Genomic DNA, 72089 nt, shown 5'->3' on the forward strand with positions numbered 1-72089 from the left:
TCTTTTTGCACATGGGGATAGCGGTAGGGACGCACTACCACTGGTTCTGTGCCCATCTTCAAACGAATTCTGTGATCACACTCTCTTATAGGAGGAAGGTCGGCAGGTGCCTGAAATAAATCAGCATATTCGACCAACAATGAAGCTAAGTTATCCCCTGTTGAAGGATCCACCGAAAGTGTGTGGAGGCTGCATGGCCTCTGGGCGCTATTGCCATGGAGGGTGATCGGATGTGTGTCCTGGTTAAAACTCATGGTCAGGGATTGGAAATCCCATAAGATCGGACCCAATCGCTGTAGCCATTTAATTCCCAAGACAAGGTCAAACCCAGCCAGCGGTATGACCAAAAAATCTGCTACAAAGGAGTGACCTTCAATAGTAAAGGGCACTGCTGAACCGAACCCCACTGTGGTGACCTTGTCACCGTTAGCCACTGAGACTGATATTCCTGATTTCTGCTGTAGTGATAACCCCAACTGTTGTGCTGCCTGGCTGCTTATAAAATTATGTGTGCTGCCTGAGTCCACGAGTGCTAGCAGAATATGATGGTTCATGGTGGCATGGACCTGCATGGTATTTGTGCTATGCAGTCCGGTCATGGCATGGAGGGAGATCTCTGGTGTGTCCTCCTCGGTTTGGTCCATATCCTCCTGAAAGTCATCCTCTGAGGGGTCTTCTATTTCTACCCAAAATAGTCTTTTGCATAGATGGCCCTTGACGAATTTCTCATCACAATTGAAACATAGGCCCTGAGCCCTCCTCTAATCAATTTCTGCTTTGGTCAGACGTTTGATAAATCCTGGTGGGGGTGTAAAGGCTGGTGGTGGTGGTGATGGTTGGTTGGGAGGAGGCCTGGGGGGAGTGGGATAAGGGCCATGGGGCTGTGGGCGAGGTTGCCAAGGAGGACGTTTGTTTAAGGACTCACGGAAGAGGCGCTGTTTGGTGTCCAATGCTCTTGCCAAATTCATGGCGTGGGCTAGGGAGGTGGGGGCTTCCAATTCCACTTCTAGGCGAAGGGGTTCTACCAGGCCAGCCGTGAACAAATTTACATAAAGTTCAGGTCGGACCAAATGACTTGCACGAGCAAGTTTTTCTTGGAACAATTTCTGATATTGTTCTATAGTGCCAAGCTGTTTTAGATTGACCAAATCCCCAACTGGGTTGCTGCGAAGCGGAGGACCAAACCGTAGCATACAATTTTCTTTGAAAAATTCCCAATCATAGACCACAAATTCGTTTTTGAATTGATGAAACCACATAAGCGCTTCATCGAGCATGTGGAAGGCGGCTAATTGAACCTTGCCTTCGGGCAGAGTTCCTTGATTGGAAAAGAAATGATCACACCTGTGCAACCACATTAAAGGGTCGGAGGACCCATCATACGTTGGAAAATCAAGCTTTGTGTACCTTGGCACGGTAGGAGGGGCTGGATTGAGGCCCCCACGAGGTTGAGGTGTTTGGCGCAGGGGAGGAGGTGGAGGCGTTGGCAGAGGGTTGAGAGGATCTGCTGGACGTGATGAGGATGCCATCTGGACTGAAAGCTGGGTGAATCCTTCTTCCATACGTGACAGCAACATCTGGAATTTTCCCTCCAAGCCATTGATTTGAGATTGAAGACCAGCATGGTTTTCTTCCACAAAATTTCGAATTTCTGCAGGTGAAGAGGAATCACCAAGGGTGGTCCTGTCTGATACCACGTTGTTAAGCTCTCTAGCCATGGATCGAGTCACCCGGCGATCTCCTCTAGCTTCCAGATTGAATGATGAGGAAGGGAAGGATTTGGGGTTCCTGGAACGCCCAATGGTGAAGGAAGGGAGCCTTGAAAGGAGCTCCCACGTTAGGCCTCTTTTGAGAGAGAACCTGATCTCATTTAGACTAATGATCAATGCTTCCTTCATTCCTTCACTTGACGCCCTAAATAGGTCAAGGAAAACATCAAAGGTTCTATAATTACAATTAGACCCTTATGGAACTTCAAATTACAATTAAACCCCTAAGGTACTGAAATACAAGTTTACTCCATCTATTCTCTTCTCCGGTTAGCCACTCTTGATGCTATGGAGTCCATAACATGTTGTTGTTTAGCCTCGCTTTCAACACTCCCTCTCAACCCAATCTTCATCTCAACCACATCTCTCACCCTTCTTCTCTGTCCCACAAACACCACCACCCCGGCCTCTCTCAAAATCGAAGTCTATCATTCCATCTTCTCGTTGTCCGCTCTTTCAAAACCGAAGGCTATCATTTCCTCTTGGCGCCCCCTCTCCGAATACCCTATCGTTTCATCCTCTTGCCACCCCTTTTTCTCAAAACCGTAGTCGTACTCACCGTCCAAACCCGAATTTCAAAGGATAATTTAGTAGAGTAATTTTTATGGTTTCTAATAATTGAATCTAATTGTTGTATTTAATTACTATAATGATTTTTTGTAGTTTGTAAAGATTTTTCATGCGATTTACTGTTTAATTTCTGAATTTATGTTAATGAAAGTTTTTCTCAATTACAGATAAATTAAATTTTTATTTAAATTAAATTTATTGCTAAATTTAATTGAAACTGGATTGAATTGATCTATGCATTTATTAATTTTCTATATTTTTTTAAGGATTTCTATGCTATTGAATGTCGTATTTGACTTCGGTAATTTTAGCAAATTATTCGATAATGATGATTTTGATTGTTGTATTTTATTTTAGTTAATTAAATGAAGATTTTGTTCTAATGGATGATTTATTGAAGTTGATTTCTATTTTTTAATACAAATTTCAATTTTGTATTTTTAGGGTCTAAACCTTTTCTAATTTTTAAGGGTTTAGGGTTTGAAACCCTAAACCATCAACCCTATGCCCTAAACCCTAACCCTAACACAAACCCTCATTAATGGAAGTTGATTTTTGTTTTTTAATAAAAATTGCAATTTTGTGTGGAAGAACTTACCCTTTCAGCTCTAGATCTACCCATCCCACGCCATGTTACACGATCTATGACAAGGAACCCTAACATCTTGGTATCAAAGCAGGGTAACATGGGGGACCCGTCCCACAGTGAAGAGCTGAGAAACACTGCCAAATAATTGAAGGCAGACAATGCAGCTCAAATGGAAGAGATGATGGAGCAAATCACAAGTAGAGTCTCTGTGATTGTGGCTGGATTAAACCACCATCCAGACATCACACGAAGAATGGAAGGCACTCTTACATTAGAGGAGGAGAACAGCATTCTGGGCGCACTGGTCTACCAGCACAAGGTGGAGAGTCAATACCCAGGTACACCAAACTTGATTTCCCCACCTGCACAGGGTCTATTGACCCCTTAATTTGGCTACACAGATGTGAATTTTTTTCCCCACCAAGGCACACCTGAAATAGATAAAGTGAGCCTAGCTGCTTTCCATTTGCTAGATGAAGCACAACTCTGGTTTCATCAAGTGGAATTGGACCACCAGATCGTAGATTGGGAAGAGTTTAAAGAGTTGTGCACTATACATTTTGGACCGCCAGCTTACAGCAACCCGTTGGGAGACTTGGTCTTGTTAAGATAGACCGGTTCAGTGGAAGCTTACCAAACTCAATTTCAGGAAAAACTAGCTCGAGCAAGCCACCTAGTTCAAAGAGACCAGCATGTAAATCTATTTACAGTAGGGCTTAATGAATTGTTGAAGTTGGAGGTGAAGCTCCATGTGCCTACTGAGTTGGGCTGAGCTATGAATTTGGCTCGGGAAATGGAAGCAAGACAACACATTCAGAATAGGTGGAGTGGATGGCAAGGGGGAGAACCAGTGTGCCTGGGTGGGTGGCATGGGAGAGGGGGGGGAGGGGAAAGGAACTGTTCGCCTCCGGTGACAAGGCCACCACCGCCACCACCCAAAAATAATATTGGCCATACTATGGCAGCAACCACTAGAACTAGCAACTCACCACTCCCATATATCAAAAAATTAACTGGGATGGAAATGGCTGACTAAAGAGCGAAGAACCTCTGCTATTATTATGATGAACCTTACCGGACTAGCCACCAATGTAAAAGATTGTTTTGGTTGGAGTTGGAAGCATGGGCCGAAGAAGAAGAACCAACCGAGGGTACTCAAGTGGAGGTTGAACCAGAAATTTTCTTACATGCCATTACCAGACAAAAGTCATCCAAAACCATGCAAGTGCGAGCAAAGGTTACTGACCAAGAAGTTGTGGGTTAGTGGATCGGGCAGCACCCACAATTTCCTAAGCGTTACAGTGGTGAAACAGTTCCACCTTGGGATCCAACCTCACCCAATTGCCACGGTTTCAGTCGCCAATGGTGAGAAGGTTCCAAGCTACGGGGTCAGCAAGGGGGTATATTTTTCCATTGGTAACAACCACTTTACCACTAATCTTTTTATCATTTCCTTAGTCGGATTTGATATGGTGTTCGGGGTCAAGTGATTGCAAACATTAGGCCCAATTTTGTGGGATTTCTCGGCTTTAACAATGAGCTTTGTGTCGGAAGGCAAACCAATGCTGTCAAGGGGTAGTCAAGCTGCAGCCGCCCCCCATGTCCACCTATTACACAAGCAACACCCACCAGGCAACAACATAGACAAGTTACTAGAGGAGTTCTCTGACTTGTTTCGGGAAGCCATCCAGGCTCACCCCATTGAAGCACTGTGACCACCGAATTTGTTTAAAAGCCGGATCTGATGCAGTGGTGGTTAGACCCTACAGATATCCACACCTCCAGAAAGATGAAATTGAGCGACAGTGCAAAACCATGCTGGAACATGGCCTTATCCGAAGTAGTTGTTCCCCATTTTCTTCGCCGGTCATACTAGTTAAGAAACATGGTGGCACATGGCGGTTCTGTGTGGACTACAGGGAGCTCAATGAAAAAACCATCAAAGGCAAGTTTCCCATACCAGTGGTGGATGAGCTATTGGAAGAATTGCATGGGTCAAAAATTTTTACCAAGTTGGATTTGAGATCGAGTTATCACCAAATAAGAATGCATCCTCCAGATATCAAGAAAACCGCATTCCGTACTCACCATGGACACTTCGAATTCGTGGTGATGCCTTTCGGGTTATCCAATGCATTGTCCACCTTTTAGGCTTTGATGAATGAGGTATTCTGTGATTATCTTCACAAATTAGTATTGGTTTTTTTATTATACTCTGATTTACAGCTCATCAAGAGCATAGAATTTAGAAGACTTATGACTTATTTTCCAACTCCTCCGAGCACATCATCTCTTTCATGAAACCCTCCAAATGTTCAATTGGGAAGGCCCAAGGTACCTATCTTGGCCACATCATCTCAGTAGAGGGCATCATAGTGGACCCAGAAAAAATTACAACACTCACCAACTGGCCTCAACCGCACAACATTTCAACCTTAAGAGGATTTTTGGGGCTAGTGGGCTATTATCGGAAATTCATACAAAATTATAGATGGCTGGCCAGTCCATTGACCAGTCTTCTCAAGCGCAATGCCTTCGATTGGGATGATGCAGCAATAAAATCTTTCAAGGCACTCAAGCAGGCTTTATCTTCCACTCCAGTCCTACAATTGCCGGACTTTGAGACCCTATTTTTGGTGGAGTTGAAGCTTCCAGAGGGGGTATTGGGGTAGTACTACAACAAGCACAACACGCCATTGCATATTTTAGTCCGCAACTAGCAGCACATAACCGGAAATTACCTGCTTATGAGCGCGAGCTGATTGGGTTGGCCAAGGCAGTTCAACACTGGCGGCCCTACTTGTCGGGATGCATTTTCCTCATCCGAACTGACCACTACAGCCTCAAATTTCTGCTAGCACAACGCATCTCGACGTCCCCATAGCAACACTAGATCAGCAAAATATTGGGGTTTGACTTCACAGTGGAACACAAGCCGAGCAAATTGAACAAGGTGGCAGATGTTTTATCCCGACATATGGAAGAACTGTACCAAGTCTATGTGATTAGCCAGCCAAAGTCTCTCTTGCTCGATTCCATTAAAGAGGACCAGCGGACTAATACAGCACTCTGGGAGCTCTCATAGAAGATCATGGCATGAACCATGGACTCCAAGTGGGCTATACGAGACAACACCATTAGGTATGGCAGTCGCATCTATTTACCACACTCCTCTCCCTTGGTCACCTTAATTTTATCCTCCTACCATGATAGTACTCATGAGGGTGTTCAAAAGATGTTGCATCGGATTAAGGCCAATTTTTACTGGCAGGGCATGAAGTCTGCAATTGCTGAGTATGTAGCCTCGTGTCATACCTGTCAATGCAATAAGGCTGAATATTTATCCTCAGTGGGCATCCTTAAACCACTTGCCCTTCCTACATAGGTTTGGGCTGATCTTTCCATGGACTTCATTGATGGAATTTGACGGTGTACTTGTCTTCATTGATGGTGGCCCTGTTTGAAACCCATTTCACGCTCATCTTCAGATGCCGGAAGCGAAGAACCATCATATTGCTTTCTCTTTTTCCTGTAAGAGCCTCCTCCTAAGCGCTTGTCATTACTGTTTGTAGGAACGCTTTCCTTTCTTCGATGTATTTGACAGTGTTCTTGTCTTCATCGGCGTTGGTCCTGTTTGAAACCCATTTCTCTCTCATCTTCGGAGGCTGGAAGCGAGGAACCATCATATTGCTTTCTCTTTTTCCTGTAAGAGCCTCGTCCTTAGCTCTTGTCATTTCTATTTGTAGGAATGCTTTCTTCTCTTTGTTGTATTTGCCAGTGTTCTTGTCATCATTGGCGCTAGTCCTGTTCGAAACCCATTTCTCTGTCATCTTCGGAGGCCTAAAGCGAAGAACCATTATATTGCTTTCTCTTTTTCCTGTAAGAGCCTCCTCCTTTTCTCTTATCATTTCTGTTTGTAGGAACGCTTCCTTTCTTCACATTTTCATTTGCACCTGCTAGACAATTTTTGTTCCCGTACTTTTTCTGTAAGGGAAACACTCTCTACTCGACTCAGTTGGGTTTCTTCAAAATGGTGCAGTGTTGTAGGAACTCGTCTGCTCGCCCTACATGAAATTATTGCAGATAAACAAAAGAGGAGAAGAAAACGAAACAGGAGGAGAATAAAAGAAGAAAGAGTGATGCAAAATCACCTGCAGGGAGGCTGGGAAGAGTCATCCATGACCAGTCAGAGAAACGTTTCCGCCTCTTCCCTCTCCGTACCTCTGGTAGGTCTTCTTCGTTATTCTCTGTTTCTCTCCTCCATTGGCCTCTTTTAGAATTCATGAGCTGTTGCGGTCCTTGTAGTTGTTATCAAGTTGATTTGTATTTATGTATTTATGAATTATGATAAGGGAGGGCAATGGTTTCTCCTCCACTGTCTCCCCTGTCGCTACTTTATCCTCTATTTCCATTCCCACTTGTTACAAACAGGCCATGGCGCATGAGTGTTGGCTAGCTCACGTAGTTCTTAGGACTGGAAGTCCATCATCAGGCCAATGGTATTTTCTTAAACCAGCATAAGTATCTTCAAGATGTTATTACCTTGGCTGGTTTGGAGAACACTTCTTCTGTTGATACTCCTATGGAGGTAAATGTCAAATACATGAATGATGAAGGGGACCTTCTAGATGACCCTACTCTCTATCGACGCTTGGTTGGGAGTCTCATCTACTTGACCACTACTCGCCCCGACATCTCCTATGCCATTTATCAGGTCAGTCAGTTTATGTCCTCTCCTCATTATCTCCATATCGCTGCAGTTCGACGCATCATCCGCTATCTTCGAGGTTCTCCTACTAGTGGGTTATTCTTTCCTACAGGCTCCTCTCTTCAACTTATTGCATATAGAGATGCTGATTGGGCTGGGTGTCCGGATACTCGTCGCTCTACTACAAGTTGGTGTATGTTTTTAGGTGATGCCTTAAATTCTTGGAGATGTAAGAAACAATATCGTGTTTCTAAATCCTCTACTGAAGCTGAGTATCGTGCCATGTCTACTGCTTGTTCTGAGATTGTATGGCTACGCAGTCTTCTTACGGAGCTTGAGTTCCCTCAGACTAATTTTACCCCTCTTCATGTTGATAACACTAGTGCTATTCAGATTTCTATCAACCTTGTTTTCCATGAACGCACCAAGCACATCGAGGTTGATTGTCATTTTATCCGCGATACCTTAGATAGTCGGGTGATCTCTGATGTAAATTTTAGTTACATCAGCTTTAATACCTCGCAAGCGTACGAATCGTTCATGTAATTTAGCGGGAAGCGAGGGTCATATCCACAGGGAGGACTGAATTTTTGTGTATTCTTCAGTCAACTAGCCTAACCAAATATGATGAATTAATATGAACTAAACACTAATTATATCCTAAATTATCAAGCAATCATCTGGTTAACTACTTGCACAATAGGAAACGTCGACTCTGGATTTTACGGTGATTCGTGCCTCTCTCGAGCGCCACGTAACCACGGATCCGATTTCTCAATCCTTGTGTCTAGCCCCTCTTGGGCGCATAGAGTAAAAGACAGAAATTGGAATAAAATACCAAAATCCAACCTCAATTATAATCCTACCCTAATTAGCTAATTTACTCAAATATCTGGAAAACAAATATTCAATAAACATTAATTATCAAATCAGATTCAATAAACATTCAAAACCTAAGTTCAAACTATATAAAAAATTAAATTCAAAAATGACGAATTACTCCCCTTCTTCTTCCTCTCGCTCGGGCAGCAACTCGTTCTCACGGGTGCTGCAATTTCCCGAAGTTAATGGCTTCGGGTTGGTAAGAGTGAGTGGCCGGAGGTAGAGACGATGCTGGTGACGAAGGTTGGAAGCCGACGGAAGGAGGTAACGTCCGGCGAAGAACAAAACAGAGCTGACGTTCTCTAACCGGCTCTCTCAAGTCTCGGTCTGAGTCGGAATAGCTCCGGGAATGGTCGGAAATATGTAATAGACGTTGGAGGATGGTCGGAAAGCGGAATTGGCACCGAAGAAGCCCTCTCGGATCACCCCCCCCCCCCCCCCCGGCCTGGCGCGCAGAAAATAGCACTGTACCCGACGGAGACTCTCTTGAGCTCTCCTCGGGTTTGTTCTCGGCTGCTAGATGGCGGTGGACGACGGTGGTGCGGCGAAAGGCAGTGGCCCGGTGAACGACGGTGGGAGACTCCTCTCGGGTCCTCCTCTATTTTCGGTCCTCTGTTTTGGTCGACGACCTTCTTTTCTCCTGACGCCCCCCCCCCCCCCCCCCCCCCCCCCTCGCCCTTTCTTTAATACCCTCTTCTTTATGATTTGACCTAAAAATCATCTCCATTTCACTAAGGGCATTTTTGTAAATATCTCCTTCTCCACCAAAATTCTCCTGAAATTCCATAATTGAATCTATAAAATGCATTTCAGGAAGAAATAAACCTTAAAAATAATGAAATATAATTCAGGAGAGAAAAATATGCAATATCGACAGTGATTAATGCCAAATTCAATAAATGCTCATTTCATTTGAAAATCGATAAATAACCACCTATAACACTATTATAAAGGTTATTCTATTATAATTAACCTAGTTCTCATGTCAGAATATGACATCTATCACACCCCCAAACCTAAATCTTTGCTAGTCCCTAGCAAAACAACAATCGAACCAAAATTAAGCCTAGGAAAACAAAATGCCACTTTTGTAGGGAGCACGATTGCATTTAGTGCATGCAACAAGCCGTTAAACCCCTACTCTGCAGTAGTGGACGAGTTATGTCTCGTGAGGGTTTGCATGGAATTTACCCACAAAATTCATTTAAATCAATAATATAAAAAGAAAAAACTGAAGAAAATTTACTCCTCATTAGTATATGACTAACACTTAGTATCGTAAAATATCTGAAAATCATATGAGATCTTGCGCAATTTGAAAACCTGTGTAAAATATAGCATATTATCAATCCAAATACACTCATTGTTACTCCACCTGAACCAATGTGACCCATAAGCAATTACTTCAACAGAACAAAGAGGCAACAAATAACAATAAAATCCTGGTCACATCACAATTAAGAGAAAATAGTAGAGTAAGCCTGTTGTCTGACAATCTCACAAAAGAAATATACCAATTTCAATCTTGACCTGCAACTTCTTTCAAATTACAATTCATCATCAAAGTTAAGGAAACTCATTGCTTCCAAATTTAAAACCATTTTACGCTATTACCCGTGCACTTTTGCTATTACCAGCGTAATTTTTGTTTCACTGAATACTTCTGGTATTACCACCATTCGTCTTCACTGTACATGCACTTATTTTAAGTAACCGACTGTTCTGGTGCATGTCCCTGGGTTAGCCCAGGCTGTTTCTGAAGTTATCTTTTTTTTCAAGCAAGAGCATTTCCATTTACATTCATACATTACAACAAGGAATTTCACTGAGGTACAAAAAGGAATGAGTTCAAACAGGCATACAAGACTATTCAGACTAACATAGATCAACACTAGATTTACATGTTCTCTTTTGCAACTAAGTTCTAAGTCTAATGCAATAGTAAGTTATCCCATTGAATTCTCATGGATCCCAACAAATGATATCAGATTTCTAATAGGCATATTCTACACAGTTTTACGAAAAGTTTTGAAACACATTTGAGCAACTTATTTTAACTCTACTAACGTTAACCACATACTAAGAGGAGTAATTTGAAAACCACGAACAGAAATCAAAAGAAAATTATTGCTAAGACATAAAAGAGTCGTTTCCCCCCCCCCCCCCCCCCCCCCCCCCCCAAACCTAAACCTGACATTGTCCTCAATGGGGAAAAGGTAAAACACTATAACGACTACAAAAAGGAATAACATTTTAGCTAGTTATACTCCAGCAGGGTGAGGGTTAAGCTCCCTCAGGGCTCCTAAATCCATAGGTGGTACCATATGTGTTTGGTCATCAATAATAATACCGAAAAGTCAATAAAGACCCCCAGGAATGATACATAGTCTCCCTCGAAGAAGGTTTACTCGTATCAGCCGTACCCGTAGGTAATCATCCATAGATGAAACCGCTATCCCACATCACACTTTGAAGAAATCTCCGTGTGACTGGCCACTGAAGGTAGCAGGAGTCACGCGCTAAACACAAGTCCTTAAGTTACTCACCATAAGCTTTCATTCAATACTTCAAGATCGAACTGGTCAATCCCAGAACGGTTGTTTGAGTATAGGCCTCTCAAACTAGGGACCAAAAGTCTGGTCATTGACTACTGGAACCATTTATGCTCTCAGCCGGCAAATAAGAATGGATAAACCAAAAAAAATAAAAAAAAATAAAACTGTAATGTACAAAGTGATTGAAACGTGGGGATTGCCCACAATGTGCTAAGTTTATAGTCGTAAGCAAGACTCTGATGCATTCAAGATGCTAAGACAGGTTCCTCCAAGAAAATCACCATCACCTCCTCCGGTGTGGGGACATTCTCAAGATACAGTTTGAGCATCTGACCGTTAACTTTGAAGACCGACCCATCTCTGTGATTGCGGATCTCAATAGCGCCATGAGGAAACACCTGTGTAACTTCAAATGGACCGGACCACCTGGATCTTAGCTTCCCTAGAAACAAATGCAATCATGAGTTATAAAGTAAAACATTCTACCCAATAGTAAAAGACTTGCAAAAAATAGATTTATCATGTAAAAGCTTTGTTCGCTTCTTATATAGTTTGGCATTCTCATAAGCATCCTGACGTATCTCCTCTAACTCATTCAATTGCAATTTTCTCTCCTCACCCGCTTGAGTTAAATCAAAATTCAAAACCTTAATGGCCCAATAAGCTCTATGCTCAAGCTCAACAGGTAGATGACATGCTTTGCCGAACACTAGGCGAAATGGAGACATCCCAATAGGACTCTTATAAGCGGTTTGATAGGCCCATAAAGCATCGTCCAATCGAGTGGACCAATCTTTCCTATCAAAGCGAACCAACTTCTCCAAAATCCGTTTGATTTCCCTATTAGAGATTTCCACTTGACCACAAGTTTGCGGGTGGTACGGAGTGGACACCCGATGAGTGATGGAATATTTCTTCAATAAGGTCTCAAATGCTCTGTTACAAAAATGAGATCCCCCATCACTGATGATCGCTCTCGGGGTACCAAACCGATTAAAGATATTTTCTTTTAAAAATTTTACCACCACTTTGTGATCGTTTGTCTTACATGAAATAGCTTCAATCCATTTAGAGACATATTCAACAACAACAAGGATGTATTGATAGCCGAACGAGACAGGAAAAGGACCCATGAAGTCAATACCCCACACATCAAACAATTCAACAATAAGAATGGGGTTAAGAGGCATCATGTTCTTCCTAGACAAACAACCAATTCGTTGGCATTTATCACACACCTGACAAAACTCATGGGCATCTCTAAATAATGACAGCCAATAGAAACCACATTACAAGACTTTAGCTGCGGTCTTTCTAGCACCAAAATGTCCACCACATGCGTGGGAATGACAAAATTCAAGAATGTTGGCAAAGTCTTGCTCATGTACACAACGCTTAATGACTTGGTCAGAACACACCTTGAACAAATAAGGGTCATCCCAAAAAAAATGTTTCACTTGGGAAAAGAATTTCAACCGATCTTGTTTACTCCAATAATCAGGAATCTTATGAGTTACAAGATAGTTGACTATGTCAGCAAACCAAGGCAACTCGGATACTTGGAGAAGTTGTTCATCAGGGAAGGAATCATTTAAAGGAAAGGAATCCTTCCTGAGGTACTACACAGATCCTAGATAGATGATCAGCTACAACATTCTCACAACCCTTCTTATCTCGAATCTCAAGGTCAAATTCTTGCAATTGCAAGATCCATCTAATCAAGGGAGGTTTAGTGTCCTTGATGGATAATAAGTACTTCAAAGCAGAATGATCAGTGAACACTATAACCTTTGACCCTAACAGATATGATCTGAATTTGTTCAAGGCAAACACAACAGCTAGCAACTCCTTCTCAGTGGTAGTGTAATTCAATTGAGCATCATGAAGAGTGCGGCTAGCATATTGAATGACACAGGGCATTTTATCCATCTTTTGCCCCAAAACAGCCCCCAATGCATAGTCAGAGGCATCACACATCAACTCAAAAGGCAAAGACCAAATAGGGGGTTGGACAATGGGTGCAGTGGACAAACATTTCTTCAGTGTCTCAAAAGCATGAATACATGCATCATCAAAGGCAAAAGCAACATCTTGAGCAAGTAAATTCGTCAAAGGACGAGAAATTTTGCTAAAGTCTTTAATGAAACGCCTATAGAACCCAGCATGGCCAAGGAAAGAACGCACCCCCTTCACAGAAGTAGGTGGTGGCAGATTTGCAATTAGGTCAACCTTGGCTTTGTCCACTTCTACACCCCACTCAGACACTACATGTCCTAAAACAATTCCTTCTTTCACCATAAAGTGGCATTTCTCCCAATTCAAGACTAAATTGGACTTAATGCAATGGGACAATACGAGTGAAAGATTGTGCAGACATGTATCAAAACTAGAGCCAAACACAAAAAAGTCATCCATAAAGACCTCTAAAAATTCACCAATCATGTCAGAAAAGATACTCATCATGCACCGTTGGAAAGTGGTGGGCGCATTGCATAAACCAAAAGGCATGCGTCTGTAAGCATAGGTGCCAAACAGACACGTGAATGTGGTCTTTTCCTGGTCTTCTGGAGCAATGGGAATTTGATTGTAGCCGGAGTATCCATCTAAGAAACAATAAAAATTGTGGCCGGCCAATCACTCTAGTACCTGATCAATGAAAGGTAGTGGGAAGTGATCCTTCCTAGTGGCGGAATTAAGTTTTCTATAGTCAATTCAGACACGCCAGTTGGTGGTAGTTCTTGTGGGAATCAATTCACCACTCTCACTTTTCATTATCGTTATCCCCCCTTTCTTAGGGACAACTTGAATTGGACTCACCCAGGTGCTATCGGAAATAGGGTAAATGATTCCTGTCACAAGCAACCTGATGACTTCTTCTCTCACAACCTCCAGCATATGGGGATTTAACCTACGTTGCATCTCACGTGAGGCTTTAGTCCCCTCCTCCAAATGAATACAATGCATGCATATGGAGGGGCTAATCCCTTTTAAGGCATCAAGAGTCCACCCCAATGCCTCTCTGTGTTCTTGTAAAACTTCAGTCAATTGTTCCTCCTGCTCAGTACTCAAATCAGAGGAAATAATGACTGGTAATGAGTTCATGGGCCCCAAGAACGCATACTTCAACGTGGAAGGAAATGGTTTAAGATCTAGCTTGGAAGTTTCAAGAGGTTTGTCCAAGTCAAGAGGAAGATCCTGTGGATGATCAGTTGTGATAACCTCATAAGCTTCATCCAACAGAGGTATAGAATTGAGTAAAGAATTAACCTCTCGAAAATATGTTTCCTCATCAAAATAGTCCATGTCTAAAGATGTTATGCAAGACTCAAAAGATTCAAGAGTGGATTCGTCATCAAGCATAACAGTTTCTATCTTAAATGTAGGACTCAGATCATCAGACTCAAGTGGGTGGTGCCCGGCATTAAATACATTCAATGAGACCTTAAAATTTCCAAAAGACAACTCCAATTCACCACTTTTACAATGAATGATAGCATTAGATGTGGCTAAGAAGGGACGTCCTAGGATGACAGGAATTTGGTTGGTCACATTGACTACTGGTTCTGTATCAAGAACAATGAAATCAACCGGGAACAGAAATTTGTCCACTTTTATCAAAACATCTTCAATTATTCCTCGTGGTATCTTGACAGAACAGTCAGCTAGTTGAAGTGTGATGGGAGTAGGCTTCAATTCCCCCAAACCTAATTGCTGGTACACAAAGAAAGGAAGCAAATTCACACTTGCTCCTAAGTCAAGAAGAGCTCTCTGGATGGTATGTTCACCAATGACACATGAAATTGTGGGACATCCAGGATCTTTAACTTTAGGAGGAGTGTTGTGCTTCAGAATTGAGCTTACATTCTCAGTAAGAAAGACCTTTTTGTTAACATGTTGTTTTCTCTTCTGTGTACAAAGGTCTTTCAAAAATCGGGCATAGGCAGGGACTTGTCTAATAGCATCAAGAAGTGGAATGTTAATGTGAACCTTACTAAATAGTTCCAACGTTTCATGCATGCTATCTCCTTTCCTAGGTGGGCCCGATAACCTCTGCGGATAAGGAGCTAGTGGGACTTGGTTAGGGATCTGCTTGGCTGTTGGTGAAGAACTTGGAGGTTCTCCACCCAATGATGTGTCCCCATTGTCATCCTTTGACTCCTTAGACTTAGTGGTCCCTACCCCATTGTTCAACTCATGACCACTCCTAAGGGTGGTTATGGCTTTGGCTTGCTCATGGTGGGGTTTGGAATTCAACCCACTCTCATGTGTGCTTTTGGGGTTAGGAATGGTTTGACTCGGGAGTCTATTTTGTGCTTGTTCACTCATGTGGCTGGCCAACTGACTCACTTGCATTTCAAGTTTAGCAATGGAGGACTGTGTATTCTGCATGAATAATTGAAGTGTATCCTCAAGTGAAGGTTTTTGTGGAATCAATGGTTGTTGAGTCAAGTGTGGACGCGGAGCTTGGGTTTGAGTAAACCCTGGAGGACCCCCAACTTGTGGGCCCTTGGACCATGAGAAATTTGGGTGCCTAGCCCAACCCTGATTATATGTTTCTGAAAAATGATCGTTCCGGTTTGGTCTATGAAAATTTTGGACTGCATTCAAGTCCTCAATGAGCTCTGGGTAGGATGAACTAGATGGACACATTTGTGTGGGATGAGATGAACCAGAGCATATGGCACAGACAGTAGATGGGTTAGGAGCAGGTGAATTCTTGGACACCATAAGGGCATCAATTTTTCTAGTCAACCCCTCAATCTTGGCCATGAGCATGGGTGTTTCACTAACCTCGTAGAGACCCCCTCTTTTGGCTTCGTGGGATCTCCTATCAACATTAAATGATGAACCCCATTGCTGAGATTGATCACTCAACATTTCAAAGAAGTCCCACGCCTCACTAGCACTCTTACCCATCAAACTCCCACCACTCGTTGCATCTACCATGGATCTAACCTGGGGTGTAAGTCCTTGATAAAAGTATTGCACTAAATGCCATTTCTCAAACCCATGATGCGGACACCTACGGATCAAATCCTTCCATTTCTCCCAAGCCTCATAAAAGTGTTCACCCTCCTACTGCATAAAGTTGGAGATTTCTCTCCTGAGGGCTGTAGTTCTCTGAATGGGAAAGTACTTGGATAAGAATTTTGTGACTAAGGTGTCCCATGAAGTAATGTTGCCCACCTCCAAGGAATTAAGCCAAGACTTGGCCTTATCCTTAAGTGAAAATGGAAAAAGTCTTAACCGGATAGAGTCATCTGAGAAATTCTGGAATTTAAAAGTTGCACAAATATCTAAGAACTCCTTGATGTGGTTATATGGGTCTTCCTTCTCCAACCCATAGAATGTAGGGAGGAGTTGGATCACACCCGGTTTCAACTCATAACTGGCAGCTGTAGTGGGTGGCAATATAATGCAAGAAGGTGATGTGAAGTGGGATGGGATAGAATAATCCCTCAGGGCTCTCCGGTCACCTGCTGCAGGTAACTGTAATGGTTCGCCCTGATTGGCCATGGTAGCTCCTAACTTGACTTCGGGTGTTTTCCTACAAATATGTTCTACCTCTTCAACAAAGGGAGCTAATGGTCCACCTAGGGAGCGGCGCCCGTGCATAAAAACATAAAAAGAAACAAAACGAACTATCAAATTAAGCTAACAAACTCACTACTAAAAATATGAACTAACTAGAAGAAATAAAAATAATTCCATAAAAAATACCAAGCTAAAATTATGAAAGCAAAAAATAAAAAATAAAAAATAAAAATAAAAATAAATAAAATAAAATAAATAAAAATAAAATAAATAAAATAAAATAAAAATAAATCTAACCTAAGACTATGGAGAACACAGAAATACACTTAATACGTGCCTCCCCGGCAACGGCACCAAAAATTTGATGTAAATTTTAGTTACATCGGCTTTAATACCTCGCAAGCGTACGAATCGTTCATGTAATTTAGCAGGAAGCGAGGGTCAGATCCACAGGGAGGACTGAATTTTTGTGTATTCTTCAGTCAACTGGCCTAACCAAATATGATGAATTAATATGAACTAAACACTAATTATATCCTAAATTATCAAGCAATCATCTGGTTAACTACTTGCTCAATAGGAAACGTCAACTCTGGATATTATGGTGATTCGTGCCTCTCTCGAGCGCCACGTAACCACGGATCCGATTTCTCAATCCTTGTGTATAGCCCCTCTCGGGCGCATAGAGTAAAAGACAGAAATCGGATTAAAATGCCAAAATCCAACCTCAATTATAATCCTACCCTAATTAGCTAATTTACTCAAATATCCGAAAAACAAATATTCAATAAACATTAATTATCAAATCAGATTCAATAAACATTCAAAACCTAAGTTCAAACTATATAAAAAATTAAATTCAAAAATGACGAATTACTCCCCTTCTTCTTCCTCTTGCTCGGGCAGCAACTCGTTCTCATGGGTGCTGCAATTTCCCCAAGTTAATGGCTTCGGGTTGGCAAGAGTGAGTGGCCGGAGGTGGAGACGACGCCGGTGATGAAGGTTGGAAGCCGACGGACGGAGGTAACGTCCGGCGAAGAACGAAACAGAGCTGACGTTCTCTAACTGGCTCTCTCGAGTCTCGGTCTGAGTTGGAATAGCTCCGGGAATGGTCGAAAATATGTAATAGACGCCGGAGGATGGTCGGAAAGTGGAATTGGCACCAGAGAAGCCCTCTCGGATCCCCTCCCGGCCTGGCGAGCAGAAAATAGCACTGTCAAAATCACACCGACGGAGACTCTCTCGAGCTCTCCTCGGGTTTGTTCTCGGTTGCTGGACGGCGGTGGACAGCGGTGGACGGCGGTGAACAACGATGGCACGGCGAAAGGCAGTGGCCCAGCGAACGACGATGGGAGACTCCTCTCGGGTCCTCCCCTGTTTCCGGTCCTCTGTTTTGGTCGACGACCCTCTTTTCTCTTGACACCCCCCCCTCTCTTTAATACCCTCTTCTTTATTTTAAAATGATTTGACCTAAAAATCACCTCCATTTCACTAAGGGCATTTTGGTAAATATCTCCTTCTCCACCAAAATTCTCCTGAAATTCCATAATTGAATCGATAAAAAGCATTTCAAGAATAAATAAACCTTAAAAACAATGAAATATACTTCAGGAGAGAAAAATATGCAATATCGACAGTGATTAATGCCAAATTCAATAAATGCTCATTTCATTTGAAAACCGATAAATAACCACCTGTAACACAATTATAAAGGTTATTCTATTATAATTAACCTAGTTCTCATGTCAGAATATGGCATCTATCAATCTCTCTTCCATACATTTCTTCGGATCTCCAAGTGGCCGATGTATTCACCAAAGCCATGACTCAGCTACGACATCAATTTTTTGTTGGCAAATTGTTGTTGGTTGACTTACCAGCATCCATTTGAGGGTGGATGTTATCAAGTTGATTTGTATTTATGTATTTATGAATTATGATAAGGGAGGGCATTATAGTAATTTCCTATAGATTATAACTTAACTTATGTATATCTATGTATCGGGAGGAAATAATGAACATCGAAATCAATCTTTGGAAAATCCTTTTGTCAGTAGCAGTAGCGGTAAATTTTGAATTTTCTTTCTCTTCTATTTTTCCTATACTTCTACGTAATTGTTCTTTGTCAAACAAGAAATCAAAATACGTTGGCAAACCTGAATGTAATTGACAAATGGCATCTCTGTTTTGTAGGTTGCTTTTTTTCTTTTTTCTTTTTGTCATTGAGTGAAGCTCTGTGGGGGAGGATTTAAAGTTTTATGATATATGAGAATAAAATTTGAGGCAGTTGTTGTACTGGTTCTGTTTTAGGATTGTTCCATTGGAGCAGCGCTTGTTAGGCATGATCAGAGCTGAAAATCAAAAGCTTATCCAACTATTCTTTGTTTATTTGTGTTCTCTTTGATGTGATTTGGATTATTTATTTTTTTATTTTTATTTTTTTCTTTTTCTTTTTATTTCTGAGAAAGATGAGATTATATTATGGGCGAAGGGACCCAAGACAACCAGAGATTGTTGGGGTGTCCCCTGTCTATCAAAACTATCAGCCACAGAGTTGGCTGATCTAGGGGCATGAAATCAAGAAATGTCAAAATTTATAGACAAATCTAAAATCTCCTTAAGGTATAAACCATGTCAAATTACCAAGCTACTCTTTGTACTGTTTTTTAACAGTATCATTGTAAAGAAACCTTCAATGACCACTGAAAAATTATACAACCTGCATTATGTTTCTTTATCTGATTTTTTTTTTTTTTTTTTGCTGAAAAAGGTCATAAGTTTGAAGGATAACTGCAGTTTTAAAATACAAACATCTGTTCATTTGTTTATTTTTGGCATAAAAATGATTCATTCATTTCTTGTCTACACAGTTAGTCTGCTTTAACTTCTAGTGAGCACACTCTTGATCCTGTAATAGCTTGCATTTGTTGTGAAATGGAAACGTGAGTGACTGTATGTATATCCTACTATAGCTTGCTTAGATGATGACTGTATGTACTTGCAAAATTTGCTTAGATGATGACTGTATTTGCATTTATTATTATTTTTTTGAGAAAGGTGCACTAGCATTAAATTTTTCATTGCCTTTTATTATCTCTATTGTTTCTAAGTTCAAAAAATAGCTCATGTCTCAAGCAACTTGTGCAGCGATTGTGTTTTCTTACCAGTTTGGAAACCTTCCAGTTATTCCATTTCGTTTTTTGAGAATTAAATTGTCGCCTGCCTTTTATGTCCTGTAGTGTTTCTAATTTGAAAACAAAATGCACTTCATGTTTCAAGTAATTGACGCTGTCTTTGCGTTTTTTTTTTTTTACCAGTTTGGAAGCCTTCCTGTTATGCCCGTTCAAGCTATGACCCAGCGGGTATCTCAGACTGCAGTATATGAGCATATATTTTTTTGTTAACTGTTTCCTTTACTCTTTTTAAATTTTTATTTATATATGTTTACTTTGTCATTAAGCTCTTTGTGGTTTTATAAGCAACTCGGCATGCTAGGCGGGTATTTGTAGGAGGTCTTTCCCCCACTGCTAATGAACAGGTTTACTCATTGACTTGATTCAATGTTTCAGACTGTATGGCATTGACATTTGACAGTCAGTATCACATGATCTATTGGAAGTCATTTGCACGAGACATTACAATTGTCTGTTGTGATTTTTATTTTGTTGATTTTTGCCTGTTGCAGTCTGTTGCTAGTTTTTCCAGTCAGGTTATGGCTGCAATTGGAGGAAACACTGCTGGACCCGGTATGTAATTGTTCCTCTGTTCTTGAACTTTCTGTTACTAGTTAGTGCTTATTAGGAATCTGATCATGTTAGTGATGTTGTATTCTGGAGGCGATGCTGTTATCAATATGTATATCAACCATGATTTTTTTTTTTTTGCATTTGTTGAGATGAGGTCTGTTGAAGAAGCTAGTAATGCAATGGCTTTGGATGGGATTATTTTTGAGGTTAATACTCTGTCTGCACTTAACACCTTAGTTTCTATGAAGCATTGTTTCAAGTCTCAATTTCCAACTGCATTATTTTCCTGACAATTACTGTAATACTGATGTAACTTATATATCTTCTTAGGGTGCACCTGTGAAGGTGAGGAGGCCCAGTGACTACAATCCCTCACTTGCTGCAGCACTTGGCCCTAGCCAGCCCAATACCAAAATTAACCTGGCTGCTGTTGGGCTTACACCAGGTTCTGCTCATGGATTTGAAGGACCTGATCACATTTTTTTTTGTGGACTCCCTTATTACTTCACGGAAGCACAGATTAGGGAACTGCTTGAATCTTTTGGTCCTCTTCGTGGATTTGGTCTTGTCTGGGAATCAGGAAATTCCAAAGGTTATGCATTCTGTGTCTACAAGGATCTATCATTTTTAATACTCTCAGTGGCATTAAAATGGGTGATAAAACTCTTACTGTTTGACATGTAGGCCATGGTGCAGCCCAACCAAAACCAGAGCAGGAGAGTGTACTTCTACAGGCACGACAAGAGGTAGCTTTGCAGGTGAGCCCAAGTTGTTGACAGCAAACGTTTTCAAGTTTGTAGTTTTGATCTGACTGCAAAATCTCAAAGCCTTTTGATACATTTTCCAGAGCAAAACCACAAAATTACACCTATAACTTGTCGATTTCCTTTAGTTATTTAAGATGACAACATTAAAGAAGTGACAAATTGACCCATGTTCTGATGACATGGAATAGCAGGCATGCCATTTTTAATGTGTAGTTGTAGATATGGTACGGTCCAGCCCTTTCCTCCAAGATTAAGTAGCAGATGACATTGCTTGAACTTCAAATGCTTGTTGTTCATCAATAATTAGTTTTTTTTTTTTTTTTATGTTCATTTCATGATTTAGTTAACTATGGAAATGAACCGGAGGGGCTTGTAATATTTGTTGAAATTTTAAGTGTCTTTGGATAGTTAACCATGGAAATGAACAAGTATGCTATTCTCTAAGGGTACAAGTACATGAAACCAGCTAGAAAGAAAATACGGTGATTTATATTGTTGGATTTTTCCACATTCTTCCATGACCCATTGTGACTTTCTGTGTTGCACACTATTCATGGTTCTTGAAGAATAGTTACCTTTTTTATTCATGTAGGGTATATATTCTTAATATTCCAATCGTTAGGTCCTCGGGTCTATTGTCATGTCCGGTCTTGCTTGTGCAGAGGCTTGTATTCCAAGTAGGTGGTGCTCTTTCAAGTGAGTTTGTTTGCTTAACTCAGGTGGTCAGTGCAGACGAATTGAAAGACGATGAAGAATAAGAAGACATTCTTAAAGACATAGAGAGGAGAAGGTGGGAAATATGGTGCGTACCTCACTCCGCATTACTACAATTCGACTAAGAGGTCTTTCCAATTACCTCAGTTGATCACAATCAGTACAAAGGGTTCTCATTACTACCTTCTCAGTCATGTTATCAAAATCCCTCCTCCGATTTATGAAGAAGATGAATTTTACTATAAATGGGAAAAAAACGATAACATCGTTATCAGTTGGCTTATTAACAACATGGAAAACATGTCGCTAACAATGTGGTCTACTTGGAAACTTCCAAGGATATTTGGGACACATGTGCTTAAGCTCTATTCCAATACCGCCTCCTTGCAAAGAGTATATGATGTTTTCCAAAATATATTGGCTACCAAACAATGAGATAATATTCATGAGTTTCTGGACAGACTTCGTGGCCTTCTCCAAGTAATGAAAAATTGCTCAACCATACTCTACCGACATTGTTGTTCAAGAAAAACAGTCTGAGGCCCTGACAGCGGCTATTTACCTTACCAATATTAAGTCGTATCTAGAGGTGGCTAAGACTCAGCTTCTTAGTTCCTCTGCCCTTCCCTCTTTTGATGACATCAGTGCTACATTATTACGGATTCTTGATTCATCTCCTCCTCCTTCAATTGATGTTCTATCAGCTATGTTCTTTTGTAATCGGGGTACATCTTCCCCGTTTCGAGGACGCAACAGAAATACAAGAGGAGGCCGCAATAGAGGTGGTCGAACGGGTCCAACCCATTCCCGCACTAAGCTTCGATTGTGCACTTACTGTGGTGGTCAGAACCATATTATGGATTCATGCTAGAAACTCCATGGCAAGCCTGATTGGGCGACAACCAATCCAGCCTCAATTAATGTTGAGAAAAAGGAGGATGAGACTGATTCTCATTTAGGGAATGTGACTATTTCTGCGAAAGACTATGTTGTAGTTCATAAATTGAAATCCTTATTGGATCAGTCCTCTACTCTACCAGGCCCAACTACTGCCACTACCATTGCATCAGGTATGCTTTCTTCTGCTTCAACCCCTTCCTCTTGGATCATTAACTCTTCGGGGCTTCCGAACACTTGTCAGGTAACAAACACATGCTTCATTAATTGTCTCCATGTCTTTCTCATAAATTTGTCACTATTGCTAATGGATCCCAAACCAAGGTGTTTGATAAGGGTTCCTCCTCTCTTGCCGCATCTATTCCTCTTCGAGATATGTTATTTGTTCCTCAATTTCCGTTAAATTTGCTCTCTGTTAGTCAATTAACCAGACAATTGAATTGTTCTGTCACCTTCTCACCATCTTTGTGTATATTTCAGGATCTAACTATGAAACAGGTGATTGGTGGCGACCATGAAAAAGGGGGTTTACGCTATTTTACTCTTCTACCAGTAGCTGTTATTTCATCCACTACGTCCAAGGTTCAACTATGGCACAACCGGCATGGTCATCCATCTACCTCGTCACTTCATTCTTTAGTTTCATCTCTTAAATCTTTGTCTAATTTTAATTGTGAGGCATGTCAAGTAAGTAAGCATGTTAGGAGTACATATTCTCCTCATCTTACAACTACTAGTACTGCTCCGTTTGCAATAATACATTCTAATATATGGGACCCTTAAAGGTCTCTAACATTTCTCAAGTTCAATATTTTATTGCTTTTGTGGACGATTTTACCCGAGTGACTTGGTTGTTTTTTTATTAAAGAACGATCGGAAATTTTTTCTATTTTAAAAAAAAAAATCATGCAATAGTTCTAATGCAATTTGGAAAAAAAATCCTTAGATCCGATACTGCTAAAGAATATTTGTCTCATGAGTTTAAATTTTTTTGTGAGGGTAATGGGATTCTTTATCAAACATCATGTGCCTATAACCCTCAACAAAATGGTGTTGTTGAACGAAAGAATCGTCACCTCCTTGAAGTTGCTCGGGACCTTCTCTACTTCATTGAGGTACCCTACTTTTATTGGCCTCATGTTATTCTAACAACATGTTTTCTCATCAATAGGTTACCTTCATCAGTACTTAGAAATCAAACGCCGTATTTTGTTTTGTTTCATTGTGAAGATCCATTTTTCTCTTCTTCTTAAAGTATTTGGCTACACATGTTTTGTTCATGATGCTTCACAACATAAAAGTAAACTTGATCCTCGATCTCTGAGGTGTATTTTTTTTGGGTATTCTCGAACTAAGAAATGATATATTTGTTATAATCCTACACTTCGAAGGTTGATGGTATCTCGGGATGTGACTTTCTTTGAAAACACTTCTTGTTACTTCTCACATGAGACTTCTCCAGGGTTTACATTTCCTCCTACCACTCCATGCCCGCTTGTGCCATTTAATGAAGATATTACTTTACCCCCTGAAGCACCGGTCGTCCTCTCACCTGTGGAGTTGTTCGATCCACCTGAGGTAAGTCTTTCTCCTCCTCTTATATTTGGGCCTGAATTTGATACTCGACCTATTGCATTACAAAAGGAAACCCATTCTTGTACTACGTCTTATCCAATTGCCAATTTTATGTCTTTTCATCGCTTATCTTATAAGTGTATTCAATTTCTTGCTTCTCTTTCGTCTGTTTCCATACCACAATTCTATCAAGAGGCCCTAAAGCATCCAGAATGGAAGGTGGTTATGGATGAAGAAATGCATGCATTATATGAAAATCAAACATGGCCATTGGCATCGCTCCCAAAAGGGAAAAAACTGGTTGGTTGCAGATAGGTTTTTTCGGTGAAACACAACCCAAATGGGTCAATTGCTCGCCTTAAAGTACGCCTGGTTGCAAAAGGCTATATTCAGGGCTATGAGATAAATTATGAAGAGACTCTCTCCGGTTGCGAAACTAAACTCGGTACATATCATCTTGTCTATTGCTGCTAACTCATCCTAACTAGTATATCAATTCGATGTAAAAGATGTATTTTTAAATAGTGATATACGTGAAGAAATTTATATGGTCCAATCACCAGGATATGTGGTTGAGAAGGAGTCTGTATGTCGGTTAAAGAAATCTTTATATGGGCTTAAACAGTCCCCTCAGGCATGGTTTGATAAATTCAGTGAAGTATTTCTACAATTTGGTTTTCAAAGGTGCTCAGTTGATCACTCAATATATTTTAAAGATACTATCAAAGGGAATATATTATTGGTCGTGTATGTTGATGATATTATCTTGACTGGGAATGATGCTCATAGTATACAAGAAGTGAAGAATATTATATGTTAAGAGTTCAAGACTAAAGATTTGGGTAAACTCAAATATTTTCTGGGTATAAAAGTCATTCAATCAAACATGGAATAGCATTGTCTCAAAGAAAATACGTCTTGGATCTTCTTGAAGAAAAATGAATGAAGGGTTGCAAACCAGTTGATACACCTATGGATGCAAATGAAAAATTATGTACTACAACTAGCGAAGATGTTGACACTGAAAAATATCAAAGACATGGGAAAATTGATCTATCTCGTAGTAACCAAGCCAGATATATCATCTGTTGTGAGCGTGGTAAGTCAATTCATACACAAACCACAAATTACTCACTGGTAAGCATTGGAGAGAATACTACAATACTTAAAAGGTGCTCCCGGAAGAGATTGCTATATAAACAACATAGTCACTTCAATATAGAAGGCTTCTCAAATGCAGATTGGGTTGGATCACCTGATGATAGAAAATCAACGTCTAGGTATTGTACCCTTGTTGGGGGGAACTTGGTCACATGGAAAAGCAAAAAGAAAAACACGGTTGCAAGATCTAGTGCTGAAGCAGAATACCGAGTTATGGCTCACATTGTAAGTGAACTTTTATGGATAAAGACTTCTTACCAAATTAGGATTTTATAAACGAGCCTCTATGGGCCTACATTGTGATAATCAAGCAACTATTCACATTACGTCAAATCCAGTATTCCATGAAAGAACTAAACATATTGAAGTGGATTGTCATTTTAAACAAGAAAAGTTTCAAGCAGGAATAATTTCTCTTAATTATGTTTCATCTCAAGAGCAATTAGTTGATATTCTTACCAAACCGGTTACATCCAAAATTCTATCTTATATAGGTGGTAAGTTGGTATTTTTTATGTATTTTCTCTCCCAGCTTGTGGGGGACTGTTGGAAGATGTGCTCAAGCCCACAAGTTCAAGGCTAGAAGCCCAAACGTCAAAGGATCAAAACAAAAAAGTTTACTATAGAGTAATTGTAGGCATAATTGAAGGTGTGATTGTAGGCATAATTAGAGACACCAAATTTGTATAAATATGTTGTGTTCAATTGAATGAAATTAACTTGGTTTGGAAAATAAGTTCTCACAGGATTAATAACCCAGAGATTTGATCAAAATATTGTAATCCTTCCTGGACTAAGCAGGGAAAAAATTCTATTCTTTCTGGCTCGTGCTTCCTCTTGCGGACCCGATTCCAAAGCAGAATCGACGAGGAGAAGGTGCATATGCAAGTAGACGTAGACTTCCCGCGGCACAGTACCGGAACTACCCAAGTCTGGTGGACGTGATCGGCCCGACGGTGAATCGGGCGATGATCGTGACAGCGTCGCAGATGGCGTCGTAGGATCGGATCAAGGAGCCAATCCTTGAGCGAGGGGTAGCGGCGGGGGCGAAATTTGACCGAAATCAGATGTAAGGCGCCCTCGGGTCGCGTCGGCGGAGGAGTACCTTCTCTGGCGAAAACAGAGTCGACTGCTGATTTGCCGCCGATGCGTGCCGCCTTCTTCCACGCCTAATGTTCGACCGCTTTAAGACAGCCTGAAAGAAACCGTCCTTCTCTCGAAATCTCGTCGAAATTCGTGTATTCGTCGATAGCTATCTTCTTCTTCTGTCTCACGACTAGAGAGACGGCGATCCACTGCGGTGAAATACCGACTCTCTGTGCTATGAGAGCCGTGAAGCTGCGGGAAGCGTCGTGGTAGAGAGAGAGCTGGACGCAGAGCGAGATTGCTCTGGCGTGGAGGCGTTGGAGAGAAGGTGTGAGGTTGGTCCCAGTGGGAAGATGTCTCTCTTCACATATATGATGGGCGATCCCATTTGCAGGGTCCGCCATTCTCCTGCTTATCTCATGCTGGTAGCAGAGATGGGCGTAGAGAGAGAAATCGTGGGCCTCATTCGCGGATACGTAAAGATCCTTAATGCGGCAAAAAGCTCGCCCGAAACGCTAAGAGCGGCACCCAGAGTAGTGTCCTTGATCCCGTTTACACGAAGGTCGTCTATATCCTTGGCCTCCGCGTTTCTCTCGCTCACCGACGAACGGGTATTCGATTGAAGCTGGTTTCACGTATGGAGGCATGGTTTCGCGAGAACGGAAGCGAAAAAAGACGCTCCACAGTCGCCGAAGAAGACGACTAAGCACCCGAGAGAAAAATAAAATTCTGATGCTGGCTATATCCGGAATGTTTCTCTGTTTTTTTCACCGCGCTGTTTCCGCCGAGAATCGGGGAGGAAGAAAGTGTTTCCCTCTTTTTCGGTGCTGAGGAAAAGACGAAGTTGAAGTTGCCGTTTTGGGAGGACGAACATGGCGTCAACAGCAGGATCCGAACTCTCGCGGGGAAAGTATCCTCCCGAAGAGCCGAGTTCTGTTTCCGTTCGCGAGACGAAGAAAACTTACTGTAGAAATATAAGTTTCCGAAGTTAGGAAAACTTGATTTAATTGAGCGCCTGTTCAGCGCGCCCGAGTCAACTCGGCCTGTTCAGCGCGCCCGAGTTCCCAGCCGACAGAGTGCACCAGCAGACTGAGTCAACCAAGACCAACTCGGACCGAGTCAACTCGGCCTTGGTCAACATGACTCGGGCTACTTATTTTCTGCCTCAATAAATGTGCCCAAGATTTTGGTGCGACTCGCCAGATCTCATGAACGAGAGCACCAGCGTGAGGGGGAGTCTACATCCAACGTGAGTTAAGACTGGAGTATGGAGCAATGTCTTAGCGGCTAGGAGAAGACCAGAGTAGGTCTGCTCTGTAGTCATCATGACCAAAGACGCTCTATCGTCACCGAAGATGCTTTGTCGTCACCGAAGACGCTTTGTCATCACCGAAAACACTTTTTCATCACCCATCACCGAAGATGCTCTGTCGTCACCAACCGAAGATCAATGTCGTCACCATATTACCGAATACGCTCTGTCGTGACCACAAAACCAAAGACGTTTTGTCGTCACCGAAGACTGTCTCGAATTAATCTCGACGAAGAAGACAACAAGACCAGATTTGACTCAGACCATACTTGATCGAGCTGAATTACCGAATCGGACCGAACCGAACGTCCGAATGGGATTGTACAAATAGACTTCCGTTGATCACACCCGATGGAACGCTCAAGAAGAGCGGATGTATGTCATATTTTGTCTCAGTCCAAACGTAATATGCATAAAAAACTTATACAAGCAAGGTAGGCATCAGATATTTGTACGCACCAACTTGAGGGGGGTGTTGGCATGAACTGTCTGAGCTTCCTTTCAGAAGAGGAAATATTCTGTAAAATCAAAACAAAAAAGTTTACTATGGAGTGATTGTAAGCATAATTGAAGGTGTGATTTAAGGCATGATTGGAGACACGAATTTATATAAATATGTTGTGTTCAATTGAATAAAATTAACTTATTTTGGGAAATATGTTCTACCGTTTCAACATTCTTCCACGTTAACCTATAATCATTCTTATGGGGTCCTAACTTCTACAATTCGTGATTGTGATATATAGTTCAGTGCACTCCATACGATTAAATCTGTTGATCAGTTGGTATATTCACGAAGGCCTTACTATTGATAACCATGGTTGTGATCAGCTTGTTAAATCAATTAACGTTGATCAGCTTTTTAGGAAATTGTTTGGTTAATAAGTATATTTATTAAAGTCATGAGTTCTAGAAAGTAGATGCATCCTACATTAGAGGGAATTGGAGATCGGTGGCCTCCCTCTTCCCTCGCTCCCCCAAAACCATTCTTCACTGAGTCCCTCCCTCCCCTTGCAAGCTACCTAAAGTTAAATGTTAATGGCTGTTAATTGGGGGAACCTGGAACAGACGGCCATCGTGGAGTGACTCATGACCACGATGGTTCCACCCACCTCTATTACTACACACACACACAGACACACACAAAAACACACAATATTAGAGGTTTGACCAAGAATTTTGTGCAGATAGATGATCTATTTTGGTAATGTAACTAATTTTGGCAAGTCAAAGGTTGTTTTATTCTATAAATAAGGAAAATCTGTTGTAACTTCAGATAACTTTTTAAGATCAATATAAATTCTCTTTTGGCCGCTGGATCACCACTGTTATTTCTTCTTTTTTTCTGAGAATAATTACTTTAAAAGGATTTTTTTTTCTTGTGTTAGCTACTGCTAGTTATAAAACCACACCTGAAAGTTCAGTTCTTCTCTTGGAACTTGAAACCAGAATTTCCTTACAGCTCAGAAGCTAGTAAATGTGTTACTCATACTCAAGTCTTGGCCCATAACTTTATGCTTGTAATTGAACGGTGTTGCATAGAAGAAACAGCAATTTGACATGACAATATTTCATTTACTTCAGAGACACTTGAAGGTGTGTTTATGCCAAACCATAGGAGAAAAGTCCCAACAGAGATTTCCATTTGACCAACAGTTTATGGTGTCTGCACTGGTTTTGGGTGGATTACAGAAGTTTCACCTTAATTTCTCTAGTCTTACAAAATATTGAAAGGGAAAGATGAGTTTTTTATTCAATAGAAAACAATTAGAAAAAATAAAGTTAGAAGGCACAAACGCAAGAAAATTGGTCAAAGGCATTTTTTCCAATAAGAAAATTTTTCATAAAGAAAATTGGTAAATAAAAATTTATTTTCCCATCATTTTTCTTTTTCTATGATGGCACATACAACTTTCAAATAATGATGAGAAAATAATTTTTCAAGACCAATTTTTTAATTCTCAATTAAGGAATCGTTTCAAGAACAAAGAAATCTTTCAAATTAATTGTCAAACTTCATGAATGAGCCTGCAAGAAAAAATGATGATGGAGAGCACAAAACTGGTTTGGAACAACTTTGATGCTTTCTATTTTTATGTTCTTCTGAAATGATAAATGCTATGTTGTTAATCAATATTGCAAAAACCAGAGTGATCATCGAGCAGGTGGCTTCTCCAGTCCCAGTTTGAAATCACTGATTGACCCATAATACTCACATTAAAATGAAGTCTAGTTCATCTTAAGTGATAAGTTCATCCAGTCTCATTAGGAGGTAATGGTATCCGACCATCAAAACTTCTCTGCAACAGTTGTCATTTTGATTTTTCATCTGTTAAATCTCAAAGAAAATTCACTTCTACCAGGCCTGGACTAGTTCACTTGTTGAACCCAACAATATGGCCACATCATCCAGTTTTATGAGAAAAATGGTTTCAATATGCGTAAAAACTGGAAAAGGAACAACCAAAAAGGAGTCAATTTCATGCTCAACCAGGTAAACTAGCAGTTTGATCCAGTTCTTAAGAGTATTCATAAAATTTTATATGCGATGCAAGTGCCTTATAGATTAAAGAAAAGCAAGCGCATAAATTTCTTGATAAAAACAGGTAAAAAAACGAATGAGATTGATATAATAAATTCTAGATGCTTGACAAGAAGAGAAGCATGATACCTTTCCAGTAATAACATTCACCATACGTGCAGAGCCATCCTTTGCACCAGTGATAGCAATAGCAGAATCAGATGTTATTGCCAAACATGTCAGCCCTTCATTATGATACGGGTGGCCTAGAGGAAAGAAAATGAAATGTATACTGTTGAAAGTTTATAGGCTAAAAAAAATTTTTAAGGTTCCAATTAAAGAAAATCACTTCAATAATCTACAGATGCCAGGAATCACACACAAACAAATGGTCTTACTCACAAGCAATAATAATAGGAGACCACTCATCTAGTGCTGTCAATGACATTCCTCCCCCTTTTTTTTGGAAAAGATGCGAATTCATTAAAGCAAAATGCAAAAGCTATACAAGCAAAGCTAGGAAGGGACTGCCTAAAAGCAAGAGATTGAAGGCTAACCCCTCGGCACAATTTGCTCGATAAGAAAAATGAATCCAGAAAAAGGAAAAAAAAAACACTACGAAGAGAAAGGTCCTGAATCTCATGAAAATAGTGCCAAAAATATCAAGGGGGCTCCAAGTCTTTCTTACACCAACTGATCAACTTAGAATCCCCTTCAAACCACCAATGAAGGAACTGGAAATTCTGAAGCAGTGAAGCAAGGCATGCAGCTTAGTTGAAGTAAACTCCCACAGCCAAGAGAGTCAGCAAAAGAGGTAAGCTAAATACACCAATGAATAAAACCAAGACAAAGCGAAAGACTTCAACTGTACCAAAAATACCACCATTCACTAATTATCTTTTACGGAGAAGTACAACAAAATCAATTGAACGCATACTAATTATCATCACAAGTAAAAACATGGTTTAGCTTCCAAAATAGAGTCACTGTAGCCAAGAGAGTCAGCAAACAGACAAGCTAATTACATCAAAGAACAAGACCAAGACGAAGCAAAAGACTTGTACTATGCCAAAATACCGCAACATTCACTAATTTTTTTATGGAGAAGTATAACAAGAACAATTGAATGCATACTGATCAAAATCAGAAGAAAAAGCTAGGTTAAGCTCCTGTTGAAAGAAACTAAACAGATAATAATGAGTCAGACATTTCAATAACTAGCCTCTAACAACATGGGTGTTCTCTCCGCTCTTTGGATTCCATATCCTCAAAGATGTATCATCAGAGCCAGTACAAATGGTTTTACCTTCAAGAAGCAATATAAAAAGAGGGTACACTTTTCAGGAGCCCCTGACAACTCAAGAAAACTTACGAAAAAAATCCAAACTAGAGTAGTTGAATACCATTAGGTGTAAAATCACCACAAGTAACAGAACTAGAATGACCAGAGAACATATTAAGGAGGGCATCTCTGTCAGCATGCCACATCCATACTGTTCAATCCTCTGAGCCGGCCAAAACCAAATGTCCTCTTGGATGCCACTTAAGCCACTGCAAATTCAGAAACAAGGATTAAGATATAATTTGTGACATGCCAAAAAATATAACCTTCAACTTCAGCTGTAGCCAGTACAAAACCCACATCAGATATGTGTTCTCTACATCATACCTCGATCCCTGAACCAGGTCCCTCAAGTTCACCGTTCAGACTACCAGTAGTTGAGTCCCAAATTTGAATAAGTCCCTCAAGGCCTCCAGAAGCTAGTAACTGTCCATCAGCACTAAACACTAATAAGGATGCAACAGAATCCTTGTGACCTGAGATAAAAAGACAGATAAAAAATGAACAGCTTGAAATTCCTAAATAAACACATAGAAAAGTAAAACACCAGATAAGAAATCTGTGAAGTTGAGTCCAAAGCCCATTCCAAAATGACTAGCCAATTTCGGAAACCTCTTTCCCAACTAATAAACTCAAGATCTTTGTATTCACTAATCCATGTGGGACTATGCCTTAACACTCCCCCGCACGTGTAGGCCCTCTTTTGCGACTTTACATGTAGATAATTTGGGTGGAGGTCCACATATGAGTACATGTTTTGATATCATGTGAAGTTGGGTCCAATGCCTATCCCAAAATGACAAGCCAATTTAGGATGTCTCTTTCCCAACGAATAAACTCGAGATCTTTGTATTCACTAATCCATGTGGGACTATTCCTTAACAAAACCAATAGCCAAAAAAAAAAAAAAAAAATCAATGATACCCCTATTTTTCAAACATACCTAGAAGCTCTACAGCCCAATCTCCTTGACCAATCTTCCATATAAATCCCTAATCATCTCCACCTCCAATGGCCACTAGTGTTGTATCAGTTGGACTACATGCAACCACATAAAGTTCATCTATACAAAGTACACAAGATGGAGAATAATAAGTAAAATTGAACAAACAATTCCAAGGATGATATCTTCTGTCGGATAAATGAAAATCCATGAGAGATGAGACCATATGCCATCAGAAGGGATTAACATGACCTCATACATCAGCATGACAAACTTATACTTTTTTGTTACAGTACCTAGCAAATAAGGGGTAAATGTTCAGTTGGTTTTGGAAAGGAACTGTATGACTCTCTCTAATGCCTAAAAGGCAAGTTCATGAGATCAACATAAAATTGGATACTTTGCTTAAATAAAATGTGATTCACAGAAAGTAAAGGAACCTAATTGATGCTGTTTAGATGCAAACAAATAAAAATATAACACAACAGACAATTTTATCATCTAACGAAAATTTAAGCTCATAAACAGTCAAACATATAATTTAGAACAAGACCATACCCTAAACCTCTGTAAAATTGATAATCAATTTGACTTAGTACTTTTTACCTTCTAGTCCTACAAATATGAAAATAGTGAATTCGATTCAAGAATATCTGGGTGCATGTATTCTGGGCATCTGAGAGAGTAGTTGTTTGAGGCAGACACCTAAGCATTCCTCACTGGAAAGTTCACAATAACAACTAGAACTAACAGGGTGAATAAAATCATGTGGGAAGGATCAAGGAGTTCGTGTGCAAGTACAATGGCTACCACCTGATTCATAATCGATGCGCATGACAATACAATGCTATTTACTAGAAGAAAAAATCAATAACAAGAAGAGAACTTGCCAGTGTGGCCCAGTAAATGTATGAAGAGAGTCATCGGGTTCTTCTACAAAACAGAGAAGTCGAAGATAGTTAGAAAAATAAACAAAAATGTCAAGTTCCAATGGTAAATCAATAAAGTCTTATATGCATAACCAAACCAATCCAAAAATAGGATACTCAAACCTGGATCGAAGAGAACAAGTAACATCCCAAGATTCATGAAATGAAAATAGACTAAGACTGATGGGAATTACCGAAGTCTGTATCCGAACCAACAGTTTCGTCCGCATCCGGAAGATTTGTTCCAAGTTTCCAACAGTTGTATATGAGTACCTTGAAAAAGTGAAATTACAAGTAGACAAGGAGAAGTGGTACCTTCTTCATCAACGATGATTTCTTAGATAACATCAGCATCGTCAAGGGGGTGTTAGTGCACTTTATAAGTGCTGGGGAAAGTGGGAGGGAAAGTGTAAGTATTTTCCCCAGTGAAAGTAAAAGTAAAAGTGAAGTACTTGTTTGTATTAGTGTACACAATAGAAAATACAGTGTAAAGTACTTGTTTGTGTTAGTGTACACAATGGAAAGTGCGGTATAACGTTCAGATAGATTATTTATTAAATAAAATATTTTGATATATCTGACTTTCAGAAAATTAAATTAATATTAGTTAATAAATAAAATATTAAATATAACAATTAAACAAATGTTTACTTTTATATTATTAAAACTGTAATCAAATTGTAATTTTGTAATATCTAAATATGAAATAATTATAAAAAAAAATATATTATAAAATAGTTATTAACTTAATACATATTAGTAATATCAACATAATATTAATTTATTAACATAATTTAGAAAAAGTAAAATATTTACACAAATACTTACTTTTATAATATCCAAAAACTTAATGCAATTATTATATTAAAAGTGTTTAAATTCTCACTCTTAAACTAACATATATACGTTGTTATATTTATTTAAATTCATTACCCAACGTACTACACAAACATCATAATAATAAAAATAAAAAACAATACAAATATAACTCAATCACCTATTTAATCTAAAAAATACAACTGTACATACAAAATACAACACAAAAAATATTTAATGGCATTAAAACATAATAATCAATAATTTTGCCACATCTGAATTGCTAATACATCTCAAAAATACAATGCTCTTGCAGATTGTACTGCAGAGTCCCTTTGAGTACATCTTTGAATGTCCACATTATCCTCAACATCATTCAGATGTCAAGTACCAGCAATATTAAGAATCTTCTACATCAAAATTTACTGATTCAGTTGCTTCTTCTTCAGGAAAACTAAATCTCATTTCTTGATCAACCAATTCTGCAAGGTCATGTCTCCCTGCATCTTTATATGCGTCTATTATAGCATGAAACAGTGATTCATTAAGCTCAATCTCTCCATAGTTCATTTGACCATAAACCCGTTTTACACCTTCCACCAGTCCGGCTTTCCCATAACAACCCACAAGATTGATGTAAGTCACTATGTCAGGCGCCACCCCTTCATCTTGCATTCTCATATACATAGTTAAGGCCTTATCTACATCTCCTGAAGCACCATAAGTATAAATGGCAACATTATAGGCATATGAATCAAAAGCAACTTTAGCCTTTGCAAAGGCCTCGCATGACTCCAATGCCTCAGTATGCAAGCCTACAACAGAAAACACCAAAGTTATTATTGCTTGCCTTGCAAAGGGATTCCCATCTTCATAGGCAGTTTGAAGCTGAGTCACTGCCTCAGTTGGAATTCCTCCTTTCTTCAACACTATAAACATTATTTTAAAACTTGTCCAATCAGGCAACAGTTTCCTACTCAACATCTGATGTAGAAGTTCTCCGCACTCCCTCAGTTGCCCATTAGTGGCATAAGATGTCAAGACACTGTTAAAGGAAGTAGAATCAATCAATAGACCTGACTCCTGCATCTCTTCGGCAATGTTGATTGCTTCATCAAGCATGCCCATGCTTTTGTAAAGGTGCATCATAGTTGCAAATGAAATCCCATCAGCAAGACCTTTTTGTTTCAGAGCATTAAAAATGGACTCAGCCTCCTGAATCATCCCAAGATCAGAGTACAGATTAATCATACTATTTGATGCAATAATGTCAGGGCCGCCCTCCAGATCTTTCATCTTCCCATAAATCTTTTGTGCTTCTTTCCAAAAGCCAACTTTATTGTAAGCCTTGATTAACGAAGTAAGCACTATCTGATTTGCAGGAATGCCAGATTCCTCCATCATGCGGAAATAACGAAAGGCTTCGTCAACTTTGCCAGTTTCAGCAAATGCATTTATTAAAGCTCCATAGATGACATGATTAGGTTCAACACCAACTCTCAGCATTTCTTGGAGGATCTCAACTGCATCAGAAATTTGACCTGAGCGGGCAAAACTTGCAATAATAACAGAAAAGGTTTCACACCGAGGTCTCATTCCTGCCTCAACCATTTTTCCCAAGAGGTCCTTTGCATTATCTGGCAACTCTCCACCTGCCAGCATTTGAATAAGAGAATTATATGTACACTCATCTGGCCAAGTTCCAGAACTTCTCATGCTCCCGAACACAGATAGGGCTTTGTCATAGAGCCTAGCTTTCCCATATGCCTTTATCATCACATTGTATTCCACTAAATCCTTCCTTTGTGAAGAATCTCTCTTTTGGAAAAATATTGCCTCAGCTTCAGACCAGAGGCCCCTCTCTGCATAGACATCCATGATTGCAGCATAATTTTTTGATGAGATCCCTTCCCTAGTACAGTGCTTGTCAAAAAAGAGTTTTGCCTTCTCCAACAACCCCTCGTTAATGTACAGATCCATAACAAGGGGCAGCAATTGCTGGTCAACATCTATATGAGCTCTCTCTATTTCCTCTAATACATTATCCACTTCTTCAACCATCTTTCTCTTGCACAATATCTGGACCATTGTTCTATATGTAATGGTATCAGGATAGAGACCAGACTCTTTGATCTTCCTATAACTTTTAAATACAGCTTCAATATCACCAGCATCATTATATAAAGACAAGAATATATTATAAGTTTTAGTGTCAGGTTTAAACCCCTTCTCTTCCATTTTATTGAGCAAAGACACTGATTCAGATAGATGTCCATGAGACCCACAAATATGGATCATGGTGTTAAAAGTAACTGTATCAGGCTCTACACCTAACCTCAACATCTCTGCAAAAGCATCAGAAGCATCCTCCAAACGACCTGCCTTTCCATACAAGTCAATCAAAGTGTTGTAAGTTGCAACCATCCGAGGCTTTCGGTTTGAACCCTGCTCATCAGAAGACAAAATCTTTGAAGGTGGAATGCGCTCACCAGCCTTAAAAAGCTCAGTAGACAAAAAATGTTTAAGACTCATTGGAGCCATAACTGAATCCAAATCAACAGACTCAAATTCAAGATTCTCTAGTTGAACTCGGCCCATACACCAATCCTTATAGAAACGATAAGCTCGATCAAACTCACCAGCATCTTTTAGAACCTGGAGAACAGTATTCATAGTAACTTCGTCGGGGAAAATTCCCCTAATTTTCATATGTTTGACCCACAGCAGTGATTCATGTAACAGTCCCGCTTTCCCATAAACATCAATTAGCATTCCATAAGTGTTATTGGTGGGAAAGACACGATCTCTTGCCATTTCAATCCAACAAAGACGAAGCTCATCCCACTGCTGCGCCCTACCAAGAATCCGCAGGACGACATTATAGTGAATAACGTTTGGCACATAATCCTTCTGAGACTTAATCCATCGGAAGATACGAATGGCGCATCTCCAATCCCGCTGTTCCTTGAGAAGCACAGTTTGTTCTTTTGGGCTGAGTTTTCCTAAGAAAGAATTTAAGGCTTTATCAATATCGCTTTCCACTTCTAAAGCTCGTCGAACCGATGTTAATGCACCAGAGTACTTCCTCTTTCCGGCATAGTTTGCATTTTTCTCAGGTAAATTACGGATGTTTGCTCGGCAAATGAGGTTCTCAGACACACCCCGTTTTCCAACAAAACGTGGTAAGAGAAAGTTACCTGTAAAAAAAATTTCGCTTCGAAAAGAAGGATGGATGTGGGCGAGCCAGAGTTCCTTCGAGCTGCAGCAGGGCAGCGTCATGAAACCAGATAGAGGCGCACAACCAGCCGGCAAGAGAAAAACCCTGGCTTGAACTTGGAAGAGACGGAGAGGGAGGATTCGACGTTTTTCTATGGTCGAGAGATACACAAAAAGAAGAAAACCTTTTACAGGAAGAAGGGTTTACCTAGTTTCTTTCGAATCGAGCCGGAGAGGTTGCAGGGGGGGAGAGAAGTCGCCAAAGGTTGTCGGTGCTGGGGACGGCTGGGGACGGCGAGAGGAAGAGAATCAGCGAGCGCTGGGGAGAGGTGAGGGGGCGATTGACATCGCCGAAGGTCCAGAGCGAGAGTGCAGAAATTTTTTTTCCCCAAAAACGTTTCGTTCGACGGCCCTCCCGACCCGGACGTAATTGATGGAGGGAAAGTGAATTCATCGGTCGACCCGTCTAAATTCACTTTTCCTCGCGTTATGCATAAAACGGGGGACAGTATTTATATTTGTTATTTACTCTCTCTCCCTACTTACGGAGGGTACTAACGGTTTTAGTACATTTTACCCACCTTAAGTGAAAGAGCAATTACGGAGGGTACTAACGGTACTAATGGGTTTTAGTACATTTTACCCACATTAAGTGAAAGAGGGCACTAATAGGGCCCAAGAAAAACTTCCCCATAGTTGTCTTTTTCTCCTAAAATATATACTATATTCATGGCTGTATCAATAGGGGGGTTAGTGCACTTTGTAAGTGTGGTGGAAAGTAAAAATAAATTACTTATTTGTGTTAGTGTCCATAATGGAAAATACAATATAAAGTATTTGTTTCTGTTAATATACACAATAGAAAGTGTAGTGTAAAGTACTTATTTGTATAACTTTTACTTAAATTTTTTATTAATAAACTAAAAGATAGATTTTAACTTGTAATAAATTACGAAATACTTAGAAATTTTAATTAATATTAGTTAATTTAATATATTAAATATAATAATTAAATAAATACTTACTTTTATAATATTAAAATTATAATCAAATTGTAATTATGTAATATCTAAATATCAAATAGTATATAAAAATGATAATTTATTATATAAAGTTAATCTATTAATTCTTATGATAGTTGTACTTAAATTTTTTATTAATAAACTAAGATATATTTTAACTTGTGATAACTTAATAAAAAATTAATTAAATTAATTATTTTATAAATTAAATATATAAAAATAAAATAATATAACATAGAGTTAGTCTAATTACTAATAATTAAGTTAATAATATCAAAATAATATTAATTTATTAATTATATATATATATATAAAGTAAAATAATACACAAATACTTACTTTTATAATATCAAAATATTTAATGAAATTATTATTTGTAAAATATTTAAATATTTATTCTTAAACTATTAATTATTCAACGTACTATGTAAACAATGTAATCATAAAAATAAAAATAGCATAAATATAAGTCAATCAAATATTTAATACAAAAAACTTACAGTTGTACATGCAAAATTTCATTAAAACATAATAGTCAATAATTTTACCACATCTGAATTGCTAATACATCTTGAAAATATATTGCTCTTGCATATTGTACTACATATAGATAAAAAATTACCAGAGATTGTTAAATGAGTCCAAGTCTAACAAATACAATTCTTTCACCCGATTTCAAGCAATAAGATGTTAATTCACTTCATTTTAAAAAAAATAAAAAATAAAAATTATTAAATTACCATAAATAAAACCATGCATGCCAAACAACAACACACCACAAAGGCAAAATTTACTTATTCACAAAGGTTGATTACCCTTTTGCTTGAAAGAGAAAATTTTGCAAGATGGACAACTTTCTTTTTTAAGTGATGAATCTTATTATGCCTAAGCACAAGGAGCAAGCTTTGAAGGGCGGGCCTAATAACAAGAGACAGCAATCAACTCCGCTTAGCCCAGAGCATCAGCTATATGTTGCACAATTATTTACATTCCCAACAAATAATAACATCGGATCATACTCATCAATACTTCTCTAGAAACACCCAAAAGCAGAGCACCAAAAGAGAGCGTGGCTCAAAAGGCCAAATTTGGTAATTCAACTGTTTCACCACGGTTTGCAGTATTTTAAACGAGCAATTCGTTTCATTTCCATATCAATTAGACACTATGCTTTACTTATTAAAAAAATGTAGTCATAAGTCACATGGCAATTCCGTGTCCATGCTCGCCTCATACACATGACTCAGGACCACAAAAATACAATTGTCACTATAGCCCATTAAGTGATAAAAACTTTCTCCCATTTTCTATCTATGGGTAAATACTATGGCTTGCCATGGTTCCTGTACATGTGAAGTAATATGGTTAGATTAAGTTCACAAAAATTTCTCCATCTACTACCTAAGTCATAAGAATTGACTAGTGACAATTTTAGTAGTGCAAAAAAGAATATCGATGTCTCGAATGCAGGGAGCACTTTCATAAAAATTCAGGACAAAAAAAAGCTTGTTAAAACTTTCTCCTAGTCATTGAAATTAAACTTTCATAGCACCACCAGTGACCACCCAGATCAAATAAGTTGTGGGATGGATTAAGTATCAGACGACAAAAAACTGTATATTGCCGTTATAAATGAAAATTTGCATATTACCATGGTGCCCTTAATCAGGTAGTTACAACACATGTAGAAGTGTTCACACTTAACTCAAAGTGCTATAATCTCAATAGAAGTTAATTGCATAACGCAACTCAAAGCATGTGATCAATTGAGTAAAGGCTGGCTTGTCATTATTATGATACATTTGTTCAAGTGATATAGTTCTTACATGAGAGAGATAGAGATAGAGAGAGAAAAAAAAAGTGGGAGAGAGATTTTGTGAAGCCATGTTCCTAAAGCCTCAAGGAGGAAAAGACTCTCAAGTGGTAGGAATAATAAATGTCAATTAAGGGGGGTAACATATATGTAGTAATAAGCTCCTTCATCACGGTGTCTCAACCCGGGCATCAACTCTCACAGGTAGAAATTGGTGATAAATGTCTGTCATTCACAAGACGACGATAAAAGACGTGATATGTGATAAATGACAGTCATTCACAAGACGACAATAAAAGATATGATAAATGGATAATACCTGTCATTCACAAGACGGCGATAAAAGACCCAAGGGTATATATATATATATAAGACTCAATGGACTTAAAACACCCAACCATAATAGACATAAAACACCTAACCATAGTGGACTTAAACTCCCAACCGAAGTAACATGCAAAAGGTTGCCTCAAAGATGTATGTGAGAGTCAAATAAAGGATGATATGAGTAAGGTTGTCAAATAACCAATAGATAACGTGTAAATAGGAAGATAGGATGCTGAGGCCACCACGTCTCAATAATAATGTCTCATCCAAAGAGTCACAATAGCTGCAGCTGAAATGGGCCTCAAAGTAATAATCCAACCGGAGAAATAGAATCGAGTCAAGCCAAGTTAGGTATCACCAATAGTTACCACAGTTATTATTACGAGTCATGATTCTTGATCTTCAATTTCTTTGCTACAAAAAAATTATTCTTAGACGCAAAAGCTTCATCTTTTGTGGTCCCCTTTCTTGAATATTTTGGTCACATAAAACTTACCACAACATATGGAATAAAATATTTCTTTCTTGTACTTCTTCTACTTCTCCCCCTCAAGCTGGGAGGTAATGGCAATGTTCCTAGCTTGAACCAAATAACATAGATGTAGTAACCAAAAAAAGGGGTAAGTGAAATATTTCCTGATATAGTTGATCAATAACAGTAACTCAAAAAGTGACGCAAAAGAATCGGTTTAAATTAGGATTTTTCAATGCAACAGAATACCGGTATGACCTTTGATTCTTCCAATGCAAATATATCCTTAAATATAGATCATATTGATATAAAATTTTCTCTTTATGAAACTAGACTTAAATATATTTCATCCAAGTATAAATTCTCATCATAAAATATACTTCTATTGAGATATATAATCTGATATATTTCAGTCTTTTCTGAACTAAGTACTCTTTCCCATTTTTCCACCATGACCATTGACTCTTCTAAGATCAATATATCCATATAAAAAACTCAGATAGAGAATTGGTTGAATAGGTAAAAAAATAGACTTATAGATCTTTCTTTTGATATATAATTCTCCTTATAAAGTCTCATTCTTGATAGCATAAAATAGCTCGGAAGTTGATTTGCTCCAACATGAACCTCTTTTGCAATCTGACCTTTGCTTCTTCAAATATCGATTTATCTTTGTCGATAACTCCGATTAGAAAAAAAATGTTTTTTTTGGAAAGTAGACTCGAATATCTTTCCGTCATTATATAATATGAAATATGAAAAGCTCAGTATAGAGGTGAAAACGTAAATCAAATAACGGGCATAAGGATTGAAAAAAGAGAAATACGAACCTAAACAGCTAGAGATAATAAATAAAAAAAGATCACATTACCTCTATGGGTTGACTGTGTCAACTCACAAAACTTGCTCTGATACCATGTTGAATGTATGAAAAAGAGAAATACTTCATTGACTTCATATAATCAAAGAACATGAACCTCTATTTATAATAGAAGAAAATAGTAGAGTCCAACTACAGTTAAACTACCTTTGTCCCAATTACACCCAAATTCAAACATTTAAAGATAAGTCATAACATAATTAAATAACGCAATATAAATAAAAGAGTAACATGACTAAAACATAGTGGGTCTATACCTTACAGGCTTGGGCCCATCTTCCAACAGAATCCCTAGAGATTACATGACTCTTGAAACACCTCTGACCAGACTATCTAAACTGCTATTGGTTGATCTCAGGTTTTGCTGTCAATTGACTTCTATGAAGAACTCAAGTTTAGTTACAATGATAAGTTTTTTCTTAGGATGGAACTGTTCATGCCACATGGTTTTATGGAACTGTTCATGCCACATGGTTTTATGGGATATGCATCCTAAGCATCACATCTAACTTAGCTCCCATAACTTTGTATTCTTTCTCCAAAAAATAATTTTTTCAAGTCCCTAAATTAAATTTTCTCCAACTATCTTCCTCTATTGTGCGGGATCTTTAGAAACAGATATGAAATTGAGTGAGACAAAGCAACTAATGTGATACTCAAATAATGGAATACATCATCCCTACTGCATCCATTCACATTATGTTGTAGCAAGAGCCTCAATTATAGCAGAAGTGAAGAATTGAGAAGTACACTACCACATACATGGGAAAAGAAACAATAAGTCAAACAGATAGGTGAACTGAAAATAGACACTTGTTCAAGTTTTGCCATGTCAATCAAGCTACCCAAAGAAGTATTCTCAATCTGTTTAAACTATTCTTTAATTTCATTTTCAATGATTTTCCAACTTTCTATTTCCTTTTTGTCCTCCTTTTCTCTATTGAGTTTCTTTGCATTTTACCATAATGTGATACTCAAATAATGGAATACATCATCCCTACTGCATCCATTCATTATGTTGTAGCAAGAGCCTCAATTATAGCAGAAGTGAAGAATTGAGAAGTACACTACCACATACATGGGAAAAGAAACAATAAGTCAAACAGATAGGTGAACTGAAAATAGACACTTGTTCAAGTTTTGCCATGTCAATCAAGCTACCCACAGAAGTATTCTCAATCTGTTTAATCTATTCTTTAATTTCATTTTTCAATGATTTTCCAACTTTCTATTTCCTTTTTGTCCTCCTTTTCTCTATTGAGTTTCCTTGCATTTCACCATAATCTTAACAAATATTTACCTGATTAAAAAAATGACATGCTCAAAGAAGGACGGAAGCACTTTAGAATAAATGATACAACATAACTTCTTAGCTAAAAATCCAAAAGCAAGGAAGCCTGCAATTATTTTGTTTTATTTTTTTGTTTGCTGACGAGGCAATAGATTAACACAAAGAACCAGCTCTTCCAAGCTGTCACTGCCAAGAATAATAACCATTACTTAGCCCTATACTAGAAATTCTCTCATGTTGTGACTTTCTTGGTGGTTCACTTGGCAATGTTAAAAAAATTGTTTGATAGAAAACAACGGCTGCGATTTAGGGGGGGTTAGTCAACTTGATGCAAGAGATGAACTTCAACTATATTACTCAGTTCATCTCTTGATGTCGTTAGTGAAGCAACAACGCCTGATTCATATTGATGAATCAGATGAATCCAAAAATCATTTCTACAGTTTAATTTCGGGAATCTGGATTCTGTAGTATATTATGAATCATCCAGATAAAGCAGGCGGGATGCGTCGAACCCTCATTGAGTTTTTTTTAAGTCTCTCTCCCTCACTCTTCCCTCTCTTGGTCTCCTTCTTCTCTCGTCTTTTCTTCCTCCAAATTATTTTTCCTTCCTCTCGGCCTCCATCTCCCTTCTCCCTCTCGTCGTCGATGCCCCTGCTGTTGCCGTCGTCGCACCTAATCCTTCCCCCCATGCATCGCCTTCTTTGCCACCCGTTATCATCTCCCATAGCCTCGCCATGGCCTCGTCGTATCCCAACCAGAGTAGCTGCTTCGAACCCTCTCCCGTCGTCGTCACCCCCTACCACTGCCTATTGCCTACTGCTGGCTACCGCCGGTAGATCAGTCGACCACTGCTCTCGTCAACGCCGCATAAAACCCCCCCTCCCCTCAGATACCTAAGTTGAGGGGGAAAATTATTTTTCCCCCTCGACGCCCCATGCCGCACAACGTGCGAACTCTCATGTGCAATTCACACATGCGAGTTTGGCACCTGTGATTTTTTTTTTTATAAAAAAAAAAACTTGCAAATCCTATTCTCAACCATTGTTTTTTCTCCGGACAATGCAATTTCGTCCGCTCCAACCACCTCTAGTGCTGCTACTTTTCCTCCGGACGATGCACTAATACGTAAAGATATAGTGTGTTAAAGTTAGTATTTGATCAAATTTTTTTGTTTATTTATTTATTTTATTTTTTATAATTAATCATGTGCACACGTAATTACTATATTAATATACAATAAACTGTGATCATTAAATAATATAATATCTAATTAATTAATTAATTAATTAATATTATATAATTATATATTAAATTACTTATTTATATAGTAATCATATTTGTTTTACCTAATTTGGGGTTTAAATATTATCTTCTAACACTCCCTTAGCGAAACGTGCGCGAGACATGCGCAGGTGAAAAGTCGTGTGGGCTGGTCAACAAGATTTCCCTTTTAAAGACCCGGTGTTTCGAGTACGTACCATACAAGAAAGGGAATAATAAGAAGGTTAAGCTTAACTACAGGTTAAAACGCAGTAATTATAATTTTATCACATTGGGACAGAAAAATATGCTTTTCTATTTCACACGTGGTACATACACGTGACGATGCATTCGAGTAAATTTGTAATTCTTGGAGGGATCAGTTGAGGGTTTAAAGTTAAAACGGTGGAGACGAGGGAGATAATAAAAACGGAGAAGGGAAAAAACGAAAAAGAGAAAGAAGGCACGAAGGCGGACCTGAGAAGCGATTGAATTCTGGTTAATGACGCCGTGGATGCCCGCCTTCTTGAAATCCAGCCTGTGTTGATAGTCTCTTATCTCAAAAACTCTAGAGAGCAGGGAAGGAGAATCGAGGAGGAAGATTGGAATTCGAAATCAACGCTCGGCCGAATTTGTTTTCTGTTTTTCTTGCATCGGCTAGGGTGCGGGTGCTTGTTTCGTGTATTGCTTGCGGGAAGAATTTGTCTTCGGAAGCGTGTTGGTGGCTCTTTTATCTCCTTGATCCTTTCTTTCTCTCGCCGTCCCCAGCTATTCTTGCCACGGACGATCTTCTATAAGGGGGGTTAGTGCACATGACTTAGGATATGATCTTCATGTGCATTATATAGTTCATGTCCTGATGATATGTACATGAACATACATGACTCAAGAGTTCATGTCTCAAAAGTAAACGGCGGAAAGTGTTTTCTGCCCGATTTTGAGAATCATCTATATGACTCTCGTGCGGGCTCTCTTTAGCTCGGACAGTCTTGCTCATTTCTCCTCATTTCGTTCCCGCACCTCGCTCTCGTTCCCGTTGCCCCTTTGTCGTCTCCCTGAAGCCTGAGCTTTTTGCTCTCTCTTTCGTCTCCGTCGTCCCTCTCCGGTCTCCCTCTCTACTGCCTTTATCTCTCGCTGTGAACGTCTTTCTCCTTCTCGAACTCACTCTTCCTCTGAACCTCCCGCTTGCTTCTCCCTCTCTCTTATCTTTCTGTCTCTTCTCCCTCTCTTCTTCTTTTCGGCATCTAACTCCCTTCTCCCTCACGCTATTATTTTTTCCCCCAAAAGACCTTCCAATTTCTTGAGATTTCTCTTGTTTCAGTTTCGGTTTTCTTCGATTTTGACATTTGGGTTTCGATTTCTTAACATCTACTTCGATTCGGCATCGATTTCCCCATTCGGCTTTGATTTCAGCCATCGGCTTCAGTTTAACAGCCATCCTCTTCTCCTCTCCCTCTCAACCTCCGTCGCAGAGTACGGGAGGTCGAGCATCTGTTGCAGAGCTTCTCGGCCTCCCTCTCTTCTCCCTCTCTACGTACCGTCGGAGCGCCGCCTCTATCGGCGTTGCTTGCCGCCATCGCCGTTGCCCACTGGCCCGTCGCCGTCGCCGTTGCCCGCTGGCTCGCCCCTGAGGAAGACAACGATAGTTTTTCGCCCTTGAGGAAGACGACGATAGTTTAAAACTATCGTCATCAAAATCATTAATTTATAAAATAATTATTTTATTTATTTAATACATTTATTTTATAATTACTATATTAAAATAGTGATTTAATAGTCATAATTAAAATATTTTTAAAATAAATATTTGATAAATTATTTTGGCATAATTATTCGATTGTTATAGTTAATTAAACCAATAGTTTTAAATTTTCTGATAATATATTATTAATTAATAATATATAAAATATATTATGTACAAATATATAGTGTGTTAAATTTATGATTAGATCAATTTTTTCTCTTAAATTATTCATTTTTAGGTTAAAGTATATCATATATTATTAATAAATTAATAACTCAACTTATTACTTTTATTTTTTTATTTATAACATTATTTATTTATTATTTGTAATTAATCATGTGCGTATTTCATTGGCTCATGTAATTACCATATTAATGCATAATAAAATATCTAATTCAATTAATAAATATTTTAATATATTTAATTATATATTAAATAATTTATTCGTGTAGTAATAATGGTTATTTTACTTAATTTGGGGTTTAAAGATTATATTGTAATTAAGTGTACTGTAAAGATTAAGAGATTCTCTTGTTTTTTATGTTTTTCTCATGTTGGGGCACTAACACTGGAAACTGTTTTCTAGTGCACATGAGGTCGTCAACACTGGAAACTGTTTTCCAGTGCACATGAGGTTGTCAACACTAACACTAAGTGCGAAGATGATCTTCATGTACATGACTGACATGATCTTCATATTGGACATGAACTTGATCTTCATGTATCCATCTGGGGGACAAACCCCCTAGAGAAAGTATATTATAGGCTAGGAACCGAGGACCAATGGATCCAAGATAGTGGGGATAAGCCAACATACCTGTGTTGATAGTCTCCTAATTTCTTGGTTAAGAATTACAATCAACGGAGCCAAATCTTCATGGTTTCTCCTGTAACATTCAAAAACATTGTAAGGATTGATTCCTAAAAGATGTCTTCGGTGTGTGGAAGATTAACTATGCACAAATTTCAGTTCAACTACATCTGCGACCTCAAATATAGATTTCCGGAACAATCTACAATAGCAGCAGATGAAGTAGCCAACAAGAAATCTGCGCAGTCATGTAAAATAACACATATATATGTGTATATATATATATATATATATATATATATATATAATTTCTAGAGTTGTAAGGATAGTAAGAATGACTATCACTGTATAAACTAATTTTCTGCGGAATGTACCTGTAAAAAATGTTGGTTCATGAACGTAATTAAACTTGAATACTGATTACATTTTGTCGGGTATTGGTGATTATTTTTCTGTTGAGATGGAGTTTCTGATTGCTATTTAGATCAAACTCTGGAGAAATTATGTTTCATAGCGTAGCTCAACCAAATTAAATAATTTGAGAGGTCTCGGCGCCTGTCAGATTCTGCTATCATTTCTTGCCAGAGTCGGCAGTCATATCCAATATGAATGCCAAATACCAACCTTTTAATAAACAAATTTTAAAGGAAACATAAACTTTTTGTTTTTCATCTTATCTTCTATACGTGAGTATACGCAAATTAGGGCGGGATCGAGGTGGAGTCGAACCCGAATCTGCCTATGTTTCAGTCGAGTTTAATTTAAATATTTTGAACCGAGCCTCGTCTAGAGCCTAAAATTATTATCGAGATCAAACCCAACGAGTTTGAGCCGAGCTCGAGCCTCAACATACATTTAAAATTTTTCAAAAAATATATATCAAATAAAATGTATATAAAATTATGCATATATTTTACATAAAATTGGGCATGACCTATACATAAAGTTGGGCATTACTTATATATATAATACGTATATAAGATTGGGTATAACCTCTACTTAAAATTGAGCATAATCTATATATATAATACTTGTATAAAATTCGGCATGACCTCTACTTAAAATTGGGCATAATCAATATACATAATACCTGCATAAACACTCCATAAACACTCCATAAAATTGTCTATACATTCCATAAACACTCCACGAAATTGTTTATACACTCCATAAAATAGTCTAAACACTCCATACACTACATAACATTATAAATAAACTCTATACAATAATCAAACACAACAAAATTAAATGAAATATCACTATCAATGTACAATCACCCAAATAAAAACTATAAATCCTTTAAATAAAATCTTATTACTGTTAGAGACTTACTAGAAAATTACAAGAAATATTTTAAATTTTTCTTAGGAAAGTTTAATGGACCTCTTATTGCCTTTTCTAAGGAAATAAATAAAAATTAATAATTAATCTAATATATTATTATACTTATCGATACATTTTTAATCACATAAAATGTCAAACACAAAATTGCTATGAAAATTGCCTCATGATCAAAGTATTATATCATCAACTGTCAAATACTTATTCAAAATTTTTCTATTTGGTTTTCTAACCCATCTTGGCAAGAAAATCTTATTTAGAAAATTATATGATTTTTAAAAAGAATTTATAATTAGAAAAATATTTTAAAAAAACATGAGGCACTAATGGTCCCTATAGTTCTACTAAAAATGTATTTTTAACATTTATTGAAAAACCCACTAATAGTCTCTAGAAACGTATTTCTACTAAAATATCTTTTCAATTTCTTTAAGAGCCATGAAGAAGGGACAAAGAGTTTTTTTTTCCATTGTTTATGATCTCGCCCGTAAGGGTGGCTTTGAATAAATTATATATAAAATTATGCATACATTTTAAAAAAATATAATGATAGGGGAGGTTCAGGATTGAATTTCAATAATGGATTAAAATACACCAATATTAATCTTTTTTACTCCAATTGTTGTCTAACTTGTTTTGTAATTTTTGAATCCCCCTAGATGAAAATTTATATCCTAGGAAAAACTAAAAATATTTTTCTTATGATACATATTCCCAAAAAAACCTATAAATAAAATCTTATTACTATTAGTGACTTATTAGAAAATTAAAAGAAATATTTTAAAATTTTCTTAGGAAAGTTAAATGGACCTTTTATTGTCTCTTCTAGGGAAATAAATAAAAATTAATAATCAATCTAATATATTATTATACTTATCGATAAATTTTTAATTAAATAAAATATCAAACACAAAATTACAATGAAAATTGCTTCATGCTAAAAGTACTATAGCATCAACTGTTAAATCCTTATTCAAAAATTTTCTATACAGTTTTCTACCCCATCTTAGTAAAAAAATTTTACTTAGAAAATTATATGATTTTTAATAAAAAAATTAAATTAGAAAAATGTTATGGACTCATTAGGGGTTTATTTGCAATTTCTATTCATTAGGGGTTTAATTGTAATTTGTTGAACATTAGGGGTTTATTTGTAATTTGTAGAACTTATGGCCTTTGGCATGTTTTCACTAATTCCCTATATAAGGGCATAAGATGAATGAGAAGGGAAGCATTAATCCAATTAGTTGTTAGCATAGCAAGGTAGGATTCTCCCTTCTAGCAGAGATCCAGGGCGAGCTTCCCTTCACAAGCTCACTCCATCTTCTTCGTCTCCGCTGCCCCTCGCCATGTACCCTTACAGGTACAAATGGTCCCCCGTGACCTACGAGCTTCCATCTTCTTCCTTCCCGTATCCCTTCCAACCAACGCTGAAGAATCCGCATGGTGACAGATCCGAAATTGGGCATAACAACTTGGTATCAGAGCAGTCCACCCTCGGCGACTCTTCTTTTCCAGAGGACATACGTCAAGTGCTTTCGGATCTTCAACAAAGATCCACTCTTCAAAGTGCTGAAATTACTAACATCCATAATACATTGCACACTCTGGAATCCTCTCTCCAAACCATTATCCGCCAGCTTGCTGCAATTCAATCGCCAACACCACCTTTGCAATCGGGAGGACCCTTCGTACAACCTTCATCGGCAAACACGATAGGGGGTTTTCCGTCGAACCCTTCTCCCGCACAGCAGCCGTCAGAAATCAGGCAGCTACCTATCACGGAAAAGCCTTCCGCACGTCCGGTATCCGATGGCGGGGCAACCTCAAATCCGACGACATACTCTGCTCTAGCAGACCCACAACACCTATTCGTCGTCCAACAGAAAATTTTGCAAAATCTGCCAATCCTTCATGATGTTCGTCGTCGGCCACAAGCCAAGCTAGAAATTCGCAAGGGGAATGGCCATACTAGACAAGCTCTATTGACGGCTTATACAAATCGACAACCACCAAAACCCAGAGATTTCAATTTCGCAGTCGAAATCGTCACCCTAGTGGAAGCTGAAATCATGGTTGCACGGCACACATTCAGGTATTCACATCCCGTTCCACACTTTCTACCAGTGGAGCGTGCCACCGAATTAACCACTCAACGTGAGGTTAGTGCCTGGCCGGCAACGCCACCGCGATTCATTCCTCTTTCAGAAATAATGGTCATCTTACAATGCCAGCAGCAGCGGGCGTTAGCTCGGTGCCCCGTCAAATTTTTTTTTGATGAATTTGGACTTGGTTCTATTTCCTTGGGAAATTGGTCTCATCTATATGTGATGAGGCAGTGCGAAAAAGGTGTCGCTGGCGATGTTTTGATGAACAACTCGCTCATAGATATGTATGGCCCCGGTGGGTTCGTCAGGTTTGCGTGGCATCTGTTTGATGAAATGCCAGAGCAGAACGTAACTTCCTGGAACTCCATGATTTTTGGGTTCGCAATGCATGGATATGTCCCAGAGGCATTAAACACCTTCTCTCAAATGTGCATAACAGGACAGGTAAAGCCTTACTCGATCTCATTCGTTGGTGTTCTAACTGCATGTCGCCTCAGAGGTTTGGTTGGTGTGGGTCGTAGGTACTTTGATTTAACGGTATCAGAATACAAAATTGTACCCCAAATTGAGCACTACGGATGTGTTGTTAATCTTCTTGTGTGTGCTGGCTCAGTGGAAGAAGCCATAGATGTTGTGTCTGCTATGCCCATTAGACCAGATGTGGTGATTTGGAGAAGCTTTCTTAGTGCTTATTGTAAGAGAAAGGCTGGAGTTGAGATCAGCAAATTACTGGCTCAACAAATTCTAGAGTTGGATGGTGGATTTTCTCGTGGAATCTATGTGATTCTGTCCAGGGTCTATGCCTCAGCAAACCAATGGAATGATGTTGGAATACTTAGGAGATTACTGTTTGAGAAGGGGGTATTGAAGGAACCCGGTTGTCGTTCAATTGTGATGGCTGGTATTGTTCATGAGTTTCTTGCTGGGGATTCTTCTCCTCCAAGAACAAAAGAGCTATTTGACATGTTAAGTCTTTACCCTTCGGATAGTGTCCCCAATCCAGAGATTGACTTACTTGAGCCTGCTGTGACTGGTACCCTCAATGTACTTACGACATCAACTGAGGCAAACATGACACAGGTTATTGTTATTTCTTCTGCCTTTGCTGTTGCTATGACACCAACTTGGCCACAGGATACAATCATGGATGAGACTTGCTGGTCAGCCAAAGTATACTGCAGATCAACTGGGAACTGGCACTACCTTGCAACACCAGCACCAGAAAGTGACACTTTGGAGTATGGACCGCAGAATAGACTTGACGTTGTGTCTGTCTGCCCAACTCTTATTCTGGGGCTGTGTTGCACCCAACCATGAATGGAAGCAGTCTTGTTTTATTCAAGATACAGACAGGAGTACACAAAAAAAAAATCCGGAGAATAGTTGTTGGCCGAGACCGATTTGCTAAGGCTGATTGGGAACATTACAACAAGCTAACAAAGGAGATTAGGGAGCAAGTTCAGAGTGTTGGAGATCATTTTCTTCTTACTAACTCAAAGCGTGTGGAGAAAGTAATCAAAGACAAGGCGTGCAATGCTCTTCTGTTGAAGGTCATTAGTGTTGACGCCCTCCACCAAGTCCTCAGAAAAGCCCAGATAAATTTGCCAGCTGACCAGCTTGACCGTTTATGTAGTTCAGGGTTCATTGTCTGGAGTGAATTTTGGCAGGTATTATTGGAGGTAGAGAGAAGCTTGGGAGGTTTACAGGATTTTGCAAATTCGACGGGGAGGAAGCAGACATGCCCCTCCTCAACCTATTGTGTTTGCTCTACCGGTACTATGATCACAGCAGCTACCAGCTCTTGCTCCAGATTCTATGGTGGTAATTGTCTCCATGGCTCCATGCCGCTCCTCAACTGCCAAAATGCAATGATGTTGCTGTTCGGGAAGGGACACTCCAATACCCTACCTCCAAGGGAGGTGATTGTGTTATGATCGGCTACAGACGAAAAAAAAAAAAAAAAAAAATAATAATAATAATAATTTGCTCCTCTGCTAGGTTGCTCTATTTTTGTACGAACAGGCAATTCTACATTGAGCTTGAGGACAAGCTCGTTATCCAAGAGGGGAGTAATGTTATGGACTCATTAGGGGTTTATTTGCAATTTCTATTCATTAGGGGTTTAATTGTAATTTGTTGAACATTAGGGGTTTATTTGTAATTTGTAGAACTTATGGCCTTTGGCATGTTTTCACTAATTCCCTATATAAGGGCATAAGATGAATGAGAAGGGAAGCATGAATCCAATTAGTTGTTAGCATAGCAAGTTAGGATTCTCCCTTCTAGCAGAGATCCAGGGCGAGCTTCCCTTCACAAGCTCACTCCATCTTCTTCGTCTCCGCTGCCCCTCGCCATGTACCCTTACAGGTACAAATGGTCCCCCGTGACCTACGAGCTTCCATCTTCTTCCTTCCCGTATCCCTTCCAACCAACGCTGAAGAATCCGCATGGTGGCAGATCCGAAATTGGGCATAACAAAAAATGTTTAAAAAAACACGAGACAGTAATATTTTATAGAAAATTATTTATATAAAATTTATTTTTAATTTTTTTGAGAGGAAAAAGTTTTTTTTTTTTTTTTGTTTTACTTTATGATCTCGCACGTGCGAAATCGCACGTGCGAGATCATCTTCGCGCGGGGGAGGGGGGAGATTATTTCTCCCCTGAAGTTAGGTTCTGGTTTTCCGCCGAGACGACGTGGAGGGAAGGGGGTTACAGCGCCAGGGAGGACTCATCGTCGGGATGACGGCTGCGACAGAGGCGGCAACGACGGAAGGGCAGTGACGGAAGTGGCGACGACGGAAACAGAGGCGACGACGAGGAGAGGAAGAAATGGAAAGGACGGCCATAGAGGTGGCCGACAAGTAGCTGCGACGGCGGTAGAGACGGCCGGCGAATAGTTGCGACGACGGTAGAGATGGCGACAACAGCCGACGGGAGGGGCTCGACAGTGACAAGGGGAGGAAAAATTCCCCCCCCACTCTAGATCCCGGTCCCGGTCCCGGTCCCTGGCTTCTCCAATCTCGATCCCGATACTGATTCCGACTCACCTCGAGCCGATTCACAAGCCGACGAACCGAACCTGGCTTCGGTCGAGCTCGGCTCGTTAAGGTAAATGAGCCGATTTCGGTGCTCGAGCTCGGTAGATAACGAATCGAACCGAGCCGAACTTGAGCCGCTCGCGAGCTACCGCCTTAGCAATTTAGACTGTCAAGGTTACTGACGAGGCGCTAATCCCGCTCTCCACACCTAGTGTGCGGGCTACGCAAGCAGACTGAAGTCTTGCCAGTATGATTGGTTTGTATTGACAAATATGTAAATCAGTTAGGAAAGACTTTTTTATTTTTTAGTTAAATTTTAAATATTTTAAAATTTACCAAGTAACATATATTTTATTAATAATAATTTAATTTAAATATGAATTAACTTATTATTTAATTAAATTATACTATTAGTGAATTATTAATATAAATTTATTAAATTATAATTTTTGCGCGCATATGGTTTGTTATATAATGTTTAATAATAATATAAATATTTATAATAATTGGAAAATAATAACCTAGTTTATTACTTTAACCTAGTTAATCACTAAATTATAAACAATTACTCAAATTAACTCAGTTAATAATTAAATTATGTGCAATTAATTAAATAAATCTAATTTGTCACTAAGATATACACAATTAATAACACTATTAATCGCTCAAATGTACCTAATTATTTATATTATCCTACGTTATCAATAAGGTATAACTAATGAATTACATTATTCTATTGACAATAATTTAATTAAATTATTAATTTTTATGCGATATACTTTCAAAATTTTTAAATATAGTATTTTAATTTAGAACATTTAATAATATATATTAATTAAGCTAAGGGTTCTTAGTAATTAAGTTGACTATTTATTAGCACATGAATGATTATATTATTTAATTAAAATTTATAAATGTTAAGAAAATAAATAAAGACCTGATAATTTTTGCTAATTAATCGGTGAATCGACCTATTTAATGTAATAACTAGTAAATTATTTAAAGAAACATGTACCAATTACTTATCTAATTAATGGAACACATTCTAAATATATAATTAACTAATTAATTAAAAAAATAATTTTGGTTACTAGGATTAATGGAGTCTGTGAACAACCGGAATGACTTAGGGTTTAGGTAAATGACTTACTATTTGATGGCATCTAATACCAGTTAATTAATTAGAAATTGATACATTTAATAATTAGATAATTATTTATTATATATAAAATAGTCAAATAATCAATGATTTATAATAATTAATGGTCAATTGACCTATTTAATGTAATAACTAATCAGTTATTTAATGGAAAATTTAGTAATTAATTAATTATCTAATTAATTGAATACATTCTAATTATATAATTAACTAATTAATAAAATAAATTTGGTTAGTTGGATTAATGGAATTGGTGCAAATAACCATACTATTTGATGATAGCTGATACTAGTTAATTAATTGGTAATTAATGCCTTTATTGATTGAATAATTACTGATTAGGTAAGAAAATAATTAATTACAAAACGACTCATGCTAATTAACCGAAACATACTATTTGATTGTAGCTAATACTAGTTGATTAATTGGTAATTAATTCATTTACTAATTGAATAGTTATTATTTAGGTAAAAATAATCAATTACACAATGATTTATACTAATTGATAGCCAATCGAACTATTTACTGAAATAAATAATCAATATTTAATCAATTATGTAGTAATTATTTAATTATATAGGTAATTAACAAATTGATTGATTCAATTAATTTGGTTAGTAAGAGTAACATTATACAATCCATAGAAAATGACACTTAAATCATGTTTTTGTAAATCTCTCTGATTTCAGAGAGGTTTTTCTATATTGTCAAACTCTCTTACCAAATTTATAGAATCCGTCGGGTTTTAGAAACCCTATTCGAAAAGGAAGAGGAAGATGGAATTTACAAGTATGCCCTTGGACCAGAATTTACAAGTATGCCCTTTTACATATACATATTTACATTAACACCCCCCCTCAAACTTATGAAGGGGCAAGTAACATAAGTTTGCCTATGAGATGATGAAAACGAGGAGCTGGATGCGATTTGGTGAAGACGTCCGCAAGTTGAGATGTGGAGGAAACATGGGGCAAGGTGAGAGAGCCTTGTAAGTAGTGATGCCGCACAAAGTGACAATCAATCTCAATATGTTTCGTACGCTCATGAAAAACTGAATTCTTGGCAATCTGAATGACACTTTGATTATCACAAAACATAGGGGTAGCAGACAGTTGAGGAAAACCAAGTTCTTCAAGTAAGCGGCGAAACCAAATTAACTCAGCAGTAGTGGTGGCCATAGCCCGATATTCTGCCTCGGCAGGAGAGCGAGTGACAATAGATTGTTTCTTACTTTTCCAAGCCACCAAAGAATTGCCAAGGATGATACAATACCTAGTAGTAGATTTGCGATCTGTCGGATCACCAGCCCAATTAGCATCAGAATAACCAGAGAGAACCAAATCAGAGGTGGAAGACAAAAGTAAGCCATGATGCACAGTGCCATGTAAGTAGCGTAAGATACGGAGAACTGCTGTCCAATGAGTAGTATGAGGGGCGGAAGCAAACTGACTAACCACATGAACAACATAGGTAATATCAGGATGGGTTACCGTCAAGTAAACTAGGGAGCCAACTACCTCTCTGTAACGGGTAACATCTGACAACAAGTCACCATCTATAGGGCTAAGGCGATGATTGAGTTCAATGGGAGAATCCACAATCCGATCATCTGTCAATCCTGCTCGACTGATCACTTTAGAGATGTATTTGGATTGAGACAAGTGGGGTGTCATATGGTGTGTGGCTCCAGAATCTAAGATCTATTTATGAGTGTCACTGGAGCTAGCCAAACAAGACATACCTGTATGAGATGCAAATTGAGTACTGAGAGCAGATGACTTGCCAAGAATGCGAGTGAGCTCGGCAGCTAATGATGAGAGATCAGACGTTGAATCACTGCTGGTGGGAGCTGGGGCAGAAGAGGCATCTGAACAATCCAAAGATCCAATGGCAGTAGATGGACGAAAACCTCTATGCGGAGGTGTGTCCGAAACCCACTCTAAGACCCCAAAATCAACCAATTTCAATGTTAAACCTACTACAGGAATTTTTTAAAATTCTACGAGTCCGTAATGCCTTCCACGGACAGAAATCGCACAGGTGAATACCAGAGGTCGACGAGACAGAGCAAACAAGCTGCAAATATCCGAGAAATGGAGGGGAACCAACCTTTGACGGCGCCGAAACGAGGATTCAACCCACGACAGAGCTTGTACGGGGCGGCGAGACGTCTTTAAGCACCAGGGATCACCGGACGAGGAACAGACGACCGGCGCGAAAGCATCAAACGAACAGAACGAGCACAAACCGAGCAAAATAAAAAAATTTCGAGTGCGAGAGCAACCAAAACACCTTAGACTGAAAAATCGAAGCGAAATCGCTCGATTTCCCGCTCTGATACCATTTGGAAAAGTTTGTCTGTTCATACAGAGTTTCCAAATAATCCCATATTTCTTTTGCAGTCTCATACTTCAACAGTTGCAAACTGATAGACTGATCCACTGAGTTGTTGATCCAAGTGATGATATTTGCATTATCAGTTAACCACTTCTTATTTTCTTTGATGAAGTCAATGGATGTAGGTTCTAGAGCAGTAATACTTCCATCAATGTAATCCCATAGGTCTTTTCCAACTAGAAAATTTTGCATCACAAACTTCCAGAGTGAGTAATTACTCCCATTTAACCGGACAAAAATGACCTTCATATCCTGACTAATTGAATCCATAGATAGGTAATTCCAAACTGAAACCAGCTCTCAGCCCAACCACTATAATCAACTTCCCTCACAAAACAATGTCATTTACCCTTTACATTGAGTCACTCAGTTACTTCCTCTCCCTTTGATCTTGTTCACTCTGATGTTTGGGGACCCGCATCTGTATCCACAAAAAGTGGGGCTCGCTATTATGCATTGCTTGTCGATGATTTTACTCGTTTCTCTTGGATATTTCTTATGCATTGGAAATCAGACTTCTATTCTATTTATGTTCAATTTTGTGCTATGGTGCGAACCCATTTTTTTCTCTCTGATTCGGGTGGTGAATATATGTCATCTTTATTGAATGATTTTCTGAAGTCTGAGGGCACTATTCATCAATTGTCTTGTCCTTAAACACCTCAATAGAATGGTGTTGCAGAACGTAAACATCGTCATCTTATTGAAACTGCTCTAATACCATGTAAATCTCTCTGATTTCAGAGAGGTTTTTCTGTATTGTCAAACTCTCTTACCAAATTTACAGAATCCATCGGGTTTTAGAAACCCTATTCGAAAAGGAAGAGGAAGATAGAATTTACAAGTATGCCCTTGGACCAGAATTTACAAGTATGCCTTTTTACATATACATATTTACATTAACAGTTTCACTCAAATAAAAATCTATCAAATTACTTTTATATAGAATCAAATAATCGATTAATTGGAGGATCTATTTTTGTTTCATTTAATAAATGGTAAACAGATAACAAAGTAAAATTATCTAATTAATTAATTGGGTAAGATTTTTTATTCTAATTTAATTTAATTTAATCAATAAATAATTCAATAAGCAAAATAAAATTTACACCCTAACTCTTACTTACGGTTCTTCCACCTCCCTGACGGATTCTCTGTCCCCACCTGACGTCAATGTAAAGGTCTCCATGCCCGAACGTCCTCACTTCGCATCTCTAACCCATTGCCAAGTCGATATCCATCCGAAAAACTTAAAGGAGCATCAGCACGTGAAGCACGGAACATGTAAACGCATGTAATCTCCAGAGTTTGGACCATTTACACTTGTCATACAATGACTCGGCAGATGCGGCCAGCCCTTTGGTTGCCTTGTCTACTATGCATTTTTGTTTCCTTGGGCTCTTGACGTCGCTAAACAGCTGGGTCTCTATGGAGTTGCGTTCTTCGTAATTGGTGTTATCTATTACCATTTATACCAGAAGCAGCTGCCAAGCCCTACGATTGGTTACATGGCTTTGCTGCCAGAATTTCCCCCAGCATGAACTTCTAAGTAGAAATGAAATTCATAAAACTGAAATGAAAAATGCACTTCACATCATGGTGATCAATTTCCGGCAATCGAAGATGTCTCGTCTATCACAGAGGCTCATCAATGACAACGTCTAAACATCCCTCTACTAGACCGGATCCAAACTTAAACTCCTAATTTCCATCAAAGAGAGGAGAGATTGTAACTGTTACCAATTACAACCGACGACCACCATCCACCCAGGAACCACCCAGTGACTGGGTCAGTAATGGAAACTGACTTATATTTTCCTGCTTGACCCATTCACATATTTAATATGTATCATTGAATATTGATACATCTTCAAGTATGTTTCCTATGAATGTAATATCCTTATACTCAAACAAAGAAGATTAAATTACATGAATCATGGCGGTAAGTCCTTTCGAGCAAGTATTACCTTCCACGTATTACAATGTGACTATCTCATTTGAATGAGAATCTTATGTGACACATTTCTATATGAATGAGATTCCATAATGATCATTCAGGACCATCTTACATTATTATTCTCTAAACTTCATGTATACAACCAAATAAGAGAAAACAAAAATGAACTTAATGGAGTTTTTCAATTGACAAATTACAATACAAACATAAAGAGAATCTCAGTTACATAAATTACTTAATAGAACTGAGTCACATATGTTCAACATGCCCCTTATAAACAACAGGTGGTAAACCTTTTGTCAACGAATCAACAATCATTAATTTGGTGCTGATGCGTTCCACAACTACTTTGTTAGTTTGACATGTTCTTGAATAGCTAAAAACTTTATGTCAATATGCTTACTACAATTTCTGCTCTTATTGTTCTTGGCCAAAAACACTGTTGTGGAATTATCATAATAAATCTTTAATGGCTTAGAAATTGTGTCAAAAATTTCAGACCTTGAAAGAAAACTCCTCAACAACATAGCCTATGATGATGCTTCAAAACATGCTGCAAACTTTACTTCTGTAGTTAAAGTAGCAATCAACGATTACTTTGCACTTCTCCAAGAAATGGCGCCTCCAGCTAATAAGAAGGCGTATCCTGATGTTGACTTTCTCGAATCAAGGCAGCCAGCAAAATCAGAGTCTGAATATCCAATCACTTCTAGATGATCAAATCGTCTATATGTAAGCTTGTAGTCTTTAATCCGATGAAGGTATCTCATGATGTTCTTTGCAACTTTCCAATGGTCCAAATCGGGATTATTTTGATATCTGCCCAACATTCCCACTCCTGAGCATACATTATGTTAGAAAATGGGCTCTAACCCAAACGACCAAGGAATGCCCACATATCTAAGGGTATTATAAGATGGGACACATTACCAAGGAAGGGCCACAAGATGGGCCCAAACACATAAGAAGTAGGACCCGCCATGATTACCACAAGCTGACATCCTTATCACATAAGTTGGAAGATCAAGAACTCACAAAGATGCCCACAAGCTGGTTGGAAGATCAAGAAGGACTCACAAAGATAACCACAAGCTGACATCTCATCTTATGGTCACATCATAGAAGAATTCTAGTTTGAATTATGTTTGTGTTCTATTTATATTGAGTTATTTAATTATGCTAAGGCTTATCCTTAAGTGTTAGAATTTAGGTGTAATTGGGACAAAGATAGTTTTATTATAATTGGACTCTACTACCTTCCTCTATTATAAATAGAGGTTCATGTACTTTGATTATAATAAGGGAATGAGATCAATGAAGTATTTATCTTTTCCATAAATTCAACATGGTATTAGAGTAGGTTCTGTGAGTTGACTTGGTCAACCCATAGAGATAATGACATATTTTTCTCTAAACCCTAAACCCTAAGTCTTGGTTCGTATTTTTTTCTTTTTTAGTCCATACACCTGTTAGTTTTCTTTGCATTGACTTCTATACTGAGCTTTTTATATAGCAAAATTATATATTTACGGAAAGATATTCGAGTTTACTTTCTAAGAAAAAATGATTTTTTCCAATCGGAGTTATCTGCAATAAGAAATTGATATTTGAAGCAACGAAGGTCAGATTGTAAAAGAGGTTCGAGCAACAACAGAAAGTTTCATCTTCTTAGGTATTTTATGCTATCAAGAACGAGACTTTATATGGAGAATTATATATTAAAATAAATATCTGTAAGTTTATTTTCTTACCTATTCAACCAATTCTCGATCTAAGTTTTTTATAAGGAGATATTGATCTTGGAAGAGTCAAAGGTCATGCTGAAAAAAAAAGGAGAAACAGTGTTTAGTTCGGCCAGATGATAGAGATTCAATTCTATCTAATTATTTATCTTCTGATAATTATATTTTATGAAGTGAAGTTATACTTGGATAAAATATATTTAAGTCTAGTAGTAGAAGGAGAAAATTTCATGTCAATCTGATCTATATTTAAAGATATATTCGCATTGAAAGAATCAAAGGTCATGTTGGTATTCTTTTGCATTGAAAAATTCGAATTTAAGCCCATTGTTTTGCGTCACTTTTTGAGTTGATATATCAGGAAAATATCTCACTTCTCCCTAGTTTAAGGGCTTATTACTACAACTATGTTATTTGGGCTTATTGTTGCATCTATGATATTTGGTTCAAGCTGGGATCACTGCCATTAACTCCTAGCTTGAGGGGGCGAAGTAAAAGAAGTACAAGAAAGAGGTATTTTATTCCACATGTTGTGGTTAAGTTTATGTGACCAAAATATTGAAGAAATGGGGACCACAAAAGATAAAGCTTCTGCATCTAAGAAAAAATATTTATATCGCATTATGATTATTTCATGGGTCCTATATGTTGAATTTGGGACCCCCATGAATAATACATCGAGTAAAGGGAGAGAGAAAGAAAAAAAGGAAAAAGAGAAGAGCTATCGGGTATAGAGAGAAGAGAATGAAAATAAAAGAGAGTAGAGAGAGACAAAGTCACATGAGAGAGAAGAAAAAATTAAGAAATTTACTTGATATTTCCGATCTATTGTTGAGGAGGTGATAGAGTCCATGTACAACTAACCTTAGGACTCCTAATTACATTCTAACTAGAACTCTCTAAGATAAGCCTATTATGATAAGATTACATTATCTATTTAAGAGACTAATTTAACTCAACTACAAACACCTTTTTTAAGGACGTGAATCAAACTAGAGAGCCTACTCTTGGTCTGATCTTGTGGGTCCCATATGATCTTCCAACTCATGTAGATAGAGATACCAGCTTGTGGTATCTTTGTGGGTCCCACTTGATCTTCAAATCTTATATTTAATTCCAGCACATTTTCCTTATCTCTTAGCTAGAGCCACTTTGTATGAGGACTCTTGTTGACACCTCTCGAGCTCATGGTGTGTACCACTAGCTTGTGGGCCATAGTGGGTCCCACATTGTAACACTCTCCCTCAAGCTGGGGGGGGGGGGGGGGGGGGGGGGGGTGAGAAAACATCGTAGATGCCCAACTTGCTGCAAATGTTGGACAAAGTTTTGTGAGTGACTGGTTTGGTGAGAATGTCTGCAACCTGGTTCTGTGAAGATACATGCGTGAGAGATATGAAGCCGATAGTGAATTTTTCTTGTATGAAGTGACAATCTATTTCTACATGCTTTGTTCTCTCAAGGAAGACTGAATTTGATATGATGTGAATTGCAGCCTGATTATCGCAATATAGATTCATAGGAGCTTCTTTGTAAAAACTCAGTTATGTTAGGAGAGATTTGATCCATAGGAGTTCACTGACCGTGTGTGCCATGGTTATGTACTTTGTTTCTGCACTAGACCTTGCAACTACTTTCTGTTTCTTGCACCTCACTGTAACCAAGTTTCCTCCAACCATCGTATAATATCCCAAAGTAGATTTTCTATCATTTGGGGATCCGGCCTAGTCTTCATCTGAGAATCCTTCGAAGTTTAAGTGTCCATGATTTTTATAGAGGAGCCCTCTTCCTGGTGCTCCTTTTAGATATCGTAATATCTGTTCTAGTGCTTGCCAATGAATGAGTTGTGGTTTGTGCATATATTGACTTACCACACTGACTGCATATGAAATATCTGGCCTCGTTAAGCAAAGATAAATAAATCTTCCCACCAAACTTTGATATTTTCCGATATCTACTTCTTCTCCAGTACCTACACATAATTTTGTATTCGAGTCCATAGGAGTTTCTACTGGTCTACATCCCAACATTCCTGTCTCCTCCAGTAAGTCAAGGACATACTTCATTTGAGATAATATAATTCCATGTCTGGATTGTAGTACTTTAATACCCAAAAAATATTTGAGCAGTCCGAGATCCTTTGTCTTGAATTTAGTACATATCCTTTCTTTTGTCTTTTGGATGTCCTCAAGATCACTACTAGTTATAATTATGTCATCAACATATATGGCTAGAATTACCTTGCCCTTCGGTGTGTCTTTAATAAAGACAGAGTGATCTTTAGAGCATCTGTGAAGTCCGGCCCGTATGAACGCTTGGCTAAAATTTTCAAACCATGCACGAGGTGACTGTTTGAGACCATAAATAGATTTTTTTAGTTGACATACGGACTCCCCCTCAACCACATACCCAGGTGGTTGCTGCATATAAATGCCCTCCTTTATATCCCCATTCAGAAAAGCATTTTTGACATAAAGTTGATAGACCTGCCAGGAAGAGTTAGCTGCTAGAGATATTAACAAACGTACCGAGTTTAATTTAGCCACTGGAGAGAAGGTTTCTTCATAATCAATGCCATAACATTGTGTACAACCTTTATCAAAAAGGCGAGCTTTCAACCGAGCCACGCACCCATCCGGATTGTGTTTCACTGTAAATACCCATTTGCAACCGACGGGTTTCTTATCTAAAGGAAGTGGGGCTAGAGCCCTTGTCTGATTTTTATAAAGGGCTTGCATTTCTTCATCCATAGCCGCCTTCCACCCTGAATGTTTGAGTGCCTCCTAATAGGACTGTGGTGTAGGTACGAAGGAAATAGCTTATAAAAATTGACAACAAATAGGGGATAGATGATGATGACACACCAAATTTGTCATGGGATGAGAAGTAGAAGGCATGGTGCATGATCTGGGCTCTTTCCTAACAACAATAAGACGAGTATCATATTTTGGGCCAAAAATAATCAGGGAAGATGTACTTACCTCGATAGGATCTGACAACTCATTAGGTGTGGTGTCAGCCAGTGTTTCTGGGGGCTGAGTAGGTTCTGTAGCACGGGGCACAATCTATTGAGGAGAACCTGGTACTGTAGATACCTGGAGGAGCATTACTAGACTAATATGGAGAGTCTTCAAAAAATGTGAGATCTCTAGACATAAGTAAATGCTGAAGAGAGGGATTATAACAAACATAACATTTGTATCTGTTGTGTTCCCGGGCCCTAGCTCGAGTTACACGACGGAGGGAGGGATCACCTTGCCGTTTCTGAGTCGAATCTGGCCACCAAAACCTCCCGGGACGACCTATGGTGTCGATTTGAGGGAGATGAAGGTCGGGAAGGGTTTATGGGAAGTCGAAATGGATTATGGAAGAAAAACGCAGCCAGAGGATGCCGAAGAGAGATTAGGGCTCATCGCCGGGAGCCGTCACCAGGGGTTCCAGGGGAACGCCGACCCTGGTTCGAAAGGGAGAACTCACATCCCGATTAATTCTCTTGCCTTTTCATTCGTTCCACGAACCTTAAGTTAAGTCCAAAAATTCCAATTATTACAATGTTGCCCTACGGCTTCCCTATGCGTGACTGAAATTAATTTAAATTACTATTACGCCCAAGTCCCTTTTCTGGCCTCTAATTCGCCTGCATCTTATGTCTGAGTCAACTCACCTTGTTGCCTTTGGGTGACCTGTCCTGCTATCGAGTCCACAACATCACTCCCCCCCTTAAAAACGAGGTTGTCCGCAATCTCGAACGTGGGGTAAGCCTGCTGGAAAACATCAACGTCCTCCCATGTAGCGTTGCTGGCATCGGAGTGGGTCCACTGAACTAACACCTCCCTACGGTGGGCATTCTGACGAGCATTTAACATGTGGTGTGGCATGAGGGATAATTGACCTTCTTCCATGGGTGGTAGAGATGGAGTGCGTGGATGATCACTGCCCTTGACGGGCTTGAGAAAGGACACATGGAAAACATCATGGATCCGCGCTTCTGGGGGAAGGTTGAGTTTGTAGGCTACCTCACCCACCCGCTGAGAGATGGCGAATGGCCCAAAATATTTGGATGATAACTTGTGCCTGCCGCCTGCCATGGATGACTGTTTGTAATGTTGAAGTCGCAACCAAACCAAGTCACCAACGGGGTATTGAACATCTCGGTGGCCTTGATCATAATACTCCTTCATTTTGACCTGGGCCTGCCACAAACGAAGGTGAATAACCACGAGCAACTGATCCCTCTCTATCAGAGCAGCGTCAACTGCGTCCACTCTGGTGGACTCTGGAGCAAATGAAAGGAGCTGAGGGGGGTCCCTGCCATATACAATCCAGAACGGAGTCTCTTGTAAAGCCGTGTGGAATGAGGTATTGTAAGCATATTCTGCCCAAGGAATGCAGTCCACCCACTGATGTGGACGATCACCTACTAAGCATCAGAGGTACATTTCAATGGTGCGGTTGAGAACCTCTGTCTGGCCATCGGACTGAGGGTGATAGGCTGAGGAAAAATTCAACTTGGTGCCACATAGGTGGAATAAATCACGCCAAAATTGGCTAGTGAAAATGACGTCCCTGTCACTGACAATGGACTCGGGAATGCCATGGAGCCGCACGATGTGAGTAAAAAATGTTTTTGCTACGAAAGCTGTGGTGTAGGGGTGTTCCAATGGAAGGAAGTGCCCATACTTAGAGAACCTGTCCACTACCACCAGAAGAACAGACTTGCCATATGACTTCGGAAGACCTTCAATAAAATCCATGGAGATATCGGACCAAACCTGAGTAGCAAGCTAGAGGGGTTGGAGGACCCCGGCGGGGCTCAAATGCTCGGCCTTGTTGCGCTGGCAGACTGTGCACGTAGTGACATATGTAGTAACAGATGGCTTCATACTATCCCAATAGAAATCCTTCCTGAGGCGGAAGAGAGTCTTCTGGATACCCTCATGATAACTGTTATGATAAGCTGAGAGCACGACAATGATGAGAGGAGAGTCTGGGCTCAAGTAAATGTGGTGCCGGTAAGTAATAACACCGTAACGAACGCGCCATGCAGAGGGCATGTGGCCTGTCGTGATTTTCTGGCTTAATGCTTGCAACTCAGAAACTGAACTATGCTCGGTCTTGATAGTTTCCAGCAACATAGGATGGGCTGACTAATGGCATGCAATTGAGCTGAAGAATCAGCTCTACGGGAGAGAGCATCAACAACTGTATTCAACCGGCCCGCTCGATGTTCCACAGTGAAGTCGAACCCCAGTAACTTACTGATCCATAACTGCTGCTGGGATGTAGAAATACGCTGATCCAACAGATATTTCAAACTATAATGGTTAGTGCGGATGGTAAAATATCTCCCCCATAATAAGGGCGCCAGTGGCGCACCGCCTTGGCTAGACCAATCAATTCTCTTTCATAGGCGGCCAGTTTATGTTGGTGTAGCAGAAGCTGTCTGCTGAAATAGGCGATAGGGTGGTTGGCTTGTAGCAGAACCGTTCCTATGCCACCACCTGAGGCATCACATTCCACTATAAACATTTTCCCAAAATCGGGTAGCCGTAATACTGGGGCAGTCGCCAGTGTTGTTTTCAGATTCTGAAAGGCGGTGGTGGTCTCATCATTCCACTGGAAGGAGTTTCTATGCAGCAGATTGGTCAACGGTGCAGTGAGGGCTGCCTAGTCTTGAATGAATTTGCGGTAATAGCCCGCTAAGCCCCGAAAACCCCGCAAAGCTGAAATGGTGCTCGGTACTGGCCACTGGGTAACAGCTACAATTTTGTCTGGGTCCACTGTAACCCCGACTGCTGTAATAAGGTGTCCCAAATAAGTAACCTGTTGGCGCCCAAAGGTACACTTTGTTCTCTTCAAATAAAGGCGGTGAGCGTGAATAAGTTGAAAAACCTTTTGGAGGTGTTGCAAATGTTCTGGCCAGGACTTGCTGAATATGAGAATGTCATAAAAAATACAAGAACAAATTTTCAGAGATAATCCGTAAATACCTCGTTCATCAATGCCTGGAATGTGGATGGGGCGTTAGATAGGCCGAATGGCATGACAAGAAACTCAAAGTGCCCGTGATGAGTACGGAAGGCTGTTTTCTGAATATCTGGACGAAACATACGGACTTGATGATACCCCGAGTGCAAATTTAACTTTGTGAAAAATTGGGCCCCAAATAATTCATCTAACAATTCATCAACCACCGGAATAGGGAATTTGTCCTTGACTGTTTTGGAATTGAGTTCTCTGTAATCCACGCAAAATCTCCAAGTCTGATCATGTTTCTTGACAAGGAGGACTGGGGATGAAAAAGGAGACGTACTCCTCCTGATGATTCCCTGTTCTAGCATAAACTTACATTGTCGCTCAATTTCATCTTTCTGTGAATGAGGGTAGCGATAGGGCCTCACTACTACCACCTTAGAGTCTACCTTCAAACAAATCCTGTGGTCACATCTTCGCAGTGGAGGAAGTCCCGTAGGTTCCTGGAAAACATCAGAATAGTGCTCCAGTAAATCTTCCAATGACGCTGTCCAGGGGGGCTGTTTCTGGAGTAGATGCAATTGCGGGTGAAAATCTGCCTTGGTCCCCTATAACTGTAATTGTTTGTCTGCCCACTCAAACGTCATGGTTAATGCGGCGAAGTCCCACCAGATTGGTCCCAAGGTTTGCAACTACTTAATGCCAAGAACCATATCAAAGCCAACTAATGGAATAATTAGAAATTCTGCTTCAAACTGAGTACCTTTCACAGAGAATAAGACGGCCTTGCTGATTCCATATCTCGGAAGTTTCTCCCCATTGGCCACTGATACGGAGGCCACAGGGCGAGGTTGCACGTGCAATTGTAATTGCTGGGCTGCACTACTGCTAATGAAGTTATGGGTGCTCCCGGAATCAACCAAACTGAGGAGAGGCTGATCATTGATGATGACGCACAACTGCATAGTTTTAGTAGATTGGCCTGTTATTGCGTGCAGTGAAATTTCAGGTTCCGGGTCTTCCTCTACCTGCTCTGTGGGAATGGGCTCTTCCTCCTCATTATCGTCCCCTTCCAACCAGAATAGTTTCTGGCATTGATGCCCAAATGTATACTTCTCATCACAGTTATAACAACACCCCCGTGATCTGTGGTCTTCCATTTTTGCTCTGGACAATTTTTTAATAAATCTCGGTGTAAGCTGAGCAGCCTTAGGCACTGGAGAAGAGCCCGTAGTGGTGCTGGATCGCCATGTGCTGCTAGGGCCCAACCTGTTGTTTGGCCAAGGTTTACGATTCTGGATTTTCTGTTGTGCCTCTAGAGTGCGGGCTAAGTTCATTGCTCGGGCTAAATCAGAGGGAGAGAGGAGCTCAACCTCCAACCTCAGTGATTCTGATAAACCAGCAATGAATAACCCCACCTGTTGGTCCACCCAGACTATCTTACTGGCTCTGGCCAATTTTTCCTGAAATGCCTTCTGATACTGCTCTACTGTGCCCGTCTGACGCAGCAGGACTAGGTCCCCTAATGGATTACTCTGAGCAGGTGGTCCAAATCGGATCGTGCATGATTCCTTAAATTCCTCCCAGTCGATGTTCGGATTTTCCATTTCTAGTTGATGGCCCCATAGCTGGGCTTCATCGAGCATGTGGAATGTGGCTATTCGAACCTTCTCAGTTTCCGCCGTTCTTTGATGAGAGAAAAATTTCTCGCATCTGTATAACCAAATTAAGGGGTCCTCGGATCCTTTGAACATAGGAAAATCCAACTTAGTGTACCAAGGGATGGTCCCACCCCCAGACCCGGAGCTCACACCATTTTCTGTGTGATCACTTCGACCCATACAGTGGTCTCCCAGCCTTGCCGCAGGGCTCCCCCTTTCTTCACGAGGAGTAGGGTTTCTTACCTCCAATAACTCATCGAGTTTTTCAGAAATCTGTTGGATTTGAGCATTTACCTGAGACACTTGGCTGTCCATCAAATTTCCAGACGTCCCTTGGTTTCGTCCTGGCTCGCTTGAATCATGCCTCTGACGGTAGATACCCAATCTTCGCTATTCGACGGTTCTCCCATTTCGGCCTGCTCTGATACCAAGCTGTTGTGTTCCCGGGCCCTAGCTCGAGTTACACGACGGAGGGAGGGATCACCTTGCCATTTTTGAGTCGAATCTGGCCACCGAGACCTCCCAGGACGACCTATGGTGTCGATTTGATGGAGATGAAGGTCGGGAAGGGTTTACGGGAAGTCGAAATGGATTATGGAAGAAAAATGCAGCCAGAGGATGTCGGAGAGAGATTAGGGCTCGTCGCCGGGAGCCGTCACCGGGGGTTCCAGGGGAACGCCGACCCTAGTTCGAAAGGGAGAACTCAGATCCCGATCAATTCTCTTGCCTTTTCATTCGTTCCACGGACCTTAAGTTAAGTCCAAAAATTCCAATTATTACAATGTTGCCCTACGGCTTCCCTATGCGTGACTGAAATTAATTTAAATTACAATTATGCCCAAGTCCCTTTTCTGGCCCCTAATTCCCCTACATCTTATGTCTGAGTCAACTCACCTCGTCACCTCTGGGTGACCCGTCCTGCTATCGAGTCCACAACAGTATCACTCACTAAGTCTTGGTTAGCCTTATTCTCATTATCTTTATAACATCTTTCATGAGAGTGGCCCAATCTACCACATATAGAGCATTATTTCTGGTCAAAGCATGTGTCTCTAGTGTGGCCATATCCCTTACAATGGCTGCATTCCTTCCCATCTGTTCGGTCAAAACTAGTCCTTCCACCTCTTCCTCTTTCTCCCCTATAAAATCTGCTTCGGCCTCGGCCTTGGTCAGATAGTGTTCACCTATGTCCAGAGTACATAGCGGATGGTATTTCAGTAGTAAAGGGAGAAGCGTCTGGAATACGGAGAAGTGTAGCACGAACATCATCAAAAGTGGGAATTGCAGAAGAACTAAGAAGGTGAGTCTTAGAAGCTTCAAGATGCTGTTTAATGTTAGCAAAGCATATGGCAGTAATCAAGGCCTCTTTCTATTTATGTTGGACAAAGATACCTGTAGAGGTTGGCTGAGCAAGTTTCTATTTTTTAAGAAAGCCTCGAAAGTGGGCCAAATATTCATGTATATTGTCTCCTTGTTTGGTGGTAAGCATCCGTTGTAAAATATCATATGGCCTTTGTAAGTTGTCGGAGCTTGAATACAACTTTGTGCATGTCTCCTATATTTTTTTAGCCATCTCTAGATGAATGACATTATTGGAGACATGTTCCTCCATACTATTGATAAGCTAACTAATAACCAATGTATCCTCCTTTAACCATTTGGTATAGAATATATCATCTTCATCAATATGTGGTCCATGGTTGATTAGATGACCAACAAGGTCCGTTGTGATAAGAAACCGACAAATCGATGCCGACTAGTTCATAAAATTTGATACCCCCCTAAGGGTACAATGGTTATTTTGAGTATGTCACTCTTGTGAGTGTTGGGTTCTCTAGCCATGGATCGTGTCACTCGACGTTCCCCTCTTGATTCTTGTGTTGAAGACAATGAAGGAAGGGCTGTAGTTCTCTTTGAACGTCCAATAGCTGCTACTGAGTTCAGTGAGAAGAGAGAACAAAGGTGGGTGTGATGCTGATGAGTTCAGTGGGGGAGATGAGTAAATGCGTGAAGAGATTTGAGCTTCAAAGGAGCTCCACCTTAGGCCTCGTATAAGAAGAGAACCTGATCCCACTTAGTCTACTGAAATTGCTTGCTTTTTCATTACACTCACGCCCCTTATAAAATTAGGGTGTGCCTTACACAGCCAACGTCAAAAGACATAAGTTTCAGAAAAATTAAATCCACATGCCACTCAATATGAAATCCAAAAATTACACAAATCACCCTCTATGTATATCAACTACTCTCGATGCTATGAAGTCGATAACATCACCCCCTCCTGGAGAAAGAGCTTGTCCGTAAGCTCAAAGGTGGGGTAAAGGGTCTGGAACTGTTCGAGGGGTTCCCATGAGGCTGGAAGCAGTTCAGCGTTAGACCACTGGATGAGCAGCTCCCATGAGTCTTGGGCATGGCAAGCCTGCAAGACCTTTGCCGGGCAAGGAAGAGTACACCCTTCATGGTGTGGAGGCAAGGACGTATGTAGCAGGGGAGAGTCACCGCAAAAGGGCCGCAAGAGAGAATCATGGAAGATGTCATGGAGATTGGCGTCTGGTGGGAGCTGGAGGTGATACGCAACACTACCAATGCTAGTCAGGACCTGGAAAGGCCCATAATACTTGGGAGCAAGTTTGTGCCGATGAACTGATGTAAGTGACAACTGTCGGTAAAGCTGGAGGTGCAACCAAATGTAATTTCCCAGAGCAAAAGAAAGGTCCCTGTGACACTTGTCATAGTAGAGCTTCATAGTGGTATGAGCTTTTTGCAAGTTTGCCTTGACCTGGGCCAGCATAGTATCCCATTCACCCAAGGCCTGGTCGATCAATGGGAGGGGAGACAACCCAGGTTGATAAGAGATGAGGGGAGGAGGGTCACAACCATATACCACTCAAAAGGGGGTAGTACCCAGTGCTGTATGGTACGAAGTGTTATAACAATACTCTGCCCATGCTAACCAGTGTACCCAACATTTGGGCTGATCCCCAACGAAGCACCGCAGATAGATCTCAAGAGTGCGGTTCACGTCTTCTGTCTGCCCATCGGACTAAGGGTGGTAGGCGGAGGAGAAGGCCAATTTGGTACCCTGTAAGGTGAAGATAGTTTTCCAGAAGGTACTCGTGAAGATAGCATCGCGATAGCTGATGATGGACTTGGCAAGCCATGGAGGCGGACAATGTGATCCAGGAAAAGCTGGGCGACCTGGGCTGCTGTATACAGATGGGCCAAGGGCAGGAAGTGACTGTATTTAGAGAAGCGGTCCACCACAACCAGAATAACCGCTTTGCCGGAAGACGTGGGAAGGACTTCGATAAAATCCATGGAGAGATCAGCCCAGACCTGGGACGGCAGGTGGAGAGGTTATAGTAGGCCAGCCGGGTGTAGTGACTCAGATTTGTTTTGTTGTCAAACTTGGCAGGTAGCAACATACTCAGTAACCATTCGTTTCATGCCCCGCCGA

The 72089-nt window shown here is 39.5% G+C and overlaps 3 protein-coding genes, 1 non-coding gene and 2 pseudogenes across 5 annotated transcripts; 3 read left to right on the forward strand and 3 right to left on the reverse strand.

Moving 5' to 3' along the window:
• The first annotated feature begins 7510 nt into the window (after positions 1-7510).
• Positions 7511-8182, forward strand: LOC137946351 (secreted RxLR effector protein 161-like). Its single transcript, XM_068792614.1, has one exon. The coding sequence runs from the start codon at positions 7511-7513 to the stop codon at positions 8180-8182; it is 672 nt and encodes a 223-aa protein (XP_068648715.1).
• A 7896-nt stretch (positions 8183-16078) lies between these two features.
• On the forward strand, positions 16079-16185 carry LOC137965138 (small nucleolar RNA R71). The gene has a single exon (XR_011116014.1). It is a non-coding gene; the product is annotated as a small nucleolar RNA R71 (small nucleolar RNA).
• A 3407-nt stretch (positions 16186-19592) lies between these two features.
• Positions 19593-26469, forward strand: LOC137946363 (splicing factor U2af large subunit B-like; annotated as a pseudogene).
• A 168-nt stretch (positions 26470-26637) lies between these two features.
• On the reverse strand, positions 26638-38364 carry LOC137946374 (uncharacterized; annotated as a pseudogene).
• Positions 34639-38016, reverse strand: LOC137945016 (pentatricopeptide repeat-containing protein At1g73710). 2 transcript variants are annotated; one of them, XM_068790891.1, is made up of 2 exons: positions 37615-38016; positions 34639-37419 (listed from the first exon to the last, which is right to left on the reverse strand). In XM_068790891.1, the coding sequence occupies exons 1-2, from the start codon at positions 37694-37696 to the stop codon at positions 34817-34819; spliced, it is 2685 nt and encodes an 894-aa protein (XP_068646992.1). In that variant the 5' UTR covers positions 37697-38016; the 3' UTR covers positions 34639-34816. The 2 variants fall into 2 exon arrangements, with proteins under 2 accessions (XP_068646992.1, XP_068646984.1); XM_068790883.1 differs by having other exon boundaries at positions 34639-38016.
• A 32522-nt stretch (positions 38365-70886) lies between the features above and the next one.
• On the reverse strand, positions 70887-71423 carry LOC137946384 (uncharacterized). Its single transcript, XM_068792655.1, has one exon. The coding sequence runs from the start codon at positions 71421-71423 to the stop codon at positions 70887-70889; it is 537 nt and encodes a 178-aa protein (XP_068648756.1).
• Positions 71424-72089: the final 666 nt, after the last annotated feature.

Source organism: Aristolochia californica, unplaced genomic scaffold (assembly GCF_029961685.1).
Source record: "Aristolochia californica isolate CCGP_79_NKW_82.1479 unplaced genomic scaffold, dmAriCali1.0.hap1 SCAF_1, whole genome shotgun sequence".
Classification (NCBI taxonomy): Eukaryota; Viridiplantae; Streptophyta; class Magnoliopsida; order Piperales; family Aristolochiaceae; genus Aristolochia; species Aristolochia californica.

Coding starts and splice junctions, on each gene's coding strand:
- LOC137946351 (XM_068792614.1), top strand. CDS start 7,511: ATGGAGGTAAATGTCAAATACATGAATGATGAAGGGGACCTTCTAGAT.
- LOC137945016 (XM_068790883.1), bottom strand. CDS start 37,696: ATGACGCTGCCCTGCTGCAGCTCGAAGGAACTCTGGCTCGCCCACATC.
- LOC137946384 (XM_068792655.1), bottom strand. CDS start 71,423: ATGCTGGCCCAGGTCAAGGCAAACTTGCAAAAAGCTCATACCACTATG.